The sequence below is a fragment of the Musa acuminata genome, chromosome BXJ2-9 (assembly GCF_036884655.1).
Source record: "Musa acuminata AAA Group cultivar baxijiao chromosome BXJ2-9, Cavendish_Baxijiao_AAA, whole genome shotgun sequence".
Classification (NCBI taxonomy): Eukaryota; Viridiplantae; Streptophyta; class Magnoliopsida; order Zingiberales; family Musaceae; genus Musa; species Musa acuminata.
In genome coordinates, this window is record NC_088346.1 from 29919702 (window position 1) to 29991790 (window position 72089).

At 38.2% G+C, this 72089-nt stretch overlaps 2 protein-coding genes across 2 annotated transcripts; one reads left to right on the forward strand and one right to left on the reverse strand.

Moving 5' to 3' along the window:
* Nucleotides 1–17809: 17809 nt before the first annotated feature.
* On the reverse strand, nt 17810–20190 carry LOC135623344 (protein transport protein SEC13 homolog B-like). Its single transcript, XM_065126203.1, has 2 exons — nt 19995–20190; nt 17810–19048 (listed from the first exon to the last, which is right to left on the reverse strand). Exon 2 carries the CDS (start codon nt 18980–18982, stop codon nt 18074–18076), a length of 909 nt encoding a protein of 302 aa, XP_064982275.1. The 5' UTR covers nt 18983–19048; nt 19995–20190; the 3' UTR covers nt 17810–18073.
* A 102-nt stretch (nt 20191–20292) lies between these two features.
* On the forward strand, nt 20293–24825 carry LOC135623343 (pentatricopeptide repeat-containing protein At2g01390-like). The gene is made up of 2 exons (XM_065126202.1): nt 20293–21038; nt 23303–24825. Exons 1-2 carry the CDS (start codon nt 20369–20371, stop codon nt 24292–24294), a joined length of 1662 nt encoding a protein of 553 aa, XP_064982274.1. The 5' UTR covers nt 20293–20368; the 3' UTR covers nt 24295–24825.
* Nucleotides 24826–72089: the final 47264 nt, after the last annotated feature.

Genomic DNA, 72089 nt, shown 5'->3' on the forward strand with positions numbered 1-72089 from the left:
AATCCAAAATGAGAAATACCCCGCTCTGATACCAATTGTTAGGATCGAGAGCACTAAGAGGGGGGGGGGGTGAATTAGTGCAGCGGAAATCTTTCAGCGATTAAAAACGAAAGCTGCGTTCGTTCGATAAAAACAATTTTGATGCAAAAGCCGATTCTAAGATTACTTATGATTAAGTGCAGTTTACGTTTAAACACAGTTAGCGTCTAAACGTAGTTTGCGTCTAAATGCATATTGCGTCTAAACTCAGATTGCGTCTAAGCGCAGTTTGCGTCTAAGCGCAGATTGCGTCTAAGCGCAGTTTGCGTCTAAGCGCAGTTTGCGTCTAAACACAGTTTGCGTCTAAGCGCAGTTTAAGCAGAAGTATAAAGACAATGTGCTGCTATTGTACAGCTCAAAAAGTAATCTGCAAAAAGCAGATTTACGTCTAAACGCAGATTTACGTCTAAACGCAGATTTATGTCTTAAACGCAGATTTACGTCTAAACTTTGAAACTCGTTTGTATACTCGCAGAAGGTAGTATGCAGTTGAAATCAAGACGTAAACGTAAACTGAAATCTGATGATTGTGCGAGGAAAGCCGATTTACGTCTAAATGCAGTTTTACGTCTAAATGTTGAAACTCGTTCGTAAAATTACAGAAGACAGTTTGCAGTTATAAATAGAATCAAAATGTAAATGTAAACTGCAAGGAAACTCGTTCGTAAAAGCGCAGAAGATAGTTCGCAGTTATAAACAGATTCAAGACGTAAATGTAAGCTGCAATGTAAAGATCGTACGAAAACACCTATTGACGTCTGAATCCAGATTCGGAAAGATTAGAACTTAGAAACTTGTTCGTAAAAGCGCAGAGAGTAGTAGCTATGTAGGAGGTTTGCAGTAATGATAAAGTGCTCAAAATAAACGCAAACCAGAGATTTAGAGTGGTTCGATCAGTCTTGACCTACTCCACTTTTGGCTTCCTCCACCGGCGAGGTCACCGACGTCAACTAGGGGCCTTCCTTCAATAGGCGAAGGCCAACTGCCCTTTTACAATTTCTCTCCTTTTGACGGGCTCAGGAGACAACCCTTACAGATCCTTTCTCTCCTCTCTTTACAACTCAAGACTTGAAGAACATAAAAGAGGAGAACTTTTGGACTTTACACAAATTTGAGCTCTTAGAATCACTGAAAAGATCAAGAATTCGGTGTGGATCTGTTTCTTTTCAGTGTTGAATGGGTGGGGTATTTATAGGCCCGAACCCAATTCAAATTTGGAGCTCAAAACGATCAAATCCCGGAATTCCGGGATCAGGCGGTTGCACCTCTTGACTGGAGAGGTTGCACCACCTGGCAGAGCTCGGAGACTGAGCCCAGGCGGTTGCACCTCTCTGTCAGGGAGGTTGCATCGCCTGAGTCTGGCTCGGTGACTGAGCCCCAAACGGTGCCACCTCTTGACTGAGGCGGTTGCACCTCTTTGCCAGAGCTCGAAGACCGAGCTCAGGCGGTGCTACCTCTCTGTCAGGGAGGTTGCACCGCCCAGTCTAGCTCGAAGACTGAGCTCTGGGCGGTTGCACCTCTTGGCTGGGGCGGTTGCACCGTCCAATCTCGCTGGGAGACTTAGCCTGGGCGGTGCTACCTCCCTGCCTGGGCGGTTGCACCTCTTTCACTATTTCAGCTCACTTGGTTTGGCTCCAAACTTGGTCCAAACCAGTCCGAACTTGGGCCTAATTGGCCCCTACTTGGGTTATAGGATTAACACCTAATCCTAACCCTAATTAACGTGCTAACTATGAATTTAAAGACATTTTCTAAGCTATTACAAAGTCCGCAAGTCAAGACTCCTTCTGGCGAGCTTCCGGCAAACTTCCGGCGGTCTTCCGATGAACTCTCGGAAACCATTCTGCGGACTCCCGGCAAGCCTCTAGACTTCACGATTTGATCTTAACGAGTTCCAACGAGCTTCTTCGGCAAGCTCCGATCTTTCTCGGCGAGCTCCGCGAACTTCCAATGAGCCTTCCAGTGAGCTTCCGAAAAACCCTTCGGCAAGCTCCCAACTCATTCTCGGCTAGTTCCGGTAGCATTCCCGACGAACCTTCGGACTTCCGTCGAACTCTCGAACTCGCAACAAATCCTTCGCGCTTGACTCCGACACTTTGTTTCGCTTTATGTCTTCATCGTTATCATAGTTAATCCTTCACAACAAAAACAAAACTTCGATCGAGACAATTAATCCTAAGCAATTAACCAAGTTGTCCGACATGTCATTGGTCCCTCGACGCTTCGTCCGATTCTTCGGCGCATCATCCTCTTCTGCAGCCTATTGCCCAATCGGCCAGTTGACTCCGCAACTCCGATATCCTTGGCACAATACCCGCTCTTCTTGGCCCGATGCCCGATTCCATGGTCCGAAGCCTTCTGTCGATACGTCGACCGATCCACCGGCCTGACGTCCAATCTTCTGACATGTTCCTTCGGCACAACATGATTTTCCTGCTTTAATTGTCTCATCCTGATCGAAGCATCCTGCGTCACTCAAAACGCAGATTAAATCAAAAACATATATCAAGTAGTTTCATCATCAAAATACGAGATTCAACATTTATAAGGCATGATTTCGGGCGATGGTACCACTAGCTGTGCGGTGCTACTGCCTATGGGTAGTGTGCTCTAGCGGTGATATCACTGGTGCACTGCCTTCGGTTCTTTTTCAAGCTGCAATTTTATCTTTGAACCGTTCAAGCTTCAACATTTGACTTTTAACTTCCCAACACCCATATTTAAAATTTCAGTGGTGCTAACATTTAATATTAAAGTGAGTATACAATAATGTTTAAGCTAATGTTTAGGCAGATGAAACCAATCCTGTATTTAGCATTTAAGTCGTTACTTTATTGAAGGTATAAGCTTCATAGTACTTTTGAGATGTGTCGGCTAATAATTTTCTATCCTTATACATCAATGATTCAATCATATCAAGAGACATATAAATCATAAATACAAAAGAATTTATAATACAATTGAAGTCATAGACATAAAAAAAACCTAGTGATATATCATGGTTTATTTGGACAACTCCTTTCCTTAGTTTAATGCAGGGTAGAATCATAAGAGAATAGTTAATGAAAAACTTAAAGAGAAATGAGGTGAAAGAATCAAGACTTGTTTAGATGAATATCCCCGAGAATCAAGAAAATTGATTAAAGATATCATCTCATACGAAAACAAATCCAAAGTTATCATCAAATGAAAGCAATGTAGATAGTTTTCTATAAGATTAAAGATAGCTAAAGTTCTTTTGCTTTAATATGCTTTAGTATTACAAAAATCGTGTATCATTAAAGACTGAAAGACACTATATACACCATCTTTAATAAAAAAAATAACAAAAATCCTCAAGTTTAAATCATTTTGGTTTAAATGATCTTTCCTTATTATTGTTGTTTTAGCTAGTGAGCTTGAAAGATGGATTGGATTTTCGATCATGTGCCTTAATTATCAATGTACCATCTCTTGCTCCTAGGTTGTGATTGTAAACATATCTACAAGAAAAGGAGGTTTTCTTTTAGGTACCCATTTAACCTTGGGTGTCTTATTATTTTACATTGAGTCATTTATGGTTCCTTTAGGGACCCAAATTAGCTTATGTAGACTATACCTCTTAAATGGATATTTATGAGTATAATGTCCAAATTTACAACAAAAGTTACATTTGTTTCGAAGTGAAATATACAAAGTTGGCCTTTAAAAAAGATGGTTGGCTTTTGGTGAGTGTTACTTACAAAGCCGATTCCATCTCTTCTATGAATATGATCCTTTTTTGCAAGGATCATGTTTAAAGATTTGCTTCCTATTTCAAATTTTTCTAAAGTTTCAGGTAGTAATAGATTTTCCTTTTTAAGCATATCTAATTCTTCACATTATGTACAAGGAGGCGATATTTCATTATCATGCTTAATATTTAATTTATTAAATTCACTAATAAGAAAGGCATGCTCCTTTTTTAATAATTTATACTTTTTACTAACTAATTTACATTCATCAAATAAATCATGAAAAGCATTCAACAATTCATCATAGGATAAATGGGCTTCGATTAAGTTACTTACCTTGTCACTAAGCAACATTAAAGCGTAGTTAGTAACTTCTTTGTTGGTTGGCTCCTCGTCTTCGGATGTGTTTGAATCGTCCGAAGTAGTTTTTGGCGCTTTCTTCTTCTTCGGTTGCTTTTTCTTCACTTGGGGATATTCACTTTTGAAGTTCATTTTTGTTTTTAATATCATGTTTAGATTTGTTCCTTTTTATAAATTTTATAAATTTTCTTATTAGAAGTGCTAGGTCGTCATCATCACTTGAGTTTTCTCTCAAGTGTTTTTCTTGAGTTTTAAGTGTCAAATCCTTCATATTCTTTAGAAAGTTATTCTCAAGTTCTTCATGTGTATTTTATGTCATTTTGTAGGTCATCAAAAACTAGATAAGTTCTTCGAGCAGAAAGTTATTCAAGTCCTTAGCTTCTTGAATTACAATTACTTTAGGATCCCAACTCTTTGGAAGGGATCTTAATATCTTATTAACAAGTTCAAAATTAGGAAAACTTTTACTAAGTCCTTTTAGACTATTGACAACATTTGTAAACCGGGTGTACATGTCTCCAATGGTCTCGCACGGTTTCATGCAAAACAATTTATAACTAAGAACCAAAAGATTGATTTTTGACTCCTTAACCCTACTCGTGCCTTTATGTATAATTTCAAGTATATGCCAAATGTCATAAGCCATTTCGCAAATAGAAACTCGATTGAATTCATTTTTATCCAAGACAAAATAAAGCATTCATAGTTTTGGCGTTCAAAGAGAAAGTCTTCTTCTCCAAATCATTCCAATCGTTCATTGGAAGAGAAGACTTTTAAAATCCGTTTTCAATGATATTCCAGAACTCGAAATCCATAGAAATCAAGAAAATCCTCATTCTAGTTTTCCAATATGTGTAATATATTCCATTGAATATGGGAGGATGTGTGATAGAATAACCCTCTTGATTACCAGCAACAGTAATCTCTCTTGGGTTTTAAACCAAAACCTTGCTCCGATACCAATTGTTAGGATTAATATGATACTAAGAGGGGGAGGTGAATTAGTGCAGTGATAAAAATTACAATTACAATTCCAAATCTTTCCTCGTTGATAAAAACGTAATGAAGAAATCGAGAAGATGTCGACTTGAAGTAAATGAACAATGCAGAGTGCAACTAAGTAATGAAAGTAAGTAATAAAGAAAGAACACATTTGATTTATAGTGATTTGGTCGTTATGACCTACGTCCAGTTCCGATTCCTCCTCCATCGAGGTCATTGGTGTCCACTAATGGTTTTCCTTCAATAGGCAAAGACCAACCACCTTCTTACAACACTTTCTCTTTTTTCTGGTTTAGGAGACAACCCTTACAAATCTCACGCCCCACTTGAATAATCACAAGACTTAGAAAGAGGGGAGGAGGATACTTGGCACTTTTATAATACTTTCACATCCTAACACTTCATGATTTTTGTTCACACTTTATTACTTCTTCATGCAGAAAAAATTGGGGTATTTATAGGCCCCAATAGATTCAAAATTGAAGCAAAAAAATATCTTATCTTAGGTTTCCGAGGTACTAGTGGTACCACCACCAGTACTGGGTGGTACTACTGCCTAACACTCGGACACTAGGTGGTACCATCACCCAGTTTGGTGGTACTATCGCCTGACAGAGCCTCGGAGACTAGGATCTAGCGGTACCACCACTTGATAGGATGGTACCACCACTTGAAAGCATTAATTATGGGTGGTACAACCACCCAGTCTGGGTGGTACCATCACCCAGACCACATGGGAGGCTGAGCCTCAAGTGGTGCCACCACTAACTCCGGCGGTGCCACTGCCTGACTGGGCTCTAGGTCACTATTTAGGCCATCAGTCCAGTCAAAACCAACCATGAATCAGGCCCAATTGGCCCCTAAATAAGTTAGTAAAATTACCTCCCAATCCTAACTCAATCTAAGTTCTAACCACTATAATCAAGGCATTAACAAAGCAATCATTGTCTGGTATGTCAATTGTTCTTCCGGTGAAATCTCGACGAACTTTCAGTGACCTCTCGACAAGCTTTTAGCGAACTCCCAACAAATTCTTGGTGAACTCCCAACAAACTCTTAACGAACTCTCGACAAACTCTCGCCGGACTCTTGACGAAATCTTGGTGAACTCTAGACGAACTCCTGATGAGCTCCCGATGAACTCTCAGCGAGCTTCCGACACATCATCCGAATCTTTGATGTATCGTCCGATCTTTGACTCTGGCCCAACATTTGCTTTATGCCTTATTCATTATTGTAGTTAATCCTACAACACTCTTCTGAACATATAGATTAGATCAATAATTTATCAATTGATTTCATCATCAAAATATGAGATTCAACACCACCGCCTATGCTAGGTGGTACTACCACTTGACTTGGAGGTACCACCACCTAATAGCCTGAAAAAGTATGCTCTTGACTTTTCCAGGTCATGGGTAGTTCCACCTATCCTTGGGTCACTGAATGTGCTTTCCACTAGGCCCAATGGGTCCCTAATTGAGTTAGTAGGGTTCCTCCCAAAACCAACTCAATTATAATCATGACTACTTCAATATAGACTCAATCGATTACAAATAGAATACTATGTTATCCGACATATCATTGGTTCATCTAGTACTTTGTTTGATCCTTTCGGCGCATCATTCTCTCTTGCTGCATATTGCCCAATCGGTATGTTGACCTCCACAAAATCTGATCTCCTTGGCGTAATGTCCGATCCTTTTCGCCCGATATCCGAACTCATGGCACGAAGTCTTCTGCCGACATGTCGACCGATCCTTCGACTCGATGTCCAATCTCCTGACATGTTCTGGCCCAACATTTGATTTCACTACTTTAATCGATTTCTCTTTCCCCGATTGAAGTTAGTCCTACGTAACTCAAAATGCAGATTAGATTGTTAACTTCATCTATTGATTTCATCATCAAAATCTAACATTCAACAATCTCCCCATTTTTTATGCTGATAACTAATTGATGACAAATTTTAAACTAAACTCCCCCTATTAATATGTCATGATTGATAAAAAACTTTGAATTTATAAAATCATGACTGTTTCATCATTGTTTGCATCATGAATATTGAAAGGACCAATCAATCACATCATTGTATGCATCTTAAAATCATGAGTATTTCATGCATAATTATAATTTTAAAACATCAAAATACACCATGTATGATCTATTGAATCTCAAATTTTGATAATAAAATCAATTGATGGTATTTATTTGATCTGTGTTTTGAGTGATACAGGAAACTTCGATCAGGGAGAGACAATTAAAAGTAGGAAGAATCATGTTGGGTCGGAGTTGAACATGTCATAAGATTGGACGTCGAGCCGGAGGATCGGTCGATGTATTAGTAGAAGGCTTCAGGCCATAGGTTTGAGCATCGAGCCAAGAAGACCAGAAATTATACTAAGGAAATTGGAGTTGCGGAGGTCAACTAGCCGATTGGGCAATAGGCCATAAGAGAGGACGTTGCGTCGAAGAATTGGACGAAGCGTTGATGAACCAATGACATGCCAGACAATACTTGATTCAAGCTTTATAATAATTATTTAGATAGAAGTAGGTTTTAAGTGTGTAGGATTAACTATGATAGAGATCAAGGTATAAAGCAAAATGAAGTCCTGGAGTCAAGAACGAGATTTCGTTGGGAGTTCGAGAGTTCGTCGGGAGTTTGAGAGTTCGTCGGAAGTCCGGACGTTCGTCGGAAGTCTGGACATTCGTCGGAAGTTCTGTCAGAATTGATCGAGAATGCTAGGAGCTTGCCAAAGAAGCTCATTGGAACTCACCAAGAATATCGTTGTGAAGTTCAGGAGCTTACCGGGAGTTTGCTAGAACATTGCTGAGAGATCGTCGAAAGTTCGTCATAAGATCACCGGAAGAAACCTAGACTTATCGAACTTATTTAGCTTAGTGTATGCCTTAAAATTTATAGTTAGCATATAATTGAGTTGGAGTTGGGACAACTCAATTAGGGGCCAATTGGGCCCAAGTTTGGGTTGTGTTGAGCCAAGTGAAAAAGCTCAAAAAGTTACCCAATAGGTGAAACCATCGTAGCACAATCTCTGAGACTATGTCAAGCGGTGGTACTGCTAGTCTGAGCAGTGGTACCTCCCAGACTTAGTCTCTGAAACTATCAAGTGGTGGTACCACCAGCCTAGGTAGTGATACCACCCAAACACAATCTTCTAGGTAGTGGTACCTCCAGACTAGGTGATTGTACCGTCCAGTGTCAGTGCTACAGGTGGTGTTACCACCAAGACCCAGAAAATCCGAGATGAGACACTTTTATGCTCCAAGTTTGAATCTCCTTGAGGCATATAAATACCCCTCTCATCCTTGGTTAATTTATACAAGAATTGAGAGCAAAAAGAAACAAAAATACTATTGTAATCTTATAAGAACTCTCTATTGAATCTTAGATTTTGATGATGAAACCAATTGATAGTATTTATATTTTAATCTGTGTTTTGAGTGACGCAGGATGCTTCGATCAGGATGAGATAATTAAAGTAGGAAAAATCATGTTGTGCCGAAAGAAAATATGTCAGAAGATTAGACGTCGGGCCGGAGGAACGGTCGACACATCGACAGAAGGCTTCGGGCCATAGATTCGGGCATCGAGCTAAGAAGAGCGGATATTGTGCCAAGGATATCGGAGTTGCGGAGTCAACTGGCCGATTGGGCAATAGGCCACAAGAGAGAATGATACGCCGAAGAATCAGACGAAGCGTTGAGGGACCAATGACATGCCAGACAACTTGATTAATGCTTAGTATTAATTGTCTAGATTGAAGTGTGTTTTACATGTGCAGGATTAACTACAATAGCAAGGCATGAAGCAAAATGAAGTCTCGGAGTCAAGGACGCGACTTCGTTGGGAGTTTGAGAGTTCATCGGAAGTCCGGATGTTCGTCGGAAGTTATGTCGGAACCAGTCGAGAAGTCTCAGAGCTTGCTAGAGAAGCTTGTCGGAACTCACCAAGAAGATCGTTATGAAGTCCAGGAGTTTTCTAGGAGTCCGCCGGAACATTGCCGAGAGATCGTCGGAGGTTTGCCGAGAGATCGTCGGAGGTTTGCCGGAAGCTCGCTGGAAGAATAGACTTACGGACTTGTTTAGCTTAGATTATGTCTTAGATTTCGTAGTTAGCATGTAATTGGGTTTGGATTTGGGCCAACCCAATTAGGGGCCAGCTAGGCCCATATAAGGACTATATTGGGCCTAATAAGAGGCTCAAATAGTGCCCCAAGAAGTCTCACTATCATGGCATAGTCTTCGAGATTGTGTCAAGCAGTGGTACCGCCAGTCTAGCCGGTTGTACCACCCCTAGCAGGGTTCCAAGCGGTGGAACCGCCAATCTGGGCGATGGTACCGCCTAGCACTACCACCTGGGCGATGGTACCGCCAGACCTGGGTGGTGGTACCGCCCAAGACAGTGTTAGTGTCGACTGACACTAGGCGATGGTACCGCCCAATGTAGGCGGTAGTACCGCCCGTGCCCAGGGAACTCGGGATGGGAAAGTTTTAGGCTCCACGTTTGAATCAACTTGAAGCCTATAAATACCCCTCTCATCCCTGGTTAAAGCACACATGCACAGAGAGATTAAAAGAGAGAAAACGCTGTTGTGATCATAAGTGTATTCCCTCCTCTAGCTTAAACTTAGATTTCTATTTAGAGAGGAGAGTGAGTGCTTGTAAGGGTTATCTCTTAAACCCGGTAAAAGGAGAAGAGGGATGTAAAAGGTGATTGGCCTTCGTCGATTGAAGGAAAGCCTCTAGTGGACGCCGATGACCTTGTCGTAGGAGGAAGCTGATAGTGGAGGTAGGTCACGTTGACCAAACCACTCTAAAACTGCTGTGTTCTCTGGTTTGCATTTACTTCCTGTATTTTATCTTTACTGCAAACATCTTTAATAGCTTACTGCCTTCAATACATTTATGTACGCTTTCAATCTATCTTTACGAAATTGGATTTATCGAAACGAAACATTTTTAAAGACGTGATTTTATCCGCTGCACTAATTCATCCCCCCTCTTAGTGTCGACCTCTTGATCCTAACACTCTCAAGCTCCAAGTGTTAGTCTTGTTTAAGAGAGGAGTGAAGGGGGTTATGTTGAATCTCGGATTTTGATGATTAAGTCAATTGTCATTTGTTATCTAATCTATATGTTGTTGAGATAAGTGTGCAGGATTAACTATGATGAAAATAAGATATGCAACAGGAGTTACGCCGGAGTCAAGACAATGATCACGTTGGGAGTTCGAGAGTTCGACGGAAGTTCGGACAATCGTCGGAGGTTCTGCGGGAACAAATCCGAGAAGTCCATGAGCTTACCAAAGAAGCTCATCGAAACTCGCCAAGTGGATCGTCGCAAGTCCAGGAGTTTGTCGGAAGTCCGTAGGAGCATCACCGAGGGTTCATCGGATGATCGACGGAAGTTCACCGGAAGCTCGCCGGAAGAAGGGATTGATGCATCGGAGCAAGTTGCAGTAAATATCTTAGGAAATATCGTAGTTAGCACAATGATTAAGTTAGAAATGGGAGGTGATCCCATTAACTTAATCTTGGGGCAATTGGGCCCCTGAAAAACCCAAATTGGACCGAATGGATCAACCCATTCGGACCCTGATTTCTACTAGGCGGTTCAACTGCCTCAGTCAGGCGGTGGCACTGCCTGAGCTTAGTCTTTGAGCTCTGGCAGGAGGTGCAACCGCGCCTAACAGAGGTGGCACCGCCTGGGCTCGATCTCAGAGCTCTGGCTGAGCAGTGCAACCGCCTCAGTCAAGCGGTGCAACCGCCAGATCCCGAAATTCCAGGAATTTACAGTTTTGAGCTCCAAATTCAAACTGGGTTGGGGCCTATAAATACCCCACCCTTTCAGCACTGAAAGGGCACCCAGAAACTACCAAAATTCTGATTTTACTTTATGATTTTTAGAGCTCAAAAGTGTTGTATGAGTTGAAAGTTCTTCTTCCTCTTTTCTTCTAAGTTCTAATATGTTAAGAGAGGAAAGGAAATTCTATAAGGGTTGTCTCCTAAGCCCGTCAAAAGGAGTGAAACTGTAAAAGGGTGGTTGGCCTTCGCCTATTGAAGGAAGGCCTCTAGTTGACGTCGGTGACCTCGTCGGTGGAGGAAGCCAAAAGTGGAGTAGGTCAAGATTGACCGAACCACTCTAAATATCGGTTTGTATTTACTTTGAGCATCTTATCTTTACTACAAACCTCCTTAATAGCTTACTGCCTTCTGTTCTTTTACAAACGTGTTTCAAAGTTCAGTGCTTTCCGAATCGGTGTTTAGACGTAAATCGCTTTTATCGTACGAACGTCGTATTTCAGTTTGCACTTATATTCTGATTTTCATCATAACTGCAAACTGCCTTCATAGATTTACTTTAACGTTATCTTGCTTGACCTTAAGTTAAAGTAATCTTAGAATCGGCTTTCACACCGAAATCGCTTTTATCGTTCGAACATTTTTTTTTTTATCGTGAAAGATTTCCGCTGCACTAATTCACCCCCCCCCCCTCTTAGTGCTCTTGATCCTAACAGGTTATATAGGTTTTCTCCTGAACCTGTCGAAAGGAGAATCGAGTTGTAAGGGTAGTTGATCTTTGCCCATTGAAGGAAAATCATTAGTGGATGCCGGTGGCCTCGACGGAAGAGGAATCAACGGAGTGTATGTAGGTCACGATGACCGAACCGCTATAAAACTTGGTTTGCATTTCCAATCTTGCAATTTATCTTTACTGCAAACTACCTTACCGGCTTATTGCTTTCACTTAGCTTACGAACGATATTTGAAGTTATCTCTCCGATAGTAACTTTATCGAATGAAGAATTATTCAAATCAATAATTTTATCTACTATACTAATTCAACCCCCCTCTTAGTATCGCTCTTGATCCTAACATGATAATAATCATAACTTCTCCCCCTTTGTCATCAATAAAAAGAAGAAGTGCAACTAGCAAGTTTTTAAGCTTGTAGTTTAGCAAGATTTACATTACTTAAGAACATGCAAGCCAACAAGTGTTACTCCTCTTTGAAGCATGAAGGCTAGCAAGTTTTGCTTCTCTTGAGATGAGTAAGCTAATACTTTTCTCTTGAGATGTGTAAGATAGCAAGTTTCTATTTCTTTGAAACGTGTAACATAACAATTTTGCTTTCTTTTGCAATGTGCAAGCTAGCAATTTTTTACTTTTTTTGTAAGCTAGTAAGTTTTCTTTCCTTCAAATGTGCAAGCTATCAATTTTTGTTTTCTTTACGACGTGCAAGCTAGCAAGACTTTCTCCCCCTTTGTTATTATCAAAGAGAAGGGAAGAATACAATAGTGTATTTTTTTCTTTTTTACATCAATGATTCAAGCATATCATGAGATGTACAAATCATAAATACAAAGCAATTATACATAATAAAATCGAAGTCATAACATCAAGAAGTCAAGTGACATATTATGGTTAATTTGAATATATCTCTTCTTTAGAAAATACAAGAAAGAATTATAGGAGGACAATTAATGAAAAGTCTTTATTCATAATAAATCTCAATTCATAAATATAAGATGAAAGAACAAGATTCGTTTGGATGAATCTCTTCTTTAGTAAAAGGTTAAATCTTAATTCAAAGAAAACTTTCGAGTTATATTTAAAAGAACTATCATGATTCATTTGGATAATTTTCCTCTTTAGTAAATGATAAAAAGAAATATAAGAGAATAAAAGACCTTGATTCATTTAGAATAAATCTCAAGTATAATGTGAAAGATTTGGATAAATGTTATTCAAATTTAAATCATTAAAATCACTTTCATAGTTCAAGAAATTCATAAAATAACATAAATTCATCAATCTCTTATTGAAAAATCGATAAGATAGTGAGAGAGAAATCTTCTAGAAAAATGCATTAACTTTTTTTATGTATTTCGATTTATGTGATTTATTTTATACAAGCATGTCTTTGTCTTTTATACCAAATAAAAATATGTATTATTGTTTAAAACCGAAAAAATAAATTTTATCATAAAAATCATCAAGATCAATAAATCATAAATCATAAAAATCATCATTACGTCAAATCATCATATATAATTAAATCACTAAATTATCATGTATAATTAAATCATTAAATCATTAAGCATGATTTTATTAAACATAAACTATTTTCAATCAAAATCATTTTCTTTCGACTATTGAGCTTTGTGAAGTGTGTTGGATCTCCAACCATAAGCCTTGAGCATCCATTATCAAAATTTTATTTTTGCTCCTAGCTTTCGATTATAGAGATGTCTACAAGAAATGTGGATTTCCTTTAGGTAACCATTTGACTTCATGGTTGGATCTATCTATTTTAATTTTTGGTATTAAGACATTCATGGTTCCTTTAGGAACTTTCACATACTTTTTAAATAAATATTTAAAGCGAAATGACCACATTTACCATAAAAATTATATCTATTTTCATAGGAAACATATAATGTGGGTCCTTTAATGAAGATAGTTGGCTTTTATTGAATATTACTCATAAAGCCAATTCATTCCTTTCTATGAACATGACTCTTATTGACAAGAACCATGTTTAAAGATTTACTATTAATTTTAAATTTATCTAACATTTGTTATAATAATATTTTTTTCTTTTTGCATGAATCTAATTCTTCACATTTAGTGCAAGAGTTTAACATGCAATTATTATACTCATTTTTTAATTTTTTAAATTCATTAGAAAAAGAAGCATGATCTTTTTTAGTAATTTATAATTTTTACCAACTAATTTAAATTTATCATTTTGTAATATAAATAAAAAGCAGAAAGTAAATGCAAACCATATTTATAGTGGTTCGATCATCGTGACCTACATCTACTCCCGATTCCTCTTCACTCGAGGCCATCAGCTTCTGCTATCAATATTCTTTTAACAGGTGAAGATCAACTATCCTTACAACCCTTTCTTCTTTTCATAGGCTTAGGAGATAACCTTTTACACCTCTCTTTTAGACCTTACTCCTCCCTTAGAAAACTTCTAACTTTAGGACGAAGAGTTTATAGACCTTAAATGACTTCAAAAATGGAGCCAAAAAATGTCTCATCCCGGGTTTCTTGGGTCCTAGCGGTACTACCACTTATGCTGGGTGGTACCACCGCTTGCAGCACTTAGACTAGGTGGTACCACCACGTGACATGGTCTGGGAGACTATGTCTGGGTAATACCACTGCTTGACTTGGTAGTACCACCGCTTAACAGCCTAAAAAAGTGTGCTCTTGACTTTTCTAGGTCATGGGTAGTTCCACCTATCCTTGAGTCACTGAATGAATTTTCCACTAGGCCCAAAACAGTCCTAACTCAAGCCCAATGGGCCCCTAATTAAGTTAGTAGGGTTCCTCCCAAAACCAACTCAATTATAATCACAACTACTTCAATCTAGACTCAATTAGTTACCAACATAATATTATGTTGTGTGACATGTCATTGGTTTATCTAGCGCTTCGTCCGATCCTTTTGGCGCATCGTCCTCTCTTGCAACGTATTGCCCAATCGGCATGTTGACCTTCGCAACATCCGATCTCCTTGGCGCAATGTCCGATCCTTCTGGCCCGATGCTCGAACTCATAGCACAAAATCTTATGCCGACACGTCGACCGATCGTTCGGCTCTACGTCCAATCTCCTAACATGTTCTGACTTAACATATGATTTCACTGCTTTAATCAATTTATCTTTCTTTAATTGAAGCTAGTTCTACGTCACTCGAAACACAGATTAGATCGTTAACTTCATCAATTGATTTCATCATCAAAATCTAAAATTTAATAAGTATGTCATTTTCACTATTATTTGATATTAAAGATGTGTCATTAACATTTACCTTCCAAGTACTCTACTATAAATTATATTGTTAAGCTTGAGGGAGGCAGAGGGTGGAAAAACTTAACATGTAGGAATATTTTTTTTAGTCAAAAGTATAAAAAATAATAAAAAAATTATTTTTCATGATAATACATTTGTTAAATTTTGTTGATGATAAAGTGTGCTCTTGACGATGTTCGTTAGATGCTTTTGTGCACAGAGGCCTTTGCTTACAAGGTGGAGTGGATTCTTCCTCCAAAATTATAAGTGTCGGTCTTCTTAATACGTGAAGGCTTGGAACATAGAGTTGAATATATATATGTATACCTCTAACTTTTATTTATGTTCTCTTGTAAGTTGTGATAAGTTAATATTTGATAAACTTCAAAAAGTATTTTTGAAGATAAAGATGACTCAGAAGGTTTATAAGTTCTTAATTTCTTTATTTCTATAGGACTAAATGTCTTTATATAAAAAAAAATTATCAAAATTTTTTTGACCTTTAGATCTGATTGATTATTATGGATACGTTCACTAGGTAGGCAGAGAAGCTCTTTGTTTCTTCGAACATACGGTGGAAGAAAGAATCTCTTTGTTTCTTCGAACATACGGTGAAGAAAGAATCTGTCTTTTATAAGGTTTAATTTTTTATTATAAAAAATAACTTTTATTTTCATTTATTCCTTCCATGGTATCACGGTGACCAAGAAGAGGAGAGCAACTTTAGGCAAAACAGTTCTTTATGGACTATGTATACACTGTAACAAATGAGGTTAAAGGCACCATTCAACCTAAAAGAAAGAGTAGTATCATGTTGTGTCCTGACTTGACTTAATACAAGCAGCCTGTGATAGACTAGGCATGCTGCCAAGTTTCAAATCTTAGAAAAAGTATGTGAATTCATCTCTGAAGAGAGCTTCTCAAATGACATTCATGGTTTCCCTAAGTGCAAGAAAGGGTTTCTTCATGGATTTCTGTACCAAGTTAATATTGTAGTTGCTTGACCAAACTATCAAAGTAAACCTGAATAGGAACACCTTACAGATCTGATAGTATCACTTGAAATTAAACAGCTTTTGTAATTCATTGTATCGATGTTTTCTACAAGTCCGAGATGCAAACTTACAATTATCTGTTAAACACTTTGGTTTCTCTATGCCCCGTGATCTGACACATTTATCTTATGTTAAAAGAGTTGATTGGAGATTTTTCTTCTTGACATGATGTGATAGGGCAGGAACACATCACAGTTGCCGCATTTTGTACAAGTAACATATTCCAGGTATCATTTTGTGATCTTATCCAGAGTGTGTGTTCTCATTCTGAACTGACCTAGTGCTGTGGTTTTGCCCCCTCACTGTAGAGTTAGAGATACGAACAATAGTTGTTAGGCACAAGCGTTAAGAGTCAATTATTCCAAATGGTAACAAGGGATTTGTAGATTATACTAATACCTCAAGAAAAGATCTTGGATGTGTTTTGATCTAAGAAGGAAAAGTAATTATTTATGCTTATTTGAAATTATTTACACTGAATTATCCAACTTATTATTTGAAATTAACAATAATTATTTTTGCCCTAAAGATTTGGAGACATTACTTGTATGAACGAACATTTGAAATCTTTACTGATCATAAAAGTTTAAAATATATTTTTAGACGAACATTTGAAGTCTTTACTGATCATAAAAGTTTAAAATATATTTTTATTCAGAAAGAGTTAAACATGAGACAACGAAGATAGATAAAACTTCTAAAGGATTCTAATCGTACCATTTGTTATCATTCGAGTAAAGCCAATGTTGTAGCTGATGCACTTAGTAAAAAATCTATAAGTTTTATGATTAGTTTGGTTGTGAAACAATGAAAGTTATTAGAAGAAAATTTTAATTTGAATGTTATGAGAAAAGAGTAAGACTCAATAATATTGATAGCCTCTATCCAGGTGTAATCTTGATTTCATCTTTTCGTCCAAGGAGATATAACAAATTTACTTCCCAGCTAAAACATGTCACTTAAATTTGAAGACCAACAGGATTGATAAAATGTGTATAAAAGCAGATATGAAGTATGGTGACATGAATTGCACAAGTTAAACTGTGAGAATTGCTTGCTGCATATCTAATGCATTCTTCGTACTAAAACATTTAGGCAACATACAACTTACTGGGCTCACAGTAGTGACAAACAAGATATCAAGGCATGTGTCGGTGTGCAACTGTACACAGAAGAAGCAAAATTAAAGCATTAGAAATGGACATTCTGCTGAGGACAAAAGGACATCTATATCTGGCTATGGAGTTGGAAACAATTAAATAAAACTGGCTTAGTGATTCTTAGTTTGATATGTGTATTTCACTCAACATGGCTCAATGATGAGAAAAGATCCATAAAAATTGTTGCATGGAATAAAGGTTGATCATACACCAAGAGGGTAACATGAATGCAATTCTCATGCTTAAAAGTACCTTGAAACAAACTCCTTCAAACTAACCCGAGAAAAAGAAAATAATCAAGCTCAATAGCCACTCTAAGGTTTTACAGATTTTGACATGTCACAATTACCACTCTACTCGGCATCTCCTAGAATTAACATTTTGTAAAACCAATATATCAGTCCCAAGGACAGAATAACATGCATTAGCCCACAGAGTTGGGAACTTTCAAGGCTACTGAATAAAGTTACCATTAATCAACCATTTCTACACATGACAGTCAAGCATCATGATATAGGGAGTTCATAGACATTGTGACCAATACATGTCCATCAAAATCAGTTTTCACATGCTACCTGAAGCTGAAAGCAACAAAAATGCAGCTGCAGAAATGCAACATTGAAATAAGAACAAAAAACAGCACAAGATACACTACTAATGAATTGACTAATAATCTAATTAGTCAGGGATATAAGCAGAGAAGTATTTCTTTTGTTTCAGGCAAAGAAATGGAAATCACTGCATACTAACAATTCCAAAGAGGACCTTCCCAAGAACCACATATTAAGAAAAACTACTGCTAATCTGAAGTTTTCAGCAAATAAAGCATGGAACAAGTAGATTTAGCTGACTGTTTATCACAGACCATGGCAGAGTCGCATGATAAGGAAATTCAAGCAGGAATCAGGATCTCATGGCTCAACTGTTGTCACCTGCTGCCACTCCCCATCCACAGCTTCTTTCCATAACGTGACATTATTATCACCATCAGCTACAGCTAGTATATTCCCAGTAACCGACCATGATACTCTCCAAACAGGGGTGTGAAAGTTATGTAGAATTTTACCCTCCCACTGATCTCCTTCCTTTGCCACTGTCCATATGACAACTGTCCCATCCTGTGAAGAACTAGCAATAGTAGATTTTGGAAGCCCCAAATATGGTGCCCATGCGACATCTCTCACCCAGTCAGAATGCATCTGAAGAGCAGGAAAGCAGTCCATCTTCCAAATACCATTGTAAAGCTTCCACACTTTAACAGTGTTATCACAGCCACCAGAAGCAAGCTTCTGTACAGGGTCAAGCAGTCCTGAACCAACGAGGGTACCTGGGGCCAAAGCTGGAGCCCATGTGACAGAAGTCACACCCACCGGATGGGCTTGGTCAATCCTTGTAGTGTCCCAGCCACCATCAGTTCGTGCAGTAAAGACAGAGATGTTTCCATCTGAGGAACCACAAGCCAAGCAGAGGCCAAGCTCATGAGGTGCCCATGCAATAGAGTTAACAGAGCTCTTGTGCTCGGTGAAAACATGTGCCTGAATCCACTCATCAGGTTTGTTCCCTTCCTTCCAAATGATCACCTGGCCATCATAGCTGCACGATGAAATCACTGAACCAAACTTGGGATGGGCCCATGCAACCTGCCAGACTGGCCCTTGGTGGCCACTCAGTGTTGCAAGATGCTGGTGTGAAGAGCCATTCACACCAATAATCTTAATGGTCATATCAGACGATGCTGTGGCCAGGCACTTGCCGTAGTAGTCCATCGCCACATCATGAACCACATCCTGGTGACCTGTCTCTATCTTCTGAAAAGGCATTGCTTCAGGTTTTGTGTATCGCTTGCAAATTCTTCTACGAAAATATTCCTTGATAATTCAAAGGTCCTGAGGGGACAGGGACAAAATCATTGTTATGTAATCGTGCAAGCAAATCAAAATTGAAACACAATTTTGATATTAGATTACAATGTATTGTAACGTTTTCTTATTTATCCGATATTAGATTATACAATCTAAAAATAAGTACTTTTAACTTCCCAGCAGACTACTAAAGGAAAACAATATTGTCTAATATTGAACCATATATCCCATGTTTAACAGCAATTTGAGTTGCCCAGAACAAACAGGACAAGAGGAGAATACCAAGCATTGAATTAGTAGGCTAATTACAAGAAACAAATCAGCATTTAGCAATGGTTAATCGGCAATATCAAAAGTAAAAATGCAATTAAAGTTTATGATATTGGTTCCTTGTACATTATTTTCAAGATGGATAAAGTAAAAGAGCAAAAAATACAATAATATATTAAGCTATAACGAACTTCACAACAAAAATAACACATAAACCTAATAAAACCCCAGTGGGTTTAGCCTTTACACATCTAAAAAGTCTTAGCCCAATTAGAACATGAGCACAGACAAGGATACAACTGAGTCCAAAGGCAAGAAAAAAATCAACGATTGTAAATTTAAGAGTCAGAAGGACAACAAACAACTAGGTAAAAGAAAATTCAAAAACAATTCCATCAACCAACATAACAACACAAACGAAATCATGAAACGACATCGTCTCAAACGGTTGGGCAATTCATCAAACATAAACCATCCTGAAAAGCGCAAGGACCCATCAGATTCAGATCCTTCGATCCTCCATTAAATCCACCGAAACCAAATCCAGATTTGAACAAGAAGGGGTACATCGCTCGAGATTGCTCGCCAAAAATCGAAAAAGAAAAACTTTGGAGGAAGCCTTCTTTGGCGATTTTGGTAGCAAGATCTATCGGATGGGTTCAAAACTAATCAGAATGATCGATCGAGAGATAAAGCTTACGATCTCGATCGGGAAGGGAAACGGGAAACTTCTTCAAATGATAGGAAGAAGAGATGTCGTCGTCGGCGTCGGCGTCGTCGTCACTAGCCTCTCCTCAAAATATAGTCGGAGACTTCACTATTTTGACGAGGGTGGCAGATTGGGGCGATGCTCGGAGTTCCTAACGCCGTTCACAGAAACGTACTTCTGGTCAATCTAACTTGATCCGACTGGTCAAACGTTCTTAACCCGAACCCGATCCGCTGAGCCGGATCATTAATCTGTAACCCGAACTCGACTGATATATCCACGGTTCAAGTTCAGTGATCCAAATCCGTCCCAATAGTTAATCCATCCCTTTCTTCTCAAGCCGCTGCTTTGTCTCTATTGAGAGAATGCCATCGCCGGCTTCCCATCGCCGAGCCCTCTCCACGCTCCGCTTCCGCCGCCCCAAGAAGCGGTCTTCCCCTTTCCCCAAGAAGACCTTTACGAATCCCTCGCTGCCGGAGTATATGCGCGCCGCCATCCACAAGATCTCCACCACCCTCCGTTACTCGACGTGGGACACCGCCGCCACTGAGCTCCGTGCCCTTCCCCTCCGCTGGGACTCCTTCACAGTCAACCGCATCCTCAAGACCCACCCGCCTATGGAAAAGGCCTGGCTCTTCTTCCACTGGGCCGCCCGCCTCCCCGGCTTCAAGCACGACCGCTTCACCTACACCACTATGCTCGACATCTTCGGGGAGGCCGGCCGGATCCCCTCCATGTGGCGCGTTTTCCGGGAGATGGAGGACAAGGGGGTCACCCCCGACGCCGCCACCTACACCTCCGTCATGCACTGGCTGTCTGCGGCCGGCGACCTGGAGGGTGCTGTGCGTGCCTGGGAGGAGATGAAGGAGCGCGGTTGCGGACCGACCCTGGTGTCCTATACCGCCTACATGAAGATCTTATTCGATCACGGGAGGCCCAAGGAGGCTGCCGGAGTGTACACGGAGATGCTAGAGGTCGGCCTGTCACCGAATTGCCACACGTATACGGTGCTCATGGAATACCTTGCAGGAGCTGGTGAGTGAAAAAAAATGGCATTCTTAATCTGAATGTTAATTGTGCATGCTTTCAATTTGCTGGAATTATGTGACTGTAAGTTTGGAGGACCAGTAGGTGCTTTGAGGTTCCAGTCCATAGTTTTAGCTTAGTATCTGCCCACTGGTTGTCACCTTTGCATCAAACTTCTGCCTTTGGAATACCAGCATCGGATTGATACAAGTGGTAGATGCCGTAATGGTGGGCTAATGGAGGCGTAGCTGTCATATGCAATTAATCATTATTTTGTGTGCTATATTCATGTACTACTAGGATACAAGAAAGCTAATATTAGAAGTGAACCTGAAGGTGGAGAGAAAGAACTGAATCAATCTTCTGGAGTTTCTTAGATGGGCTTGATGTTGGTGCATTAAGGATATAGTTTACCTCAATGAAATGAATGGTGTGTTAGAATTCGTAAGTTATGATGTCAGTCACAAGGTATGTTCCTAAATCTTGACATAGGTAATGATTTACTGTTAGCGAATGAAGCTATTAGGCTATGTCCTTATAAGAAACACTCTTACCTTTTCTCCTCCTTTAAGTAGAAGTGGATGGTTAAATGAATGTTAGTCTCTGGTGGATAAGGTTCTTTCCATGAAATCAAGGAGGACAAGACTTATTTCTAGTGCAGAAGAAACTATCTGTTTTACTACCGGAGTCATAGAGTGGTGCATTTTTGTAAGTTTTACATTCAGGAGTAGACAAATGTTCAACTAGCAGTAGACCATCAGAAACCATTTTCATAGGGTGGCATTAGCTTCATATATAGCTGTATTTCAAGACATATCATGGTATTTTAGGATTTCAGCTTGTTTAGAGAAGTTATATTAGCATTAGGGTGAAGATACCTGATCATTCTCCTCTTTATTTGTGAACAATGGGAGCTCTTCTGAAACCAGGTAATATTTGCTGAAGTGTTTGAAGATACCTGTCATAGTGGAAAGATAAGAAGTTTTTGAAATGATTTGTTTATGGGTTCTTTTGTGAATTCCTGAACTTCTTCTAAGATGGGCAAGGTGAATCAGCTATTACTATTTTTCCATCCAAGAATCCTAATAAAAGGAGGATAGGAACTGGAGTGTGAATAAGCTGGAGTAGTACTTCTACATTAGTAACCAAGAAGAAGAATACATACAATGTAGCTTGTCAAAAATATTCTTTCTTTTTAAAAAACAAAAAAATTATCTTCTTAAATGTGTTATGTACTGAATCTGGTTGTGCAAATCATCTTGATGTACCATTTAAAGAGTTCCCTTTTGGCGTCTTTTCTTCTCCATGAAGCAAATTTATTCATGTAAGTATCTGTGCTTGGCTGTGTACATCTTTTGCTTGTTATTTTCTTCGTTCTTTTGGCTATCTATCATATTGTGCTTTGGGATAAAAGTTTTTCATGGTTCTTTGCACTACGGATATAAGTTGTTTATCACTGTTCTAAGATGCTTGTAGTCTGTGCAATAATCATGATAGTTTTGGTGTCTGTCAGCTGGATTTCCAAGTGCTTGCTAATTTTCATAGGCCTCATTGCTATCTACCAGGTTTGTTCCAGACTTTTCACAATTGAAGTTGGAATTTCATGTTTGGAGGTTTTTCTTATTACTAGATGGATATAGGTAAAAGCTGATACACAGTGAAAAATACAAGATGATAAAGATTTGGTAAGCAAGCAACCAGACCTTGTTTTACTTAAAAAAGAAAGCAACTGTTGTCATCATGTTTAAATATCTAATAGGCTAGGCATTATATAATGACAAAGGACTATATCGATAAGCTATCAATTCTGGAGAAGGATGGTTGGCCGGTTACATTATTTGCTTAGACTCCATCTAGCCTCTCACATTAAGTGTCAAAATCATTATTAGCTGTGATATTCCTTCAAGGTGTCTTATTTACTGGCTGGTTATCTCTCTCTTCAGTTGAGCATAACAAGGATTGTAATTTGTTTAAACACAGGAGTTTAATTGCATAATCAGCCTTATTATATGAAAGTTCACTAATAAACATGCATATGGGAATATTTTTGACAGCATAATCACTAATGTGATATGATGATATCTAGATATCTTTTCATTTCCAAGATATTCTCTACCAAAGCATTTTAATTATACAATGGTGAATTTTTTTCAGACCCGACATCTTTCAACCCCAAATTTTCTTCCATGATCTAGTTTTGGAATCGTTTGCTCTTCTTCTGATTTATGGAACCATCTATTACTGAGTTCAGTACTTCATGTGTCTGCTCTTAGGTAAATTTAAGGCTGCCCTTGAGATAATGAGTGAAATGCAAGAAGCAGGAATTGAACCTGATAAAGCTGCATGTAATATTCTCATTCAGAAGTGCTCCAAAGCTAGAGAGACATCAGCTATGAGACAAGTTCTCCTATACATGAAGGAGCACTCAATTGTTCTTCGCCGCACAGTATTCATGGAAGCACTAGAAGCTCTAAAACTGGTAAATGGAAGTGATCATCTGCTTCGAGAAGTAAACCCTCATCTTTCTTCTGATGGCATTGAAGATAATTCACACTTTGAACCATTTTTTTCTGATACTAGTTCATTTATTGATAGGGCTATTATCATTAATCTTATAGCGATGCAGAATTTTATTGCTGTAGAGCATATGTTGAGTGGGATGATTAACAGGCACATAGAATTAGATCCGGAGCTCATATCCATGGTCATCCAACTCAGTTGTGCAAATTATAAGCCATCTTGTGTGCTGATGGCATTTCGTTACTCCTTGCAAGTGGGGAAAGAACTTGATAGATCTGCATACATTTCTCTGCTTGGTTTCTTTATGAGGGAGAATGCGCTTGAAATGGTCCTAGAGATTGTTCATGAAATGACAAAAGCTGGAGTGAGCTTTGGAACATATCTTGTTTATCTCTTGATATACAGGCTTGGCCGTGCAGGAATTCATACTTATGCTGAAAGTATATTTTACTCTCTGCCCATGGACCAGAATGTTGTTACTTGTACAGCCCTGACAGATGCTCTTTTTCAAGCTGGTGAAGTTGAGAAAGGTCTTGAGCTCTACGCAAAAATGAGAAAAGATTTTTCTCTCTCATCTGGCTTGTATGAGGTGCTGATACTTGGTCTAGAAAGGTCTGGCAGAACAGATGATGCAGAATTTTGTAGGAAAGAGAAGAGGAAATTTACGGGGAACAAATATCCTCAAAAAGATGTTTCACCAGATGAGATTTTATGCAATTATCTTTTTGATGGGATTTTGAGTTAAGCAGCATGGAAATATTATGGTCCTTTCCATGACCTGCTAAACTTTCTTTACAGTAAGCACGAAGATAAAGCTACTGCTGCTGAAATTTGGCCAGACTATCTTCAGGAAAACTCAGAGGAGCTGCATTGTTGGGCATGGATAGTGTCCCAAATAATAAGTATCAAAAAGCCCAGTTTGTGTTTTCTCTGAGGATGGCCATTCACCAAATTGAACAGTATTAGTGCGAGGTTCTTGATATGTAGGGAACTATGTCAATATGCTTCCATCTAAAAGTCCACCAAAAAAGTTCCAAATGAAATAGTAGAAGAAAGGGGTGTGGTCTAGCGTTACAATGATCCAGAGGATTGGTGGAATCACACTTCCAGTATCACTGGGCACTAGCACCATTTTTGTCATAAGTGGTTTAAAGGTGGAGAATTTAGATGTGGTTTGCTAAGTTTAGCAAGAGAATCATTTAGAGGAGCAAAATTTGGCCTCGCTGTATGATATTTAAAGATTATTTATTTATTATATACCCTATCACTGGCAATCTGTCATTGAGAAAAGTGTATGTAGAAGATTAACAGACATAATTAATTCTAAGATGAGACAATACAACAATGAATTATTGATGAATCAAATTGATGAATCAAATTGATGAATCAAATTGATACCTCCTCAGGCAACTGATAATAAAGAGGTCCCTGAGCTTTTAGTTGATACAGGAGAGTAAGTCTATGATCAAATATGTAAATCAAACTTGTGCTGTAAGCCTTATTGTAGTTTCTTCTTCAACTGTTGCACAATGCTCAGCTGTTTAATCTCTCAGTGGGAAAGTTTTACAGTATTTTGATTAATGATTTTTGTCTTGTTTTGATTAATGATTTTCGAAGCTTCTCATAATATGTTGTGCTTACATTTCTTCCGTATCATGTGCCATATATGGGTGCGCTAAGATGAGTTTAGATAAATATTTAAGCTGCAGATAGGATAAAAGTGCATGAAAGTTAAGTTCTGGACGCAATGCATCCAGTAAGTTGACTCGGCCCATTTCATACGTTGTTTGCAACTTGTTAGTTGATCGATCAAGATTATTAGACGATTTACTTAATTTTCCATGGATTGAAGGAAATATTATTTTTTTAAGGATAAGTGGCAAAGATAGATTTTGATCTTAGGATTTTATAGTGATCTGATAAGTTAAAAAGTTGGGTAGTATTTTTTATGCATTATCTTAGTTATTTAGAAACAAGAGTAGTTTTTCATGTAACCAGTAAAAAGTTATATGATTGTTAACATAGTTTAATTAAAATATGTTTAAATATAAAAGGAATGAGAGTTTATGTACGAAGCAAATTAATGTTCTAAGATGAAAGCCTCTGTACAAAGTGTGTGTGTGTGTGTGTATAAATAAATAAATATATATATATATATATATATATTGACAAAGAGATAATTTATTATGTACATCTTATGTGAATTACTACTAAGAGAGGTAATAAAAATATGACACCAAGGGTTAGAAATATAATTAGATTTGAGGGTAGTGTATAGCCCATGCACTAAAAAAAAAGAAAACCAATCAAGGGATCCCTCTCAAATAAATGGCTAATGATAGTATATGATAAAACAGTAACGATAGCACTAGCCCATGCACCAGCAGCTTCTCGATCTGATCACGTATGAAATAATTGAGAGTTTACATCACAAGTTATCTCAACCATTGTAATTGGGGAAAAACATTTGGCTCCAAGCTTAATTCTGCCAATAAACCATAGAAAAATATAATAAAAATCAGTAGACTTGTTAGTTTTCTGAAAGAAGAAAATAATCACACTTGTTGAAAATAACTACGGAGGCTTGTAATTTCAATTACTATGGTCCAACATTTTCATGACACTTTTACTTTCTTATTTTGTCTTTTTACTAGAACCTTAGAATCAGATCAAACATGAATAAGCATAAAAGATCTATTCTTTGTCTCCATAATACCATAATAAATAACCTATATAATTTATAATACAAGATAGATTCTCCTGTTACATCTCTAAGATGATATCCTAGAGGTATAAGCTTATCTTAAATCAAAAAATATTTTTTAACTATCCACTTATCCAAACCTAGGATGCATTCAATTTTTATTTACATATACTATAAAACCTAATTATACAACATATCACTTAATAACTCTATAATATCTAATTCCAAATCAAAATCATTAACAACCACTCGTAGACTCACAAGATCCAATGAAAATATTGTAATAATAAAAACTAACTATTTACTATAATCTAAACTTTCAAAACACTATAAGCTCCCAAAACGTGAGGTCTTTTAACCATTATAATAACACACACCAACTCATAATTTTTTAAACAATATAAGCAAAGTATTCTTTACAATAACATATTATTAAATTATAAAATATGTTGCAATCTTCTAGTATTCCACTGTCCAACCCAAAACTAATATGAATGAGTGATAAACTAATTTGAAAATTTTATATAGCAACAATGTGATTTACAAAGCTCAACAAATGACCATCATATTCATGACATAGAAAAATTAAACATAGAGAAATTAAACTGTGTGATATAAACATCAAGGTGCAAAGCATGGATTTTATTGGAGATAATTCATACTTAGTATTTCAGATAATTCATACTTAACAAAGAGCAAAGAGCAATGTATATGCAAATCAAGATCAAAAGACATAAGCTTAAGAGGCATATATGATATTTTATTGGATTCATTAATATCAAAAGAACATCTAGCAATATAGGAGTGAATTAGGATCTTAATATAAGACATGAGATCAGGAATAGAGTCAATATTTGACATGTTATTTGATTCATTCATATAGAAAAAACATATAACAACATAAGACCAAATCAAGATTATAATTTAAGGCATGCGCTTAAGAATAAAGTCATATTTGACATATCATTCGATTCAACGATAGCAATGGAGCAAAGAGCATTAGATGGGCATATCAAGAACAAATGCAAGTCATGAGTTAGACATATTTGATATTTTATTTAATATATTTATATCTAGAAAGCATATAGCAACACATAAGCATGTCCCTTGGAAAATATGTTAAAGGAATATAGAGGGTAAAATGAGATTATAACATAGTACAATACTACTCATTCTTAGGTCTCTATTAGTCTTCCATATTTAGGAGCTCAATCTCTCGTGTTTGGATAAAGTTATTGAGGTCGGTAATAGTATCATGGGCCATACATATAACTTTCTTTATATTCTTAGCAAAGATTCATATTATCTCGTAAACACAAGAGTATAATAAGGACATCTTTATCAAGGTAGGATGTATCATAAACATATGTAAGATAATAATAATAATATACATATGCATGTAAGAAACAATATCAAGTTATGTAAAAATGATAAAGAAAATAGAAATGTATGGGAAGCAAATGTGAAAAAAAAAAAAACATGCATGTGCAAATATAAAGCAATATCAAATGTATATCTCATTCAATTATAGTAAGAATTAATAATTAAGAGATAACTAAGTTTAAATCATCAATATGCATCTCATTTGAATAAAGGCTTTAGCTGAAATATGTTGAATTTTATATTTTAATGATAAAATTAATTGATAAATTATTTGATCAAATCTATATGTTAAGAAAAATGTGTAGGATTAACTATGATAGCGATCAAGGCATAAAGCAAATCGAAGTAATAGAGTTAAGATCGAGATGTCGTTAGGAGTTCGAGAGTTCGTCAAAAGTCTGGAGGTTCGTCGGAAATGCTACTGGAATTGATCGAGAAAAAGCTTATCGGTATTCGCTAAGAAGATCATCGTGAAGTCCAAGAGCTTGCTGGAAGTCCATTAAAAGATTACCGAGAGATTGTCGGAAGTCCTCAGAAGATCGCCAAAAGAAACCTAAACTTACCGAGCTTGTTTTGTTTAGTGTATGCCTTAAAAATTATAGTTAGCACATAATTAGGGTTAAGTTTAGGAGAGAATCCCATTAACCCTATTGAGGACCAATTGGGCTCATAATTAAACTGGTTTAAGCTAGATTCAAGGCCCAACCAGTTTGCTGGACCTTATTTGGTGGTGGCACCGCAAAACTAAGGCGATGGAACTGCCCAGGGAACGGTCTTCCAAGTGGTCTAGGCGATGGTACCGCCTAGACTGAGCGATGGTACCGCCGGCAGTTATTACTACCAGGCCGGTGGTTCCGCCCAGTGTTAAAATGTCAGATGGTAGTACTACCTAGTACTGGCAATGGTACCGCTAATACCCCAAAAATCCAACATGAGATACTTTTTGGCTCCAATTTTGAAGCCACTGAGGCCTATAAATACCCCATCCTTTTTTGCATAAAAGGGCAACAAAGTGATATCTAAGTGTGAAAGGTGTTGAATCTCGTATTTTGATGATGAAACCACTTGATATGTATTTATGATTTAATCTGCGTTTTGAGTGATGTAGGATGCTTCGATCAGGATGAGACAATTAAAGCAGAAAAATCATGTTATGCTGGAGGAACATGTTAGAAGATTGGATGTCGGGCCGGTGGATATGTCGACGTATCGATAGAAGGCTTCAGGCTGTGGATTCGGGCATCGGGCTAAGAAGAGCATATATTGCGCCAAGGATATTGGAGTTGCGGAGTCAATTGACCGATTGGGCAATAGGCCACAAGAGAGGATGATACTCCAAATAATCGGACAAAGCATCGATGGACCAATGATATGCCGAACAACTTGATTAATTACTTAGGATTAATTATCTCGATCAAAGTTTTGTTTTACATATGTAAGATTAACTATGATAGCTTAAAGACATAAAGCAAGTCTACCGGAGTCAAGTTTGATGGGTGTTCGAGAGTCCAAAGATTCATCGGAGATGCTGCCGAAACCAACCGAGAGGAAATCGGGGACTTGTCGGAGTTTTTGGAAGTCCGCCAAAGAGATCGTCAGAGGTTCGTGGAGATCACCGAGAAGGCTCGGCTACTCGCTGAACTCGCCATAAGATCGGGAGCCCATTGGGAGTCCGCCAAAAGAAATCCGAGGGTGTATCGGAAGTTCGCCGAAAGATCGCCGGAAAGCTCGCCGGAAGGAAACTCGACGTTGTCGATTATAAAGATCTGCTTAGGACTATGTCTTAACTTCTTAGTTTGTATGTAATTAGGGTTAGGATTAAGAAATAATCCTATATCCTGGTTAAGGGCCAAATGGGATCGAATATGACTTAGTTTGGGTCAGATCTAAAGCCCAACCAATGACCCGTAAGGTCGGGCGGTGGCACCACCCAAAACCCAAAGGATCGGGCGGTGGTATCGCCGGACTGGGCGATGGCACCGCCCAGCACCCGAGAGGTCCGGTAGTGGCACCGTCGGACTGGGCCGTGGCACCGCCAGTACACTATCAGTGTTAGACACTAACAGGCGATGGCACCGCTAACTCCGGGATTCTAAGAGGAATTCAAAATTTGGAGCCCAAATTTGAATCCTCTTGGGGTCTATAAATACCTCTCAATTCTCAACAGAGAATACAACCTTTGAGAAGTTTGAGATTGAGATAAAGCCTTAGCAAAGTCTTTAGCAAATCTTGTTTTCAATAGCTTAAGTGTTCACCTCCCTCTTTCTCTTTGAAAATCGATAAGAGTGTGAACCACTTGTAAAAGGTTCTAAGAGGGGTATTTGTCCTTCCCCTTTAAAGTGATTTGTTAGTGGAAGTTGGGAGCCTCATCGAAGAAGGCATCGCAAGTGGATGTAGGTCATTTGACCGAACCACTTTAAATTAGTATGTTCCTTGAATGTGTGTGTGTTTACCTTTCTGAAACCGTTATTTACATAGTAGTAAGCTTTTGGTTTTCATCTCCTTACTTTACTCGATCTACTTTTACCAAGTCATTCCTTCGTCGAATCGAAATCTCTACACATTTACGAAATCGATTTCAAACTTACAAGTTTCAATCTGCTACACTAATTCACACACCCCCCCCCCCCTCTTAGTACTGATCCTAATAATTTGTATCAGAGCCACGGTTTTTTACTTTGGTTTAACACCCAAATAGAAATGACTCTTTTTGGCTTTCAAGAGTGTTACTCTCTCATTCGTCCTCCCTTTTTCAATGGGACGAACTACACTTATTGGAAAACTCAAATGAGAGTTTTCTTACTTTCTTTGGATTTGAATCTATGACATATTGTTGAATCCGACTTTAAAATGTCTTCTCTTCCAATGAAAGATTAAAATGATTTAGAGAAGAAGACTTTTTCTTTAAATGATAGAGCTATGAATGCTCTCTTTTGTGCCTTAGATAAAACGGAGTTTAATCGGGTTTCTTTGTGCGAAATGGATTTCGATATTTGGCACTTTCTTGAAACCACACATGAAGGCACAAGTAGTGTTAAGGTTTCAAAGATCAATTTTTTAATGCACGATTTTGAACTCTTTCGAATGAAACCAAGAGAAACCATTGTTGACATGTACACCCGTTTTACGGATGTCGTCAATGGTTTAAAAGCACTTGGTAGAAGTTTTTCGGATTTTGAACTTGTAAACAAGATTTTGCGTTCTCTTTCTAAAAATTGAAATTCAAAAGTAACTACGATACAAGAAGCTAAAAACCTAAACAACTTACCACTTGAAGAACTAATTGGTTCGTTAATGATATATGAAATGGTGCACAATGCACATGATGAACATGATGAACAAAACAACCTTCCAAAGAACAGGAAAGATTTGGGACATAGAACACATGAAGACCACTTGAGCATAAGCTTAAGTGATGGTGAATTTGAACTTGCAAAGAAATTTAAAAAGTTAACGAAACAAAAATTAAAGAATAAAAAGAACATAACTACTTGCTTTGAACGCAAGAAGAAGAACACAAATTGGAATGAATCAAGCTTCTCCGAAGATGAAGAGAAAATCAACAAAGGCGAGGTGGCAAACTACGTCTTAACCGCCTTCAATGATGAGGTAATCGAAATCCCCCTAATTTACTTCGAAATTACATAATGCTTTTCATAATACACTTTTTTTAATTTTAGTTTTGAATCAATTTTCTTAAAAATTAAATGTTTAAAAATGAAAATGTAAAAATATGATCATGCTCATAATTTTGAAAATGACAATAAAAATTGCATGTTCTATGTTAATACAATAAAAAATTTGATATAAATCTAATGCTTGTACACCTAGTAAGATTAATCTTATGTATGTGTTTGAGAAGCAAGAATGTGTATTTTGATGATTTCTATATTGATTTTCATTGACGATGCATGACTTTTGAATAGAAGGCTTGATGATTTTTTATGAACCTTGTCTTTGGTTTTCAAACATGATGTATGGTTTTGACATAAGAACAAAATTTGAGTATGCTAATATAAAGTCAATCATATAAATTAAAATTAAAGAAGTTTTAGTTATCTATAAGAATCTTTCAAAATTATGTTCAATGAAACTAATGCAATAAAGTTGTAATGAAAATATTGAAATTTTGATACCATGATTTGATGATTTTATGTATGAGATTTTAAAAGTTATACATGATGATTTTTTGTGTTTTATTGATCTTGATGGTTTTATGATGAAACTTATTTTTCTATCTTAGACGATTGATGATATATATATTTTTTGGTACAAAGAAGACAAAGGCATGCTTATATGAAACAACCAAATAGATAAAAGTATTTTTCTTGAAAATTCTTGGTTTGATGAATCTATTTTATCATCTTTTTATGAATCTCTTGAAAATAATTTTGATTTTATGATTTGAATTTGAATGAGCTTTATCTTGATTTTTTGAGATTTATAACTTGAGATTAACTCTATAAAAATCGAGATCTTTTATCCTCAATGTTTCTTTTTAGCATCTACTATCCAAATGAATCATGATTGGTATCATTGCTATATTTCTTCTTATCGTGCACTAAAGAGAAAATTTTCCTAAATGAATCGTGATTTTTCGGAACCACAATTCTTATTATGATTCATAATGAATTGAGAAATTTTATATGCTTGAATTAATATCTTGTTCTCCTATAAGGTTGAATGAATTTTATCTATATCATGATCTCCTAAGATTTTCCTTTGATTATTTAAGAGGAGATTTTTCAAAAGAAAACATGTCTTTTGGTATTATCTTTTCATGATATGATTTTTATGCAATTACTTATATTCATGAAATATTTATTTCATCACCAAAATTCTCTTGATATTTTGAATGTGATGAAATGAAATAATGCATGAAATACAAATGAGAAGTTAATGATCATGCATGATAGGATGTAATGAATTTTGACATTTAGATACCATCATTTGAATAGCTATGATCATGTTGCCAAAATGATATATCATGAATGCCTGAATATCATGTATGATATGCCCATAGTGATGATTGATTTATTTGTATCATGCATGAAAAATGAAAGGTATAGTTTTAAAATTATGCTTGTTCGAATTTAAAAATATGATGATGCATAATGATGAAATTGTGTAATGAAAATATTAAACATTTTGAAACCATATTTTAGTATCATGCACAATGATCATGCTAAATAAATTTCGAAATTATGCATGATGAATCTTACGATTTACGGATTATTGATTTTTACTATAATAAAAGTGCCTTATTAATCTTTGTTGTAATAAATCTCACACTTTCGGTTTTAAACATGACATATGTTTTTATTTGGCATACATGAAATAAAATCATATGAATTGAAACAACTAAAAAGAGGAAAATATTTTTTTCTAGAAAATTTATTTTTCTCTATCTTATTAATCTTGATGATTATTATGATAAATCTATATATACCATTTTGAATCTTTTGAAAGTAATATTGAGATTTTGATGAATTTGTATTCAAATTATGATCTTAATTTCTTGGATTTACTACTTGAGATTCTTTCTTAATCACAATCTCTTCTTTGTACACCAATAATTTTTGTTATTTATAAAAAGAAGAGATTCGATAAAATGAATCATGTCTTTTGTAATTCAAGAGGTCTTATCTTTCTATTCATATTTACTGCTTCAACCCAAAAATATTTGGATAGGCTATGTTCATTCAACATGGTTATTGTCATTTCTTGTAAGTTTCTATTCTTTCTTTCTACTACTCCATTTTGTTGAGGATTTATTGGAGTAGAGAAGTTGTGGTTGTATCCATTAGATTCATAAAATTCTTGAAAATCACAATTTTGAAATTCACCACCGTGATCACTTCGAATTGACGAAATCATAAAACTCTTTTCATTTTGAACAAGATTACAAAACTTAGAGAAATACCTAAAACATTCACTTTTGTGTGCCAAAAAATAAGTTCATATGTATCTACTATAAGCATTCATGATGACAAATGCGTATTTGCTACCTCCTAGGTTTGATGTAGCAATTGGTCCGAACAAGTCCATATGGATCAATTGCAAAGGTCTAGAGGTGCTTATTTGGTTCTTAAGTTTGAAGCTACCTTTTATTTGTTTTCCTAGTTGACATACATCACACACATTATCTTTGACAAACTTGATATGAGGAATTCGTCTTATAAGTTCTTTAGATAAAATTTGAGTGATTAGTTTCATGCTAGTATGACCTAATCTCCTATGCCAAAGCCAAGCATCGTCATTCAAAACCAAAAAATATATTTCATTGCAAAGATCATTAATGTTAATAGTGTATACGTAATTTTGTTTTAGTGTAATTAGAGATGTGTTTTTGTGTGGTTTTTCAATAATGCAAGCATTAGATTTAAATTTAATGATATATTCTTTATCACACAATTGACTAATGCTCAAAAGGTTATACTTTAAGCCATCAACTAACAACACATCTTCAATAGAAAAGGTGGATTTGTTACCTATGGTTCATTTACCAATGATTTTACCTTTGTTGTTGTCTCCGAAGGTGACATATCCTTCGTCTATGCTAGTGAGCTTAGAGAATTGAGATGGATCTCCGGTCATATGCATTGAGCATCCACTATCTGTTAGGATCGAGAGCACTAAGAGGGGGGGGGTGAATTAGTGCAGCGGAAATCTTACAGCAATTTAAAAACGAAAGCTGCGTTCGTCCGATAAAAAACGGTTTCGATATAAAAGCAGAATCACAGTGCAGTTTGCGTCTAAGCGCAGTTTTGCGTCTAAGCGCAGTTTGCGTCTAAGCGCAGTTTGCGTCTAAACTCAGTTTTACGTCCAAACGCAGTTTAACGTCTAAACGCAGTTTTACGTCTAAACGCAGTTTTGCGTCTAAACGCATTTTTACGTCTAAACGTAGTTTTGCGTCTAAACGCAGTTTTACGTCTAAACGTAATTTTACGTCTAAATGTAGTTTTGCGTCTAAAAGCAGTTTTGAACCTGAAAAAGCGTTTTACGTAGAAAGCAATTTGCAGTTATAAATGGAATCAGAATGTAAGCGTAAACTGCAGTGTGAAGATCGTACGAAAACACGATTTACGTTTGAATGCAGATTCTGAAAGATCAGAGCTTAGAAACTCGTTCGTAAAGGCGCAGAGGGCAGTAGCAATGTAGGAGGTTTGCAGTAATGGAAAAGTGCTCAAGGTAAAAGCAAACCAGAGATTTAGAGTGGTTCGGTCAGTCTTGACCTACTCCACTTTTGGCTTCCTCCTCCGACGAGGTCACCGACGTCAACTAGCTGCCTTCCTTCAATGGGCGAAGGCTAACTGCCCTTTTACAGTTTCTCTCCTTTTGACAGGCTTAGGAGACAACCTTTACAGATCCTTTCTCTCCTCTCTTTACAACTCAAGACTTAAAGAACAGAAGGAGGAGAACTTTAGGACTTTACACAAATTTGAGCTCTTAGAATCACTGAAAAGATCAAGAATTCGGTGTGGATCTATCTACTTTCAGTGTTGAATGGGTGGGGTATTTATAGGCCCCAACCCAATTCAAATTTGGAGCTCAAAACGATCAAATCCCGGAATTCCGGGATCAGGCGGTTGCACCTCTTGACTGGAGAGGTGGCACCGCCTGGCAGAGCTCGAAGACTGAGCTCAGGCGATTGCACCTCTCTGCCAGAGCTCGAAGACTGAGCTCGGTGGTTGCACCGCCTGGCAGAGCTCGAAGACTGAGCTCGGTGGTTGCATCACCTGGCAGAGCTTAAAACTGAGCTCAGGCTGATGCACCTCTCTGCCAGAGCTCGAAACTTGAGCTCTGGCGGTGCTACCTCTTGACAGAGGAGGTTGCACCGCCCAGTCTAGCTCGAAGACTGAGCCCTGGGCGGTTGCACCTCTTGGCTGGGGCGGTTGCACCGCCCAGTCCTGCTGGAAGACATGGCCTGGGCGGTTGCACCGCCTGGCTGGGGCGGTTGCACCGCCCAGTCCCGCAGCCTTGGCGGTTGCACCTCCTGGCCTAGGCGGTTGCACCGCCTGGTGCAATCAGGGTCCGAATGGTTCGCTCCATTCGGCCCAATTTGAATCTTTTCAGGGGCCCAATTGCCCCAAGATTAAGCTAATGGGATCACCTCCCATTTTCAAGCTTAATCATTGTGCTAACTACGATTAACTCTAAGACAACTTCTGCAGCTATGCTCCGATGCGTCAATCGCTTCTTCCGGCGAGTTTCCGGCGAACTTCCGTCGATCATCCGATAAACCCTCGGTGATCCTTCTGCGGACATCCGGCATACTCCTGGACTTTGCGACGATCCACTTGGCGAGTTCCGACGAGCTTCGCTTGGCAAGCTTTTGGACTTCTCGGATCTGTTCTCGCTGAACCTCCGACGACCGTCCGAACTTCCGTCGAACTCTCGAACTCCCAACGTGATCATGATCTTGACTCCGGCGCAACACCTGCTGCTTGTCTTACTCTTATCGTAGTTAATCCTGCACACTTATCTCAAACACATAGATTAGATAACAAATGACAATTGACTTCATCATCAAAATCCGAGATTCAACAATCTCCCCCTTTTTGATGATGACAATCAATTGATAAAGGAGTTGTCCTTAACTCCTCCTATCTATATGCCATAGTTGAGATAAGTCAACCTTGAATTCAAGACCTAAGAATTCAAGTGACGTATTGATAAGTTAGATCAGTTAAACTTATCAATGCTCCCATCATGATGCCCATCATGATGTATGATGTCAAGGCATGACATACATCATCAAGTTTGTATGATAGTGTTTGTAACTATTCATCATGTAATCATATAAAGCTACGAAGGACTTTTACATGATGCACACATTTGAGATTTTCTAGCAAGTTTGCATATACTTCACAAGATAGAATATCAAATCAAGACACGATGCAAACTATAGCACATGTTCACATATCTCTTGGTGATGCAAGGATGGCATAACTATAACATTGTTTATAGCATCACTCAAGTATTTGCAACTATGACATAGACATGATTATGGCAGTTCAGCTATGACATAGTGTTTATCAATTCATATGTTTCTCCCCCTTTGTCATCAACAAAAAGCATGATAGCATTATCAAGCACATAAAGGAAGTCATGACACATATAATTCTTTGAATATCTCTTTATTGTTTGTTGCTTGAAGGAGGAAAGTCATTTTTCAAAAAGTTTTCATAAGAGTGTACAGGAAAATCCCATTTTTAGCATACAAACCGAAAAATGAACTTCTTACATGCATTTGGTTAAAAATATTTGTCACATAATTTGCAACATGTTATTTGATCAAGCGTTGTCAAGGCATGTAATAGTAATAACTTCCGAAAAATAATTTTAACTAGTTTAAGTATTCGGACACATCAACATTCCTAATTCTCTTCTTATGTAATCAAATTGTTCTTCACATAGGGGTTTTGTAAAGATATCAGCTAGTTGATGTTTGGTATCAATAAACTCTATGGTTACATCATGATTAGTGACATGATCTCGTATAAAGTGATGTCTAATATCAATGTGTTTTGTTCTTGAGTGTTGTATAGGATTTGTAGTTAAGCATATTGCACTCGTGTTATCACATTTAATGGGAATATCTTTAAGATTAACTTTGTAATCTTCTAAAGTGTTTTTCATCCATACAACTTGTGCACAGCATGCACTTGCTGCAATGTATTCAGCTTCGGTTGTTGATAGAGCAACCGAGTTTTGTTTCTTAGATGACCAGGATACAAGGGCATGTCCTAAAAATTGACATGATCCTGATGTGCTTTTTCTGTCTAGTCTATAGCCAGCGAAGTCCGCATCAGCATAAGCTGTTAATTCAAAATTTTCTGATTTTGGGTACCATAACCCTAGATTGGTAGTTCCATTAAGATATCTGAGTATTCTTTTGACTGCTTTGAGATGAGATATCTTAGGGTCTGATTGAAATCTAGCACAAAGTCCTACACTGAACATGATGTCTGGTCTGGTGGCAGTGAGGTAAAGTAAACTTCCTATCATACCCCTATAGGTTTTTTGATCGAAGCTTTCTCCATTCTCATCAATTTCTAACTTAGTGGAGGTGCTCATAGGAGTGTCAATGGCTTTTGATTTATTCATTTTGAACTTCTTTAGCAAACTCACAGCATATTTGGTTTGACTAATAAAGATGCCATTGCTTAGTTGTTTGATTTGTAGGCCTAAGAAGAATGTTAACTCTCCCATTAGACTCGTTTCGAATTCACGACTCATAGTTTTCGCAAAGGATTCACAAAGAGATTCATTTGTAGAACCAAAGATAATATCATCAACATAAACTTGAACAATGAGAAAATTGTTTTCAAAGTTCTTGATGAATAATGTAGTATCAACCTTGCCTTTTATGAAATTATTTTCAATAAGAAAAGAACTAAGTCTCTCATACCAAGCCCTAGGAGCTTGTTTTAAACCATAAAGAGCTTTAGTTAATCTAAACACATGATTAGGGAGACTATTATTTTCAAATCCAGGAGGTTGTTCATCATAGACTTCTTCGGAAATAAAGCCATTAAGAAAGGCGCTTTTAACATCCATTTGAAACAACTTAAAATTATTACTGCTAGCGTAGGCAAGGAGCATCCTTATGGCTTCCAATCGTGCCACAGGAGCGAAGGTTTCTTCGTAATCGATACCTTCTTCTTGGTTGAAACCTTTGGCCACTAATCTAGCCTTGTTTCTAACCACGATACCATTTTCATTTTGCTTGTTTCTGAAGACCCATTTAGTACCAATAACTAGATGATCATTTGGTCTAGGAACAAGCTTCCACACTTCATTTCTCTCAAATTGATTTAATTCATCTTGCATTACGATAATCCATGAATCATCTTTCATGGCTTCATCAACGCATTTGGGTTCAATTTGGGAGAGAAAGGCAGTATTTGCACAAAAGGTTTTAAGAGAAGATCGTGTTTAAACTCCCTTTGATGTGTCTCCTAAGATTAGCTCCTTAGGATGAGCATCTACATACTTCCAAACCTTGGGTAAGGAAATCTGAGAAGTGGATGCATCCAAGTTGCTAGTTGGAGACGGGGTCTCGTTTAAATTTAAAGAGTCAAAATTAACATCATCGTCAAGATCATTTTTCGTGATTTCAGAAGTCTCATTGAAAACAACATGAATGGATTCTTCAATAATTAGAGTTCTTTTATTAAAGATACGAAAGGCTTTAGAAACTGTAGAATAACCAAGAAAGATTCCTTCATCGGATTTAGCATCAAATTTTCCTAAGTTGTCTTTTTCATTCAAGATAAAACACTTACACCCAAAGACTTTGAAATATGAAACGTTGGGTTTTTTATTGTTCCATAACTCATAGGGAGTTTTGGTTAGTAGAGGTCTCACTAGAACTCTATTTAAGATATAGCATGCAGTATTTACGGCTTCGGCCTAAAAATATTTGGGTAGGTTATGTTCATTCAACATGGTTCTTGCCATTTCTTGTAAATTTCGATTTTTTCTTTCTACAACTCCATTTTGTTGAGGGTTTCTAGGAGTAGAGAAATTATGGTTGTATCCATTGAGTTCACAAAATTCTTGGAAATCATGGTTTTGAAATTCACCACTATGATCACTTCTAATTGACGAAATCATAGAATCTTTCTCATTCTGAACGAGTTTGCAAAACTTGGTAAAAGATCTAAGGCATTCACTTTTCTGTTTTAAAAAGTAAGTCCATGTGTATCTGCTATAGTCATCTATGATGACGAAAGCGTATTTGCTACCTCCTAGGCTTGATGTGGAGATGGGTCCGAACAAGTCCATATGGATCAATTGTAAGGGCCTAGAGGTGCTTACTTGATTTTTAGATTTGAAGCTACTCTTAATTTGTTTACCTAATTGGTAGGCATCACATACATTATCTTTGATGAACTTGATATGAGGAATTCCTCTTACAAGTTCTTTGGATGATATTTGAGTGATTAGCTTCATGCTAGCATGACCTAATCTTCTGTGCCATATCCAAGCATTCTCATTTAAAGCAGAAAAACATGTTTCATTACATAAATCATCGATGTCAATAGTGTATACGTTATTTTGTTTTAATGCAATCATAGATATGTTTTTGTGAGGTTTTTCAATGACGCAAGCATTAGATTCAAATTTGATGATATATCCTTTATCACATAATTGACTAATGCTTAGGAGGTTATGTTTTAGACCATCAACTAGCAAAACATCTTCAATAGAAAAGTTGGATTTGTTACCTATGGTTCCTTTGCCAATGATTTTACCCTTGTTGTTGTCTCCGAAGGTGACATATCCTTCGTTTATGCTAGAGAGCTTAGAGAATTGGGATGAATCTCCGGTCATATGCCTTGAGCATCCACTGTCAAGGTACCATCTCTTGCTCCTAGCTTGCGATGGTTTAGTTTTCTACAAGAAAGGATGATGTTTAGGTACCCATTTGCTTTTGGGCTCCTCACAAATAGATCTACATTTTTTATCATGTTGCATAGAATTTGTCATGGTTCCTTTAGGAACCCATATCAATTTGTTTGGACTCCATTTCCTGAATGGACAATAATGTGTCTTGTGACCAAACTTGCAACAAAAGTTGCATTTGCTTCTAACATGTAAGATGGGGCCTTTTACAAAGGTAGTTGGATTTTGGTGAGGACTCCTCACAAATCCAATCCCACTTCTTTTGGGAGCATGACCCTTGTTTGTAAGGATCATGTTTAATGACTAGCTACCAACCTCGAATTTCTTCAAGGTGTCCTTAAGTAGCAAGTTTTCTTTTTGACAGATTTCTAGATCATGACATTTTATACATGAATTTAAACTATCATGATATTCGATTTTTAACTTATTAAAATCACAAGTAAGACTATCATGTACCTTTTTTAGCAATTTGTATTTTCTATTTATAACTTTGCATTCATCAAATAAATCATGGAAGGCATTTAATAATTCCTCGAAAGATAAATCAGCATCTAATAAATCCGTTACCTCCTCTCCGATGGCCATTAAGGCGTAATGAGCAACTTGCTCGGTGTTGGACTCCTCTTCTTCAGATGCGCTCGAGTCATCCCATGTTGCTTGAAGAGCCTTCTTCTTTGATGTTCTTCTTTTGACTTGGGGACAATCATTCTTGTAGTGTCCCGGCTTTTTACATTCGTAGCAGATCACTTGGTCCTTCTTGGGTTCAAGTTTATTTTTCACATCGTTTTTAAACTTGTTTCTTTTGAGGAATTTCTTAAACTTTCTTGTCAAAAGTGCCAAGTCATCATCACAGTCCTCATCACTTAAGTTTTCTCTCAAGTGGCATTCAGAAGTTTTAAGTGCCATATCCTTCCTGTTCTTTGGAAGGATGTCTTCTTGCTCTTCATGAGCTTTGCAAGTCATTTCGTAGGTCATTAATGACCCGATTAGTTCTTCAAGAGGGAAGTTGCGCAGATCTTTTGCCTCTTGAATGGCAGTGACTTTAGGATCCCAACTTTTAGGAAGGGATCTTAGTATTTTATTTACGAGTTCAAAATCCGAAAAACTTTTTCCGAGTCCTTTTAGACCGTTGACGACATCCGTGAAACGGGTAAACATGTCGCCAATGGTTTCACTCGGTTTCATTCGGAAAAGTTCAAAAGAATGCAGCAACAGATTGATTTTTGACTCTTTCACTCTACTTGTGCCCTCGTGGGTCACTTCAAGTGTGTGCCAAATATCAAATGCAGTTTCGCAAGTTGAAACACGATTAAACTCGTTTTTATCAAGTGCGCAAAATAAGGCATTCATAGCCTTTGCATTAAGAGCGAAAGCCTTCTTCTCCAAATCGTTCCAATCGATCATTGGAAGAGAAGACTTTGAAAATCCATTTTCAACAAGGTTCCACAGTTCAAAATCCATAGAAATAAGAAAGATCCTCATTCGGGTCTTCCAGTAGGTGTAGTCCGTTCCACTGAACATGGGTGGACGTGTAATAGAATGCCCCTCTTGGTTTCCGGCGAATGTCATCTCTCTTGGGTTTTAATCCTTTAGAGAGTTAACCTTGCTCTGATACCAATTGTTAGGATCGAGAGCACTAAGAGGGGGGGGGGGTGAATTAGTGCAGCGGAAATCTTACAGCAATTTAAAAACGAAAGCTGCATTCGTCCGATAAAAAACGGTTTCGATATAAAAGCATAATCACAGTGCAGTTTGCGTCTAAGCGCAGTTTTGCGTCCAAGCGCAGTTTGCGTCTAAACACAGTTTGCGTCTAAGCGCAGTTTGCGTCTAAGCACAGTTTGCGTCTAAGCGCAGTTTGCGTCTAAACTCAGTTTTACGTCCAAACGCAGTTTAACGTCTAAACGCAGTTTTACGTCTACACGCAATTTTACGTCTAAACGTAGTTTTGCGTCTAAACGCAGTTTTACGTCTAAACGCAGTTTTACGTCTAAACGCAGTTTTACGTCTAAACGCAGTTTTGCGTCTAAACGCAGTTTTACGTCTAAACGTAATTTTACGTCTAAATGTAGTTTTGCGTCTAAAAGCAGTTTTGAACCTGAAAAAGTGTTTTACGTAGAAAGCAATTTGCAGTTATAAATGGAATCCGAATGTAAGCGTAAACTGCAGTGTGAAGATCGTACGAAAACACGATTTACGTTTGAATGCAGATTCTGAAAGATCAAAGCTTAGAAACTCGTTCGTAAAGGCGCAGAGGGCAGTAGCAATGTAGGAGGTTTGCAGTAATGGAAAAGTGCTCAAGGTAAAAGCAAACCAGAGATTTAGAGTGGTTCGGTCAGTCTTGACCTACTCCACTTTTGGCTTCCTCCTCCGACGAGGTCACCGACGTCAACTAGCTGCCTTCCTTCAATGGGCGAAGGCTAACTGCCCTTTTACAGTTTCTCTCCTTTTGACAGGCTTAGGAGACAACCTTTACAGATCCTTTCTCTCCTCTCTTTACAACTCAAGACTTAAAGAACAGAAGGAGGAGAACTTTAGGACTTTACACAAATTTGAGCTCTTAGAATCACTGAAAAGATCAAGAATTCGGTGTGGATCTATCTACTTTCAGTGTTGAATGGGTGGGGTATTTATAGGCCCCAACCCAATTCAAATTTGGAGCTCAAAACGATCAAATCCCGGAATTCCGGGATCAGGCGGTTGCACCTCTTGACTGGAGAGGTGGCACCGACTGGCAGAGCTCGAAGACTGAGCTCAGGCGATTGCACCTCTCTGCCAGAGCTCGAAGACTGAGCTCGGTGGTTGCACCGCCTGGCAGAGCTCGAAGACTGAGCTCGGTGGTTGCATCACCTGGCAGAGCTTAAAACTGAGCTCAGGCTGATGCACCTCTCTGCCAGAGCTCGAAACTTGAGCTCTGGCGGTGCTACCTCTTGACAGAGGAGGTTGCACCGCCCAGTCTAGCTCGAAGACTGAGCCCTGGGCGGTTGCACCTCTTGGCTGGGGCGGTTGCACCGCCCAGTCCCGCTGGAAGACATGGCCTGGGCGGTTGCACCGCCTGGTTGGGGCGGTTGCACCGCCCAGTCCCGCAGCCCTGGCGGTTGCACCTCCTGGCCTAGGCGGTTGCACCGCCTGGTGCAATCAGGGTCCGAATGGTTCGCTCCATTCGGCCCAATTTGAATCTTTTCAGGGGCCCAATTGCCCCAAGATTAAGCTAATGGGATCACCTCCCATTTTCAAGCTTAATCATCGTGCTAACTACGATTAACTCTAAGACAACTTCTGCAGCTATGCTCCGATGCGTCAATCGCTTCTTCCGGCGAGTTTCCGGCGAACTTCCGTCGATCATCCGATAAACCCTCGGTGATCCTTCTGCGGACATCCGGCATACTCCTGGACTTTGCGACGATCCACTTGGCGAGTTCCAACGAGCTTCGCTTGGCAAGCTTTTGGACTTCTCGGATCTGTTCTCGCTGAACCTCCGACGACCGTCCGAACTTCCGTCGAACTCTCGAACTCCCAACGTGATCATGATCTTGACTCCGGCGCAACACCTGCTGCTTGTCTTACTCTTATCGTAGTTAATCATGCACACTTATCTCAAACACATAGATTAGATAACAAATGACAATTGACTTCATCATCAAAATCCGAGATTCAACACTATCAAGGTACCATCTCTTGCTCCTAGCTTGTGATGGTAAACATTTCTATAAAAAAGGATGATTTTTAGGTATCCATTTGACCTTGGGTGCCTCAAAAATCGATCTATATTACTTATCATGTTGCATTAAGTCATTTAAGATTCTTTTAGGAACCTAAATCAATTTATGTGGACTACATTTCTTAAATGGACAATGATAAGCTACATGCCCAAATTTGTAACAAAAGTTGCATTTCTTTCGGGGTGAAACATGCAAAGTAGGGTCTTTAACAAAGGTGGTTGGATTATGGTGAGAGCTACTCATAAATCCGATTCTGCCTTTTCTTTGAACGTGACCCTTGTTGGCAAGGATCATATTCAAGAATTTGCTACCAACCATAAACTTTTCTAAGATTTTCTTAAGTAGCAAGTTTTCTTTTTGAAGTAATTCTAGTTCATCACATTTTTACAATATGCTAATCTATTTTCATACTCAATCTTTACTCTATCAAAGTTGCTAATAAGAGAAGCATGTTCCTTTTTCAAAGAGTTGTACTTTTTACTTAAGAGTCTACATTCATCAAACAATTTATGAAAAGCACTTGAAAGCTCATCGAAAGTTAAATTTGCATCTACTGGACTTGTTACCTCCTCTCCAATAGCCATTAGTGCATAGTGAGCAACTTATTCGGTGATAGTAGGCTCCTCTTCTTCGGAAGCACTTGAGTCGTCCTATGTAGCTTTGAGAGCCTTCTTCTTTAGTTGCCTCCTTTTTACTTAGGACATTCACTTTTGAAGTGTCCCGGCTTCTTGCATTCATAACATATTACTTGATCTTTCTTGGGTTCAAATTTATTTTTAGTGTCATTTTTAAATTTATTCCTTTTTATGAATTTTTTGAATTTTCTTATTAAGAGTGTCAAATCATCATCAAAGTCCCAAGATTCTTTCAAGTGCTCTTCTTATATTCTAAGTGTCATATCCTTCCTATTCTTTGGAAGGATGTCTTCTTGCTTTTCATGAGCTTTACATGTCATTTCATAGGTCATTAGTGACCCAATTAGTTCTTCAAGAGGAAAATTATTTAGATCTTTGGCCTCTTGAATGACCGTGACTTTAGGGTCCCAACTCTTTAGAAGGGATCTTAAAATTTTATTAACAAGCTCAAAATCCAAGAAACTTTTACCAAGTCCTTTTAGACTATTGACGACATCCGTAAATCGGGTGTATATATCTCCAATGTTCTCACTCAGTTTCATTCGAAACAACTCATAAGAATACACTAAAAGATTAATTTTTGACTCCTTCACTCTACTAGTGCCTTCATGAGTCACTTCGAGTTTGTGTCAAATGTCAAAAGCAGTTTCACAAATCAATACCCGATTAAACACATTTTATGTAATACACAAAACAAGGCATTCACAGCCTTTGCGTTTAAAGTGAAAGTCTTCTTCTCTAACTCATTCCAATCATTCATCGGAAGAGAAGACTTTTGAAAGCCATTTTCTACAATATTTCATAGTTTGAAATCCATTGAAATTAGGAAGATCCTCATTCTAGTCTTCCAATATGTATAATCTGTCCCATTAAACATGGGCGGATGTATAATTGAATGACCCTCTAGGTTGCCAGTAAATGTCATCTCTCTTAGGTTTCAAACCAAATGAGAGTGGATCTTGCTCTGATACCAATTGCTAGGATCAAGAGCGGTACTAAGAGGGGGGATGAATTAGTGCAGTGGAAAACTTTTACGATTTCAAATGACTTGTTTTGATTAAAACTGATTTTGACGAAAATGGTTTTGATTCAATCTATTTTAGAGAGAATTTAAACTTGAAAGCTTTCGAAAATTAAAGCCGATCTCGGAAGGTGTTTACTTAAAAGCGTATGTAGGTGTAGTAAAAGTACAGTAAGGAGGAGAGGCAGTTTGCTATAAAAGTAAATTGCTTAAAGTAAATGCAAACCAAGTTTTAGAGTGGTTCGGTCAACATGACCTACATCCACTTTCGGATTCCTCCTCCGACGAGGTCACCAGCATCCACTAAAGTCTTCCTTCAATAGGTGAAGACCGAACACTTCTTTAAAGCACTTTCTCCTTTTCCCGGGTTTAGGAGATGAACCCTTACAAGTCTCACTCCTCTTTTTTGGATGGTTATAAGGCTAAGAGATGAAGGAGGAGAACTCTAACTTTTACAACACTTTAAGACTCAAGAACTCAAGATTATGCCAATAGGTTTCGTGCACTTTCATGTAGAAAAGGGTGTGATTTTTATAGGCCTCAATGGCTTTAAAATTGGAGCTAAAAAGTATCACATCCCCAGAATCCGGGGTACTAGCAATACCACCGCCGTTATTGGGCGGTACCACCGTCGTTATTGGGCGGTTACCACCGTCGTTACTAGGTGGTAGTACCATCGTTGATTTGACTCTAAGTAGTACCATCGTTGAATAGGGGCGGTACCACCGCTGGCAGCATTGCTGTCGACGGTACCACCACCTAGTCTAAGTAGTACCATCGCCTAGAAAACCAGGGGCACTGCCTTCCAAGTGGTGCCATAGCCGGCCATGTTTTTAGGGGCTGAATTGGGTACTCAATTCGGCCTAATTCAGCCCTGTTAAGGGCCTAGTTGGCTCTTAATTAAGTTAGTGAGATTACCTTCTAATCTTAACTTAATTTACACTCTAATTATGATAATTAAGATATAGTTTACAGTGCTTTTTGTTATAGTGCATCAATTGCTCTTCCGACGAGCTTCCGACGTACTTCCAGCGAACATCCGACGAACTCTTAGCAATGTTCCGGAGGACTCCCGACAAGCTCTTGGACTTTACGATGATCTTTTTGGCAAGTTCCAACGAGTTTCTATGGCAAGCTCTTGGACTTCTCGGTTGGTTCCCATAGAACTTCCGACGAACTGTCACGGACAAACTTCGAAACAAGATGTTTGATGTAATGCTTATGTATGTCCGTGTCTTTTGGCATGTTCATGCCTTATACAACATGTAGAGGGGCGGCCGAAGGCTTGATAGTCCCATTTTAGTTGGGTTGGTGGCCTCTGTAGGCTTGTAAATAAAGATTGTGTCATGTGGACACGTGTGAGAGATTTTCGGTCTCTAATGGATCATTTTACCCTTTATTGTGCCACTGTTCAGAGCTTGTAAAGTCTGTTTGTAATTTGCATTGTCTATGAAGTGTTTTTCGGAGATGTTTGCTTGTGGATCCCGATTGAGGCGTTCTCTCTTTTGTTAGTCTTGAGGGACAATGGGAGGCTTCGGGGAGGTTGACCTTTGCGGACGGACATGCAAGGGTGCCGCACGACTTAGGCAAAACCAGCTAAGTCCATGACAGATGGTATCAGAGTGGGACAAGCACTCATAGAAACACTTAGCATGCAAACGTGGGGGACCTAGCGGGGCTGCGTTGAGGGCAGTCAGCACACGCGCGACCGTTTGGGGGAAAACGGGCATGGAGATGTAGGGAAAAGGAGTCGCTCAGAGGAGCGGGCATCTGAGATTGGCATTCAGAGGAATGGCCAACCCTTCGCGCAAGAGGCACCATGAAAACAGGCAAGCTTGGAAGAATGTGGAGCACACAAAGGTTGGGATGGCTGAGTTTGAGCTACGGCTCAACATTGACAACTATACTTGATGGTGCTCAAGACAAGCGAGGCGCTTGGTAATGGATGAGACCATCCAAGGTGAACTGAGTTGCTCAATGACCAAAAGAGTTATGCAATACTCACAGAGGTGAGGGGAATTGCTAACTCGAAGAATTTGGTACTCATGCATGGGCTTGTATGCGGACGATGGAATGTTCGTTGCCATCCCAAGGCGACCGAAACTCGGCGCCATGGAGCATTGAAACTTTCTCTTCGGCATGTGAAGGATACGTCCGTAGGAGGCTGAAGTGTGGAACGAGTTCAGCATGTTGCTAGGCCTTGAGGGGTGCAGCGGGAACTATATTGACGGGGAGTCGCAATCTAGCAAGTGCGTTTGCAGGAGGCAGAACAATGCACAGTTTGTTTAGCAGATCGGAGTAGTCCAAGGGGATGGTGGTCTCCGAAATGAAGAGAGATGTTGCTCAAATGGAATAGTTATCCAAGAGGGATAAGTCTCGGCTCTCCAGAGGGAGAATCATGTGAGACGGACCTCACATGTTGAGGAGGAGTACCTCAACAAACAATAACTCCACGAAGCTCGATAGACTGAGCAAGCGGCGAGGAGTCGTCGTATGATCTCGCTTGAGAGAATGCATTGGTGGATGCATTGCGAGATTAAGTGGGGGAGCGACCCAAAGCAACTTAAATGAAGGCACATTTGGAGTCGATATGAAGATCGGACTCAAGGGAGGGCTGACCCGTGGAATGGTGGGCGCGAGGGCCACCATCGACTCAATGCAAAAACGAGGAGCGGAGCAACTTGGGTGTAACTTGGCGAAGTACCCAAGCCGCATGAAGGGAGCCAGCATAGAAGTTGGAACATGGAGCAGAGGCACAATGCTTTCCTTAGACAGAGGTCAAGGACATGAACTCTTGTAGAGGCAAGAGTAGGATCATGTTGTTCCATGGGTCCTTCATTCTAACGGAGCAGACTCATCTTGCATAGTGCCAAAGACGAAGGGAGCTTCGGGGCACATGCACCTTATCTCGGAGGAGCATTTGATGGAGGAACTAAGGCGACTCAATTTGCGGAGGCGAAGTTGAGTTCAGAAGGCCTTAGCACGGGGCAAGAGGACGTAGAGGCGGGTACTCTTGAAGAATATGCCATAGTGTTGTCATTCAAGTTGCCATGAAGGAAGCGGTGCGCAGCGGAGATTGTGCTGGTAGGGGCAGAGGCCCAGGATCCAGACAATGGTGCACAAATTACAGTGAAGTCGGTGGACTTCGGGAGCTACTAGGCGACGGACTGTCCTAGAGCGGTGCTTCATCTAGGTGTGACCCAAGAGTGGGTGGATGAAGGTCGATTGCCAAAGGAGCGAACAAAATCAAAGGTGGAGGAGACCCTGTGATGTATTGGCAGAGGCCACACATTGAGGGTTCACAATTCAAGTTTATTCCACAAGGATCAGAATGCAATGGAGATGTCACCAGGAGGCGACATGGTGCAGCGGATCGTGGTGGAACAGTTTGTGGCAATGCTATACACATGATATAGTCCCGGGAGGGACTAGATCATATGGAGGTATGATTGGGAGCTACTGGAAGCTCCACTTCGGTGAACAACACGACGGCAAGAAGGGCTATGAATTCAATGAGTGAAGGCCATGGTACCGCAGAGGCGGGTCTTCCGTGCGTGCATCGAATTTTGTATTGGATGAAAGCCTTGGTCATCAGCATATGGGGGATGTGTTCCACCAAGGAAAAAGTTCGAATGCAAGTGGAGAGTTGATCATACAGAGGTATGATTGAAGCAGCTGGAGAGTTGGACTGCTTCAGAGCTCATATTCGCTTAAGGGGGCCCGGCAAGTCAGAGGACAAGGTCGAGTAAGCAAACGTTGCTACCAAGGAAGCTAAGGAGAACAGAATCGGTGCAAACCCTACAACGCGATGGTAGAGGCCATGCATGGGAGTTGCAGTTTGTCTTTCCATCGACCAAACAGACTGCTTGGAGAACATAGAGGTGTTGAAGCAGGGGGTCGAAAGGGGCGAGGAAGCGACGACGAGTCCAGAGGGACTTAGCTACCCAAAATCAAGCATCAGTTAGAATTGAGGTGGACTCAGAGGAGTGCCACAGAGACATTTCTACTGATCATGAAGAAAAGGGATGCAGATGTGAGGCGACGGATAGTAGGGCCATTGGCATGGCAGCGCCATGGTACCGCAGAGGCGGGACTTCTGTGAAAGTCATTGATCCCTTGCTCTCATGGAGGGAGAGCGCTTGGTCGTGAAAGGGGCTGAGGAGGTGGAGCATGCAGAGGCAATCTCCAAGTACCGAGACAAGGCTGAAGGGCAGAGGCCGAAGAACTTCGTAAGACCGGTGTCAATGTGCTTCTCATCAAGATAGCCGAAAGTGAAGGACTTCGGGTCATGCAAGAGTGCATAACTAAGGAACGAAGCAGGCAGTACACGGTGTTGTACCTTTGCTACTCAGAGGAGTAGGCGGCAGGGTTGATGGAGAAGACGGTACAATCCCAAAGGTGACCAAACCTATGAGAGAATTACTCCAAGTTGGGGTGAAAACTTCTTACATTCCAGAAGTTCGATGGCATTGAGAAGGTGAATCACAGTAACTAACTCAACGCAAGGGGTGCAAACACTTCAAGTGCTTCAGAAGTGTGAGCAAAGAGCAGGCGAAGGCTAGTAACCAACTCGCTGCATGAAGTACAACCTCGAGGAGGCGGGCGAAATCAAGTAACCTTTTCCTTCTCAACTCTTAAGAGAATGGGCGAAATTGAGTACCCCAATTCTCTTATCTATCCAGCAGAGGAGCTCTGTATATGTTCAAAGAGCCTTCGAAGATAATGGAAGACAATAGTTGTCAAATCCACACCAATGGTGATCAGTGTTACTGAGAGTAGATTATCCGCTTCATTTCCCAACGAAATGCCAATCGAAAGCGGAAGTGATGCGAACTTACTTGAATGTGACAACTAAGTGAAAGAAGAGTCAATGAGCAAATTTTGTGGAGGAAGGACCCAAAACTTCAGAAGTTGCGAGACGATGCTTGTTAAAGCTCCAACAAGCATCCACCCAATTCAAGCAACATGTGGAATTTGAGAGACTAGCGCAGTAAGGATGGTCTTTTCCTTCATCTGGGGGATTCGCAGGAATCAACAAGGATCAACACAACTCAACCAACCCCACACCAGAGTCAGAGTCATTGGTGAGTTGAAGTAGCATGGCGGATCAAAGGTTCGACTACTCAAAAACAGTAGCGGAGAGCAGCTGGGAGTCAAGAGGCGCATTGTAGTCGGAGCAGAAGATTGAAGACTCAGCAAAGGCGAGGAGTTACAGTGTCGACAAAGGCTTCAACGAGGACGTCGAAGGAATAAGTGGGGGAGAATGTCACGGACAAACTTCGAAACAAGATGTTTGATGTAATGCTTATGTATGTACGTGTCTTTTGGCATGTTCATGCCTTATACAGCATGTAGAGGGGCAGCCGAAGGCTTGATAGTCCCATTTTAGTTGGGTTGGTGGCCTCTGTAGGCTTGTAAATAAAGGTTGTGTCATGTGGACACGTGCGAGAGATTTTCGATCTATAATGGACCATTTTACCCTTTATTGTGCCACTGTTCAGAGCTTGTAAAGTCTGTTTGTAATTTGCATTGTCTATGAAGTGTTTTTCGGAGATGTTTGTTTGTGGATCCCGATTGAGATGTTCTCTCTAACCCGTTCTCTCTTTTGTTGGTCCTGAGGGACAATGGGAGGCTTCGGGGAGGCTGACCTTTGCAGACAGACACGCAAGGGTGCCGCACGACTTAGGCAAAACCAGCTAAGTCCGTGACAGAATGTCCGGACTTCCGTCGAACCTCAAACTCCCAAGAGATCTTGAGCTTGACTCTGGCACAACACCTACTTTATGTCTTACTACCATCATAGTTAATCCTGCACACTTTTCTCAATATATAGATTAGATCAAACAAATTACAATTGACTTCATCATCAAAATCCGAGATTCAATATATTGTCGTTCCTATATTGTTAGCAATCAAAATATCATATATTTTAAAGAGATCAACTTAGTATGAAGGTATGCATGGAGCCCGAAAGCATATTTCATCACCATAGATTGATCATCAAGGGAGATTTTGAATACCACTATTTGTCGTCAAAACTCGATAGTGTACTCTTGCACAAATTAATCTCTTGCTTAGCATAAGTAGTGTCATTTCCTCTATCTTTCTTTGAGAAACACCATAAGATAGAATTCTTCTCATATAAATCTTTTAAACTATGTCCATGACATATCTTCCGAAAATATGCTTTTCACCATGCGAGTGCATGTCTTGTCAATTTTAGTCATGCAAGCAAAACCATATTTCTTACTATTGTATTCATATTGATCAAAGTGTTAAATTGATCTATCCATGAGTTTAATATCTTAATATTGATTGAGTCATTGTAAGACAGTATGTATGTCGATGCAAGCCTTGACTCATAAGTGTCGAGTTCTTACTGTAATGTTCTGCGTGACAGCATTTTGTTTGTGATTGCTCATCTTAGATGGAGATAGTGCTCTCTCCTTTGCTATGTTGTTCTTTGATTGATTATTAATATTGTTGGAAGGTTAACTTGGGCTTGCATCCAACCCATCGTGATCGACCAAAGCTGTCGAGATGTTGGCTGCCATCCCATTAGTTGTTCTTCCTTTGGGTGAGCACGGTTAAAACTCTAACTCTTATAATTCTTCACCTAACTCTTTATATGCTTGTCTTGTGATCACCATCTACATGATCATTACTCTAATGTCATTTGATCTATATAGGATTTGGGTTTGATGATCTATCGATTTGTTACCATCTCTCGAATGAAAGTTTTGGTAGGAAAGAAAGATATCATTGTAAACAAGTATAAAACTGAAAGAAAATAACCTCTACTACTTGTAAGATTAAAGTTCCAACTACAAGGGCTAAGCAATAGAATAAAAACATGATAAACAATGAAACTAGATACATAAGATTGTAGGTTATCTTTGGATAATACTTTGGGTGCTCTTGGTATGTTAAGGATCATTGTCACCTAAGGTTTAGATAGTATGAAGCAAGATTTTGAGACTTCTCATGGTAGTTGGACAAAGTTTGGATAGACTTTGGTTGCTTGAAATCGATGAACAAGGGTTTGCAATTGAAGGTCTATAGAATCTTATAGAATTCATCTTCTCTTTTCTTCTTTCTTCTCTTGCTCTTGGTAGAAACTAGAAGGCTATAGCCAATTGAGGTTGTTTCTTGGTTACCTTTTGGTTCTTATTATTCTCATAAATGACATTTGTAGCGAGGTGACCATAGGCAAGAAGAAGGATTGTTGAACTGACAAGCTCCTTCCTCTCTTTCACTCATCTTTTCTTAGCTTAGGGCCAATTGGAAACTCAAGAAGGGGCTCGATTGGATGCCATCAGGGGGTTGTAACCCTTGCTTTTATAGCCTTAGAGGGGTGGAGTCATAGTTAGGTTAGGACTTGGAGAGTTAATATGCTTTTAGGACTTTAAGAGTTCTAATACCTTTAGGACTTGAAGAGTCCAAATACCTTTAAGACTTACAACTAGACCTAATCTAGTTAGACTTGACGTCTTTTTATTTAATTGAGCTTAAGTTGAGTCCAGTTACATTGGATTTGAATCAAAGTTTGATTTGAAGTCAGGTTGAGCTAAATTGGACTTCGATTAAAACTTGATTTGAGCCAAATTTGAGTAAGGTTCGAGCTAACTTGAATCTAATCTTCAAGCTTGAGATTAGGCGATCTTGGTTTAGTTTAATCAAGATTGAATTGGAGTTGATTGAGACTCCAATTAAGCAGAATTAGAGTTTGGCTTGAACTTTGCTAAATTGTCCCTGTTCACTGATAGATGAATGGAATAATTTTGAAAAGAGAATCTTTTCTTTAAATGGTAAAGCTATGGATGTTTTATTTTATGTTTTAGAAAAAAATAAATTCAATCAAGTCTTTTATTTGTAACACCTACTTCAAGTCACACATAAACAAACTAATAAGTAAAGGAATCTAAAATTAATCTTTTAGTTCACAATTATGAATTATTCAAAATAAAACTAAATGAATCCATTAGTGACATGTATATTCACTTTACATATATGGATTAAAAGCACTTGGTAAAAAGTATACCTTAATGATATCAAGAAGTATCATTCTTAAACAAGAAGAAAGCATTCAAAGTGACAAGATGAATCAAATGAGTTTAAGATAGAAAAGTAAATCAATAAAAAAGAAATGATAAATTATGACTTAATGACTTTCAATAAGAAGATATTTGACTCTCTCAAAACCTTTTTTATCACATGAAGAATTACTTGAAATATTTTATAAATTATATGATGAACTCAAAAAAGGTTAAAAAATATAATTCACTGAATAAAGAATCATGTTTTACTAATAAGTTTGATAAATTAAAAATATATAGAACAAATATATATTAACATCTTGTACTCCTTGCACTAGATCTTATACTAATTGCACTGGATGTAAAAATTTATAATCATCACATCTTGAACTTAAAAGGGAACTATTTCAAAAATCACTAGAGTTAATGCTTTAAAAAATATAAAAGAGGACCTAATTGTCATGAATGAAAAACTAGAATGTTACTTAAAAGGCTCAATTGATAGTGATCATGTAATAGAATTTCTTAAAAAGATAAATATATTTTTATGCTAAACTTTTAAAAAATTTAAAGTTGATATAAGTGTATTTGCCCATTGCTAAACTTTAGAAAAGAAGGTATTGGATTCACAAATAGTAGCATTCATTATAAGACAACTAGGTTTATAAAAAGACCAATATTGCATGCTCACACATCTCATAAAATTAAATACAGCCTTTATGAAAAAATTGATTATTATGTTTACTCATGCTCTCTTAAGAAAAATAATTATCATAAATTAATTTGGATTCTTATAGAACCATAAATAGTATAAAGTCAAAAGTCAAGAAAAGTAATTATAATTATGAAGGACTCTAAGTTATAGGTATGTCTCTATACAAAAGTTACGAGCGAAAAATAGTATCTTGATAATTAATACTCAAGACATATGACTAGCGATCGTACATACTTTTCAAAGCTCACTAGCTAATATAGAGGATGATTGTCTTCAAATATAATAATAAAAGAAAAATCTTTTTAATAATAAATTGTTTTTTAATTAAATATGTGCTTTTGGTACATAGTTTGAAACATAACTTAATAAGTATTAGATAACTTTGTGACAAAGGATCAAGTTTAAATTTGAATCTTGTGCTTGTATAATAGATATGCCAAATAGGAACAAGTCCTTGATTGCTTTAAGAAGTAATAATATTTACACTATTCATCTTGATGACTATCATAATGCAATATATTTTCCGACTTTAAATGATGATGTATGGCTCTAGCATAGAAGACTACAACATATTAGTATGAAATTGATTATTTAAATTAGAATTAAAGAACTTATAAGAGGAATGCTTAATAAAATTAAATTCAAAGGTAATTTTGGTGATGTATGCCAATTAGAAAAATATATTACAAGTAGTATTAAATTGAAAAACCAAGTACCTCCAGGCTACTATAACAAATTCACATGGACTTGTTTGAATATATTAATATTACAAGTCTAAGAGATAACAAACATGCATGATAACTTATCAATATTACATAAAAATAATTATTTTAACTATTTTAGCATATTTTATGAATGTCTAAAATGAAAAAGTTTTTATAAATTTATTTGTTCTATGTGATCATGGTTAAGAATTTCAACCATCACAATTTCAAAAGTTTTGTGATTCAAATGGATATGATCATAACTTCACTCCAAAAAATTCATAATAAAATTGAGTTATTAAGAGAAAGAATAGGAACTTATGAATTCATATATGCTCAATGAACATAGGTTACTCAAATATTTTAAGACCGAAGCCATTAATATCACTTGATAAGTCATGAATAGGATTTTTATAATGTCTCATTTATCTAAAACTCCTTATGAGTTATGGAATAATAAAAAACTTAATATTTCATATTTTAAAGTTTTTGGTTGAAAATATCATATTTTAAATGACGAGAATGTCTTAGAAATTTTTTGAAAGTATTTCTCTTGGATATTCTTCTACTTATAAATCTTATAGAGTTTTTAACAAAAAATATTTAGTTATTGAAGAATCTATACATATTATTTTTTATGAATTTTCTCAAACATAGAAAATTTTTGAACATAGAAAATTAAATTTGAATGATGATTCTATTCCTCAAAGCAACTTGGATACATCTATATTTGAAAAAACCCTACCTAAATAATTGATGTATATAGATGCACATCTTATTAAGCTAATTATTAGAAATATATCAAAATATGTTCATACTTGTTCTTCTTTTAACATATTTGTATAAATGACACTTTTTTATCTCAAATTGAGTCTAAATGTATTGATAAAACTCTAAAAAATGAATCATGTGTTTCGACAATGTATAAAGAGTAAAAATTAATATAAGAGAAATAAAGTTTGGATAAACTAACTTTAGAAATTAACACTAAATAGGTCTTTAGAAATAAACAATATGAATAAGGTGTTGTGATTCGAAACACGATAAAATTAGAGTCCAAAGATTTCAACCAAGAAGAAGGCATATATTATAGAGAAACCTTTACTCCTATGGCTAGACTTTAAAGTCATAAAAATACTCCTTACCTGTGTTTATTTTAAATTTTTTTTAATTATTTTAAATGGATATTAAAAGTATTTTTATTAATAATTTTATTTTAAAAGAAGTTTATGTTAAATAACCACATAGATTGAAAAATAATCTTTCTTGGAATCATGTTTACAAATTATCTAAAACTCTCTATAGGTTAAAAAAGCCTCTAAGGTTTGCTACGAGAGATTTAGCTCTTTGTTTAGTCAAAATATTTTTTTCAAAAATAAGGTCAAAACTATATTATCTATTAAATATTTTAGTAATATAATCTCATTATCATTCAAATTTATATTAATGATATTATTTTTAATTCTACTAGCAAAGCGTTATGTGAATCATTTGCTAAGAATAAGTTGAATTTGAAATGAACCTAATGGGTGAATAATTTTTTTTAGATATATAGATTAAATAAAATAATAAAAATTTTATTAGTCAAACTAAATAAACTTAGGACTTACTTAAGAAATTTAATTAGAATAATTATAATGCCATCAATACACCAATAGTACCTCCACAAAATTTGACATGGATAATGATGAAGAACTCTTTGATTAAAATACTTATAGAGACATAATAAGAAGTTTATTGTATACTATGATACCCCAAATCTGATAAATTTTTATTTGATTGCTTAATGTTGGTTTTGTAAGATATAGAATAAATTAAAAAAGTGCCAGTAGAACTTGTCAATTTTTAGGCAGTGTACTTATTTCTTAGTTGGTTATGAAGAAAAATTTTATTGCACTATCAATAGCTAAAGAAAAATGTGTTATGGTAGATGCATGCTGTCGATATGTGATTTGGATGAAGTACACTTTAGAAGATTATAAAATTTGTATGAAAAATATTTTCATAAAATGTGATAACACTAGTGTAATTTGTTTGATAAAAAATCATATTCAACACTCGTGAACCAATCATATTAATATTATATATTATTTTATTATGAATTATATTAGTATGCTTGTATTGTTAGAAGGGAACTAGGCCTATTAAATTTCTTTGAATGATAATACATGGCCTTAATTAAGATACTAGGTCATCACATTCTAATTAGTGTTTTACTTCCTAAACAACGTTATCTTGATGTAGTTAATACTTAAAAAATAAGCACTATGTTTTGGATCATGACAAGGCATAATTGTTATATTAGATATTTTATTTGTCAATATTTTGACCTTTTTTTATGGATCTTTTCATATTTTGTTTAGGTATTTTGGACTACCACTATTCAAGTATCTTGAATTATTCTTATGTATGTATTTTTCCTTTTTAATGATAACAGAGGAGGAAAAAGTAACTCTTGCTTTTGCTTTAACTTATGTCATGCTTTTGTTTTAGTTTATGTGTGGATATAGAGAATAACTCATGCTTTAAATTATAATTTTTTTAGTGCTCACGTTTGACTTATTTTATGTGTTTAATATATGCAAATGATTAATTTGCACTTATCCTTTGTTTATGACTAATGGTTGACATTATATCTTGATAATAATTGAAAATTCAACTTTAAAATTTAAAACTTGTTTTTACTTTAATATTTGGGCTTAAAATGATCGAATCTTAATATTGAAGAGATCAAATATCTTTTAACTTAAATTCAAGATAAGTATTTAAAAGGATATATTCTCCTTTTATTTGAGTTTAAGCTATCATGACTTTTATTAAGATGACAGAGAAGTCTTTTTAAAATCTCATCATCAATTGATCATCATTATCAAAAAGAAAAAGATTATTAAATTATAGATTTTGATGATAAATCAATTAATGAATTTTATGAACTAATGTATTGTTGAGATAAGTGACATATAAAATATTTTAACTAAAGACTCGAATAACAAAAGAATAAACACTAAGCTACAGAATTAATCATCATGTTGGATGATCGTCGAGCAGAGGAATTCAATAACATGCGAAAAGTTACGATGATATGTTGAAAGCTTCGATAGTGTGTTGAATGAGTGGTTGATGAGATAAGATCTTAGTTGATATTATTTTGGACTAAATAGGTGGCATAAAGTAGTCAAGGGTAATGGTACCACTAGGTCTAGGTGGTAGTACCTCTTAGTCATTTGACAAGCATTAGATGTACTTTATCATCAATTGTGATAGTGGTTCATTTACGATGGTGGTAGTATCAACTAGGGTGATAATGGTATTGCATCTAGTATTGGTAGTACCATTGGAGTCCAAAATTATGACTCTATTTCAAAAATTAGAATGGTAATATTACCTAAAGTCAGTTATAATACCATTGGTACCTTGAAAACTCAGGAATTTAAATTTTTGACTCTATTTTTGAAGTCTTTTGAGACTATAAATCCTTCACTCGGGCTTAACTAATGGAGCATCCAATCCTAAGTTTTTAAATTATTGTGGCTCTCTTTTTTAGCATTGTTTGAATCTCTTCCATTTTTTGAGTCTAGTTATGATAGAAAATTAATATTTGCATAAATATATTTAAGAAAAAATGAGTTTGAATACTTTTTATGTATCTCAAATAATTAGCTCCTTTGAATATGCACTTATATACTTGCATTCCTTAGATAAGATTTTTTAAATAGAAGTATCCAAGTTATTTTGAGGAGTAGAATAATTATTTAAATTTAACTTTTAAGTTTAAAATAATCAGAATCCAAGTTAGTTTTCTTAGTGTGAGGAGATTCATTAGAAACAAGATGAATAGATTCTTCAATAACCAAAGATCTTTTATTAAAAACTCTATAAACTCTAGAAATAGAAAAATATATAAGAAAAATATTATCACCAGATTTAGCATCAAATTTTTCGAAAATATCTTTGCTATTCAAAAAAAAAAATTTGTAACAAAAAAATTTGGAATTTAAAGTACTGTCTTTTATTATTTCATAATTCATAAGAAGTTTTAGATAAATTAAGACTTATAAAGATCCTATATGTTAATGGTTTCGACTCAAAAATATTTAGGTAAGTTATGTTTATTTAGCATGGCCTAGTCATCTTTTGTAAATTTTTATTCTTTATTTTAACAACTTTATTTTGTTATGGGTTTATTAAAGTGGAAAGTTATGATCATACTCATTTAAATCTTAAAACTTTTAAAAATCATAATTTTTAAATTCATCAACATTATCACTTTAATAGATGAAATCATAAAATTATTTTTATTTTATACTTATTTATAAAACTTGGTAAATAATTTAAAACACTCATTTTTTGTGCTAAAAAGTGTATTAAAGTGTCTTTACCATAGTCATCAATAATCACAAATGCATATTTATTTCCTTTTAGACTTATGATATTAATAGGTCCAAATAAGTTTATATGAATTAGTTATAATGATCTAGAGGTACTTATTTGGTTCTTGGGTTTAAGGTTATTCTTAATATATATATTCTTATTAATATGCATCAAATCTTATCTTTAATGAATTTAATCTTGGTATTACTCTTATAAGCGTCCATCAATGATTTTTACTTTGAATCTGTCATAGTCTTCAATGTGGTGGGCCAATCGGTCAACAGTCTCACTGTCCATAAAATTGTTAGTGCTGCATATATCAATCAAAATAGTGACAGGCTGATGCTTCAATGTTCCTCTGATTTTTATAGTTTATGGGTTAGCATAGCCAACCAATGCATGCACTGTATATGTGATGGCTTCAATATCTTCATTAGTTTCCACACCTACATAATCGGAGTCCAACTCTTCTGCTTTCGGTTCCTCTCTAATTGGCTCAATTATCATATGTTGCCCTTGTTTACATTGGTACTCTATACTCCACTTTTCATCATAATGCAAACCCATTGCTGATCTTTCCTTGCTAATTTTTTTCTCATATAGATGTGCAAATGAGATCGCAGCTATCATAGTGCGGGGTTGACGAGCCTTAACTTCACACCGAATCTCCGGATTAAGCCCTTCAATAAATGTATGTAGAAGCTATCGTTCCGACCAATCTCTAGCTTGATTTGATAATCTTTCAAACCTACTTTAATATTCCAACATTGTAGAAGTTTCACAAATTTTGGTGAGCTGGCCATCAATATTCTCATATTGATGAGCTTGATTTGACCAATCTCTACTTTGATATTCCAACCTACTTTGGCCATCAATATTCTCATATTCGGATGGGCCAAATCGAACAAGAAGCCCTCTTTTGAACTTCTCCCATGAAGAAACTCTGTAAACAGTTTCATACCAATCGTACCACTGGAGTGCATCTCCATCGAGCTAGATTGAGGCTATTTCTGCCTTGGATTCTTTTGGAGTTCTGTGAAAATGAAAAAAAATTTCTGCCCTAGAGATCCAACTGGTCAGATCTCCATCTTTCCATCTCGGAAATTTCACCTTCATGTGTAAATAGTTTGTGTCACAATCTTGGGGCCTTTTTCCTGTATTTTCATATCTATGCAACGTAGAACTTGAGCTCCCATCTTGTTGAAACCCACTAAAATGCTCCAACAAGCTCTTTTTGAAATCATGAAGAATTTCTTATAGCCGGTTCTCAATTCTGGTTTCCATCGCTTCCATTTGTGCCTTCACTGAGTTATCAGTGGCCATTGCGTAAGACTGTAAATATATAATCTCAACTCCTATTTTTGGTGTCGATCAAAGGCATCAACATTGTCGATGCGAATTTGCCAAGGAGGTGGATGTCGAGGGCAATGCTGCGGTCGTTGCGTTGGAGGAAGAGTTGCTGCCCTGTTTCTATCGCTGCGTGGGGTGAGAGCGCCGGGGTTGGAAGGCGACTGCGTTGATGTGGCTGCAGCTGCTGCGACTCAAGAGGCAATCGCCGGGCAGCAGGGTTGAGACTACCATGATGGCAACCTGCAGTTGTGGTAGAATATGCTAAGCAAGGGGGAGGCAACGTTGAAGCGACCAAGGTTGAGAAGAGGAATCGGTGTTGCGTGCGCTGCTAGGGTTGAGGCAGGGCAGCGTACTTGCTACGGTTGCTGCGTTCGCTATTAGAGGGCGACTACTGCAGAACAAGGGGTTGGTCGTTGGCCAGGAGTAGCGGTGGCAATGGTTGCTAGCCGGGAACTATAGTGATTGGTGGCTGCGGTAAAAAATGTAAAGTTACTCTGTTGTGGTCGCCACGAGGAGGGGAGGTCGACCGGCTGCGATTGCGACGGTTGCGACCCAAGGGAAGGCAGCGACGGTGGTGCGGCTGGGGGCAACGCCACCAAGGGCTCGCCGCCGCGGTGGTTGTGATGGTGCGGATGGGAGGGAACGATGTTTGTCTCTATCGCACTATGGAAGGAGGCACTAGTGACACCAAGGAATCCCATGCGGTTGAGGAGACAGCGGTGGCTACGACGGTCGTAGTTGCCTTATTTTGATCGCCATGAAGAGGGATGGTCAAGCGACTGTAGCTGCGACCCAAGGGCAGGCAGCGATGGTGGCAGCGGAGGCAGCGATGGTGGTGCGGTTGGGGGTAGCGTCGCCAACGGTAGAAGTGACGGAGGGGTTGGTCCGCTGGCCAGGAAGCAGCGGTCGCAGTCCTTCTCACTCGAGCAGGGTGGAGCAGCAAGGAGGGAAAACTGCTGGTCGAGGAGCAGCGGCGACGGTGGTTGCCGGCCGAGAAGCAGCGGCGACGATGGTGGCAATCGGTGCTCGCAACGATAGGGGAGACCGGCAGCTGCGTCAACAATGGAAGCTCTATTTCTGCAACCGCTGCAAGGAGGGGCTGCGATACCCGGTGACTGTGACTGCAACCCGGGGGGGCAGCACGATGGCGGACTAGGCAGCGTCGCCGACGGTAGAAGCGACGATGGGGCGGTCCGCTGGCTGGGATCGACGGGCGGCTACGGCAAATAGAGGGAGCTCTGTTTCTGTCACACCGCAAAAGGAAAGGTTGTTCCCGGGGTTGAGAGGCAACAGTGGCGGTGGTTGCCAGCCAGGAAGCAGCGGCGATGGTGGTGGCAGTCGGCGCTCGTAGCGGTAGGGGAGACCGGCGGCTGCGGCAACAGAGGATACTCTGTTTCTGTCCCACCGTAGGGGAAGTCACTGGCGATGCCGACTAATCATGACCGGCGGTGGCTAGCAGCGGTGGTTTCTCGGCTGGGAGGCGACGATAGGGGTGCGGTTAGGGCAGCGTCGCCGACTGGGGTGGTCCGCTGGCTGGGAAACAGTAGTCGTAGCCTTCTTGCTCGAGCGAGATGGGGAAGCGAGGAGAGAAGGTTGCTGGCCGGGGCACAACGGTGGCGGTGGGCGCTGGCCGGGTATCAGCAGCAGCGGTGGTTGCCGGCCGGAAAGAGGGCGATGGTAGTCGGTGGCCGGAGAGCAGCAGCGGCGGGTGAGCTGGCTGGAAGCAGGGGATGCGAGGGTGCGTGGCTGCGGCTTTTCTTCCTCTCTTCGTTTCCTTTCTTTTTTTCTTTTTTTTTTTTTATAACTACGATAGCGTTAACTACGACAACGTTGCAGTGAGAACATCAAGGATCGCCGCTCTGATACCAATTGATAAGACCCTGGGAGTCTTATCGTCTCTCTGATACCAAATGATAAGACCCTAAAGTCTTATCGTTGCTATGATACCAAATGATAAGACTCTAAAGTCTTATTGTGGAAGAAAGAGGAGAAAAGGGAATGATAATGATCGCTTTGAGGGGATCAACCTCCTTGATCGCTTCGAGGGGATTAGCCCTCCTTGATCGCTTCGAGAGGATCGACCTCCTAAGGTTTGTCAAAAGACATAATAGTATTTTTCATAAATAACTGAAAAGAAGCAGTTACATCCCTATTTATAGAGTTCCACCTAGAGTGGTGTGATAAGACCCTAGGAGTCTTATCGTCGCTCTGATACCAAATGATAAGACCCTAAAATCTTATCGTAAAAAAGAAGAAGAGAAAGGGGATGATCACTTCGAGGGAATCGGCCTCCTTGATCGCTTCGAGGGGATCGGCCCTCCTTGATCGCTTCGAGAGGATCGACCTCCTAGGGTTTGTCAAAAGACAGAATAATATTTTTCATAGATAACTGAAAAGAAGCAGTTACATCCCTATTTATAGAGTTCCACCCAGAGTCCATCAGGACTTGAACTCTAATAATAAATAAATATTAAATAAACCTCTACTTGACTCTAACTGAACTAAACCGACTCAATAAACAACTGGACTAAATAGACTCAATAAACATTATTCAAAAGCTCAGAAAAAGGGTCCTAACATGGTGGTAGACCCAACAAAAATTGAAGCAATGTAAGGTTGGCCGAAACCTATAAACGTGAAATTATTACGTGGATTCCTTGGACTAACAGGCTACTACCAAAAATTTGTCAAGGACTATAGGAAGATCAGTGCACCCCTCACTTCTCTACAAAAAAAAGATGCCTTCCAATGGTCGGATGAAGCCTTCGCTTCGCTGCCTTCGACAAACTTAAGGTAGCCATGACAATGACGCCGGTGCTAGCGCTACCAGATTTCAACTAACCCTTTATCATTGAGGCTAAAGCATCTAGAGTCGAAATTGGAGCCGTTCTTATACAAGATGGTCAACCAATCGCATACACCAGTAAGGCATTGTCTCCCTTATTAGGAACGAGTCGGCACTAAGAGGAGGGGGGGGGTGTGAATTAGTGTAGCGGTAAAATCATGTTGGTTTGAAAATCTTTCGTATAATAAAACCCATTTCATAAAGATGCTTAAATTAAAAGCGTATGGAAGAGTATAGCAAGTGATAAGAAGGCAGTTTGTAGTTGAAGTAAATTGCTCAAAAAAAATGTAAACTAGATTTTTATAGTGGTTTGATCGTTGTGACCTACATCTACTCCACCGATTCCTCTTCCGTCGAGGCCACCGGCATCCACTATCGATCTTCCTTTAATAGGCAAATATCAACCTCCTTCTTACAACTCTATTCTCCTTTTGTAAGCTCAGGAGAGAACCTTTACACCCCCTTTCTACAAAGCTTCACTCACACTCTCTCTTAGAATGGTCTCTAAACTTTAGGAGGACTCTATACTTTACAAGGGTTTTCAACTCTAGAAACACAAGAGTTTTTATTCACTTTTCTTCCTTCTCTATGCAGGAATAACTAGGGTATTTATAGACCCCAAATGGTTTCCAAAATGGAGCCAAAATTCAAATCCCCAAAAATTTCAGGCTACGGGCGGTACCACCGCCTGTAGTCTAACACTGGGCGATACCACTACCTAAAAGACTGTGTCTAGGTGGTACCATTGCCTAGACTAGCAGTACCACCGCCTGACATAGTCTCGGAGACTGTGCCACGACGGTTTCACCTGTTTGGTCACTGTTTGGGCCTTTCTCTTGGCCCAACACAGCCTAAACTTGGGCCCAACTATCCCCTAATTGGGTTGGCCCAATTCTAATCTCATTTATGTGCTAACTACAAATTTTAAGACATTTACTAAGCTAAACAAAGTTCGTAAGTCTAGGTTTCTTTCGACGAGCTTCCGACGATCTCTCGGCAATGTTCTAGCGGACTCCCAACAAGCTCCGGGACTTCACGATGATCTTCTTAGAGAGTTCCGATAAGCTTCTTTAGCAAGCTCTTGGACTTCTTGGTCAATTCCGGTTGAACTTTCGATGAACGTTCGAACTTCCGACGAACTCTCGAACTCTCAACGAAATCGTATTCTTGACTCCGAGACTTGATTTTGCTTTATGCCTTGCTATCATAGTTAATCCTGCACACAAAACATACTTTGATCTAGACAATTATTACTAAGTATGAATCATATTGTCCGGCATGTCATTGGTTCATCGACGCTTCGTTTGATTCTTCAGCGTATCCTCCTCTCTTGCGGCCTATTGCCCAATTAGCCAATTGACCTCCGTAACTCCAATATCCTAAGCGTAATATCCACTCTTCTTGGCCCGATGCCTGAAACCATGGCTCGAAGCCTTCTGTCGATATGTTGACCGATCCTCTGGCTTGATGTCGAATCTTCTGACGTGTTTTTCTCCAGCCCAACATGATTCTTTCTGCTTTAATTGTCTCTCCCTGATTGAAGCTTCCTACATCACTCAAAACACAGATTAAATCATAAATACTATTAATTGGTTTCATCATCAAAATCTAAGATTCAACATCTCTCCCATCAAAACATGTCAATATATGATAAGGAGATGCTCGCCATTATGCACACAATAACAAGGTGGAGACCCTACCTGATCGGTTGACGATTTCAAATTAAAACCGACCATAGAAGCCTCAAGTACTTTTTGGAGTAGAAGATATCATCTTCCGAGCAGCAAAAATGGGTAACCAAACTTCTAGGATTTGATTATGAAATTATTTACAAAAAGGGGAAAGAAAACATTATTGCAGATGTACTCTCACGACTACTTGAGCAAGCTAAATTTTCAGTCATCTTCCTTCCTACCACCGGCTTCCATGAGGACATTAGGGAAGAATGGAAGAAGGATCCAGAGATTAGCAACATCATAAAAAAATTGGAGGAGGATCCAAGTGCAATAGCCTACTACACTTGGGATTTAAGGGATCTACGCTACAAAGGTCGCATTGTGCTTATACCCGACTCCCCTTATATCAAAATCATCCTGCATGAAATGCACTCTACACCTTTAGTAGGGCACTCTGGATTCTTGAGAACCTACAAAAGAGTGAAACAAAATATTTCTTGGAGAGGGATGAAAAAAATTATTTTTGAATATGTGGCATAATGTGATGTATGTCAACAGCTCAAGGGTGAAATAGTGGCAAATCCAGGAAAGCTATAACCACTACCTATACCAAACTCAGTGTGGACTGACATCTCCATGGACTTCCTCAAAGGACTATCACCTTCCAAAGGTAAGAGCACAATTCTCGTAGTGGTTGATCGACTTACGAAATATGCTTGTTTTTATTATGTGTGAAATACCTACACTACTGCTAGCATTGCCTAGATTTTCATAGAAAATATTGTTAAACTATATGGGATGCCAAGGTCCATTGTAAGTGATCATGACAGGATCTTCACTAGTAAATTTTGAACCAAGTTATTTCAGTTATAGGGCACCAAACTCAAGATGAGCACAGTATATCATCCACAAACTAACGGCCAAACAAAGGTGGTGAACAGGTATTTAGAGATGTACCTTCGGTGTTTCGCTAGTGACCGACCAAAGAAGTGGGCGAAATGGCTTCCCTGAGCCAAATAGTGGTATAATACTACATATCATTCATCTACAAAATGTGCCCCTTATGAAGTACTGTATGGTCGACCAGCCCTTATGATTCCAAAGTATGTAATTAGCTCGGCAAAGGTAGATTAGGTCGACCAAGAATTGATTGACAGGGACAAACTCCTACAACTGCTAAAGGATAATCTCTCTACCACTCAAGCCAGAATGAAGCAGCAAGCTAATACACAACGAAGCGAAAGAGAATTTTCAGTAGGAGATTGGGTTTATCTTCGCCTACAGCCACATAAGAAACTATTCATCAACACACGAGCCTCTATTAAGCTATCCCCACGTTTTTATAGGCCCTATCAGATCACAGAGCGTATTGGAGCCGTGGCGTATAGACTTAAATTTCTTTAGGATGCCAAAATTCACCATATCTTCCACGTATCATGCCTGAAGTTAGGAGAACACGAGTCACCCTAGATCCAACTACCCAACACCACTAATGATAGAGATATTCAAGCCCAACAACAAGCCATCCTCGACCGCAGAATCGTGATGCGCCGCCGACGTCCCTCTATTGAAGTATTAGTGTATTAGAGTAATTTACCACTTGAAGACGCCACATGAGAATCACATGAGGAGCTGAAGACCCGATTCTCTAAGTTCATGGAACCTCAACCTTAAGGAGAAGGTTGATTTGGAGAGGGCGGACTTGATAGGACCCTAGCAAGGTTGGGTCCTACTCAACCAAGAAGCAGCTAATAAAACCTTGTGAGATTGTAATAAACCCCGCCTAGCTGCCTCTATCCTATAAAAAAGAGTGGCTAGGGTTTATATTTGGGCCTTTGGGCTTCCTAGTCGTCGCCCCCTTTTACTGGGTTGGTTGGTTAGGGTTAAGGGCAAAAGAGATAACACACTTAGGAAGCAGCCCCTAGGGCTAGGGTTTGGAGCCTTATATAAGCATATAGCTTCCATCTCTTTGGGAATAAAATATATCTATAATTGCAGCCATTTGATCGACTTATAGGAGGGTGGAACCCCTATAGCGTTTCAATGAGTGATCTCCCACAAAGATTAATATACATAGAATTCCTCTAGGATTCTATCATGGTACTATCGCTAGTAGCTTGACAGTGGGCAATACCACCACTTGACACACTGTCACTGGGCGATACCACCACCCAGTCTGGCGGTACCACTGTTTGACAGCCTTAGAGACTAGGTTTTTTTAGTTTTCCACCTCACAAGTGGTTCAACCACTTGTTCTAGCAATGCCACCATCGTACCCAACTCTTGAGTCATTGAATGGGCATCCTAATGAGCCCAAATTAGTTCCAATTAAGGCCCAATTGGCCCCTAATTGAGTTAGCATAATTATACCAAAAGCTAACTCAATTAGCCCCCTAAACTACTTCGATCTGAGATAAATGATTACAAAGAATGAATCGTTTGTCTGGCAAGTCATTGGATCATCTGGTACTTCATTCGATCCTTTGGTGCATCGTCCTTTCCTTTGGCATATTTTCCAATCGGCATGTTGACTCTTGCAATGTCCGATCTCCTTGGCACAATGTCCGATCCTTCAGCCTGATGCCCGAATTGACTGATCCTCTGGCCCGACGTCCAATCTTCTAACATGTTCCCTCCAGCTCAATATCTGATTCCTCCTACTTAAATTAATTTGCCTCTCCTTAATCGAAACTAATATTGCATCACTCAAAATGCAGATTAGATCACAAACTCATCAATTGATTTTATCATCAAAATTCGAGATTTAATAATCTCCCCCTTTTTTATATTGATAACCAATTGATGATGGAGTTTAAACCTATCAATATGCCATATTGATAGAACCTTAACATATCATATCAAAATAATCATGTGCAGCAAGTCATTACATTCATCATGTATATTTTCAAAATCATCATTTTAGGCATAATATGCATGATTATCATCATACCTTCTCCCCTTTTGTCATTAACAAAAAAGAAAAGTACAACTAGCAAGTTTTTAGATATGCAAGCTAAGATGTGCAAGATAGTTTGTTTTTGTATTTTCTTGAAATATGCAAACTAGCAAACTTTGCTTCTCTTTTGAGATGAGTAAGCTAGCAATTTTAACAAGTTTTACATCATATAAGCTAGCAAATTTTACATCATTTTAGAACATGCAAGCTAGCAATTTGGCAAGTTTTACTTCTCTTTTAAGTATGAAGGTTAGCAAGTTTTTGAGAAAGAATGCAAGATAGTAAATAGCAAGATAGCAATGCATCATTTTAGAATATGAAAGCTAGCAAGTTTTGCCTTTCTTTGAAATGTGCAAACTAATAAGTTTTAGCTTCTTCTTGAATTGTGCAAGCTAGCAAATTTTATCTCCCCCTTTGTTACTGTCGAAAAGAAGAGAAGAATATAATTTTATAATTCTTTTCCCTTTACATCAATTTTCATATCATGACAAGGATAAATAACAAGGATAAATTTATATCAATATTTCAATAACAAAAAATGAAAGATCAAGTCATGAATACCAAACGACCATGTATCAATTTTGATAAATTTCTTCTTTTGTAAATAGAAGGAATGATAGGAAACGATCTTGATTTAAAAAGAAAACTCAAGTCATAAAAATCAAGAAATCAAGATCATGATCCAAAAAATGTATAAGAAGAGTTTACCTATTTGGGAGATTTAACATTCAAACTAGTGCTTTTGTTTGCCTAAATTTAACATTCAAGCTAGTAATTTTCTTACTCCCCTTGGTCATTGTAAGAAAGAAGAAGAGAATATCATGGTACAATTCATTTCCTTCTAACATTAATGCTCAAAGCATCACATAAGGTATACAACCATAAATATAAAGAATTTATACCTAACAAAACTAAAGTCATAAATTATCAAGATGTCAAGTGGCATATCATGGTTTATTAGGATAAGTTTTCTTTTTAGTGAATAGCAAAACGAATCGTAGGAGAACAAAATATAAAAAATCTTGATTCATAATAAATCTCAATTTATAAATATCAAGTAAAAGAATCAAGATTCGTTTGGATGAATCTTTTCTTTAGCGAAAAGGAACATAGGAGAATAAAAGATCTTGTTCATGTATAAAAAATTTCAAGTTGTCAAGATCATGATTCATATAAAAAAAAATCACAAGTTATAATTCTTAGAATTCACAAAAAAAATCATGATTAAAAAAAAATCCTCTTAACTAATACGAGAACACATAATAGAAGATCTTGATTCATAAAATATTTCAAGTTATAATTCTAATAAATCAAAATCACGATATAGGTAAAAACTAATTCAATTTCAAATAATCAAAATCATCAAAATCACTTTCAAGAGATTTAAAATAACATAAATAGATTTATCATTTTTTTAAAAAAAATCGATAAGATAGCGAGAGAGAAATTTTCAAAATGTATTCCCTTCTTAGTTGTTTCAATTTGTGTGATTTATTTCATACAAGTATGCCTTAGTTTTATATACTATAATCAACACATGTATCATCATTTAAAACCGAAAGAGCAAATTTCATCATAGAAATCATCAAGATCAATAAATCATAAATCACAAAAATCATTATTACTTCAAATCATTATGCATAATTAAATCATTAAATCATCAAGCATGATTTAAACATAAATTATTTTTAATTAAAATCATTTTGTTTGTTGTAGTAATGTATTTTCTTTCTTTAGTGAATCTAACTCATTACATTTAGAGGAAGGAGTTAACATGCAATTGTCATGCTCATTTTTAATTTTTCAAAATCACTAGAAAGAGAAGCATGAATTTTTTTTTTTGTATATATTTTTTATTACTAATTTAAAATCATCAAACAACTCAAGTACTTTCATTCTAAGGTAAAGAGGTTTCGGGTGAGTCATTTACCTCATCGTCGAGAGCTACCAAGGTATAGTTCGCCACCTCTTTTTTGTAAGTTTGCTTCTCGTTTTTGGATGTACTCGATTTGTCTCATGTCGCCTTGAATGCTTTCTTATTCTTTTGTGTGAGCACCTTCTTCTTCAATTACGGACATTCGCTTTTGAAGTCTCCATCAATAGGCAAAGATCAATTACTCTTTTACACAGATATACAGGCGGCGACACTGTAGCGGCGACCAGATCTAGGGCGACGGTACTGTAGCGGCGGCGACACTGCAGCGGCGACCAGATCTGGGTCGACGTTACTGTAGCGGCGGCGACACTGCAGCGGCGACCAGATCTAGGGCGACACGACCAGATCTAGATCTAGGTCGACGTACTGTAGCGCCGACGACACTGCAGCGGCGACCAGATCTGGGTCGACGTTACTGTAGCGGCGGCGACACTGCAGCGGCGACCAGATCTAGGGCGACACGACCAGATCTAGATCTAGGTCGACGTACTGTAGCGCCGACGACACTGCAGCGGCGACCAGATCTGGGTCGATGTTACTGTAGCGGCGACGACACTGCAGCGGCGACCAGATCTAGGTCGACGGTACTGTAGCGGCGACGATACTGCAGCGCGACCAGATCTAGGGCGATGGTACTGTAGCGGCGGCGACCAGATCCAGATCTAGGTCGACGTACTGTAGCGCCGACGACACTGCAGCGCGACCAGATCTGATTCGACGGTACTGTAGCGGCGACGACACTGCAGCGGCGACCAGATCTAGGGCGACGGTACTGTAGCGACGATCTGAAATTCTGCAGCGGTGACTTTTCCCTATGGTGACGATTCTGTAGCGGTGACCAGAAGAGGGATCAAACATGGCATCGACGGCCCTTAGGGCTGGCGACGGTGGCGGGAGGGTTGAAACGATGGCAAGACTCCCTACTGTTATCCCTCAAGTTGCTCCTCCACCATATCCTCTCCAGAGAGAAACTCCTTCGATGAAGCAGCATCGAAGCAGGTCGCGCTCTAGATCGCGGCAGCCTGCTCTAATTTCCAATGAACCTCGGCCTTGGACTAGCCTATTCAAGGCTCCGGTTGGAAGTCCAGATCTAAGCTTGGAATTCATTACGCCAGAAGTTCAGGCTGATAAGAAGATTGCTGTATACGAGACTGCTGATTCAGCAGAGCTTATTGAGACATGGTCAATGGCGATTGTTGGCTATGTGGTAGGTCTCAAAACATCTTATTTCCCATTATCCTCATTTATCAAAACTCGATGGGGAATATCGTCATTTGATCTTCATATGCTGGAGAACGGATTCTTTGTTTGCAAGCTATACTCTGAAGAAGATTTGCAACGAATCCTCGAAGGATTCTGGACTATCCGCGGTCATCCAATGATTTTACGACGTTGGTCTCCTGATGTCCGTTTGGAGTTAGATAGCCTACAGTCTATTCCATTATGGGTATCCTTTCAAGGACTGCCTCTACATCTTTGGAGTCGACGTTTTATTGCAAAGTTATGCAGCACTCTGGGACAGCCACTCTACATCGACAAAGCAACAGCAGCTCAGACGAGATTAGCATTTGCACGAGCATGTGTGCTGGTTTCTTCCGATGAAGATCTTCCTAATGAAGTTTTCTATCGCGATCTTGACGGGAACACTCGGAAGGTACATGTCTCATATTCCTGGAAGCCACAACGATGTCAGCGTTGCTTATCTTTTGGTCATGCAAATGGAGCTTGTCAGCAAACCCCACAACCAACCACAAAGGTCTATCGACCACGTCAAGCACCTCAGCAACAAAGTGATTCTTCTCTAATGGCAGTAGCACCAATGGTGGCGAAAACTATTGAGCATTCCGACTCGCAAGGAAAGCACCGCGGACAGAAGGACAATTCCAAAACTTTATCTCTTCCTATAATGTCAGAGCCTTCCACAACAGAGGTGTCCCATGGTACTAGTGGACAGGAGAAACATAAGTCAGGAACTTCATCTCTTCTAATATCATCGGATCCATCGACAATAGCTCAACGAACTCAGGCCCAAGCAAATCTCGCCAGCAACGATATTCTTCCTCAACAAACTCAGG

Coding starts and splice junctions, on each gene's coding strand:
- LOC135623343 (XM_065126202.1), top strand. CDS start 20,369: ATGCCATCGCCGGCTTCCCATCGCCGAGCCCTCTCCACGCTCCGCTTC. Junction 21,039..23,302: donor GGAATACCTTGCAGGAGCTG/GTGAGTGAAAAA, acceptor GTCTGCTCTTAG/GTAAATTTAAGGCTGCCCTT.
- LOC135623344 (XM_065126203.1), bottom strand. CDS start 18,982: ATGCCTTTTCAGAAGATAGAGACAGGTCACCAGGATGTGGTTCATGAT.